The sequence below is a fragment of the Episyrphus balteatus genome, chromosome 4 (genome assembly GCF_945859705.1).
Source record: "Episyrphus balteatus chromosome 4, idEpiBalt1.1, whole genome shotgun sequence".
In the NCBI taxonomy this organism is placed as follows: Eukaryota; Metazoa; Arthropoda; class Insecta; order Diptera; family Syrphidae; genus Episyrphus; species Episyrphus balteatus.
The window spans coordinates 3575488-3638485 of NC_079137.1; the positions used below are offsets into that span (position 1 = coordinate 3575488).

Genomic DNA, 62998 nt, shown 5'->3' on the forward strand with positions numbered 1-62998 from the left:
AGTGATGACTTGAGTTCAGAGTGGGATTCGGATGTTCCGACTTCGTCGTCAGAACAAGCGAAGGAACAAGAAACAAAGGTACGTTTAGAAATAGTTTATAAATACAACATGTTTTGTTGTAGTCAATAGTTCTACCTCGAATTTATATAGGGGACATTTTGGTATTTTTATAAAACAAATATAAAATGTTTTATTATAAGTTGAATTTTGCTTACCTTTTTCATATTCGAAGCTTGAAAATATATATCTGAAAAGGAAAATAAAAAACAAAATTAATTAGTAAAGCTTTTACAAAAATAACTTCATTGTTTAGCAGCTATAAACTTTTAATGTTTTGAGATTATTTAAAACTAGGCTATCAATATGAACCTTGAGACTTAATAAAATTGTTCGTCAATAAAAGCGTTTTGTTTTTGTTTAAATTTTTCATTACAACTTTAAGTTCAACAGATAGAGTAATAAATAACGATAATTAACTTGAAATTAAACAATAATGACATTAAATTTTTAAACAAATAAGTAAAACAATTCAGTTGTTACCTTATTTTTTGGGGATTGTCATTTACTGGCCTACAAATCCTCAATTGTGTCAAAGGTGATTCATTGTAAAATATAGATTACAATATTGTTGTCTGAGTTTATAGCAGAATAAGGTTGTACAAAAGTAAATTAACAAATCCTCTTTGCAAGCTTTAATGCATTATAATTAGGGTGGGTCAAAAAAATTGAAATTTTTTTTTTTTTATTTGGTACTCCGAAAAATCGATTGCTAGACACCTCTAGAATATACACACCAAATATGAGCTCTTTATATCAATGGGAAGGTCCTCCGCTTTGCAATTTTCCATTTTTACATCAAGCTTCTACAAAAAAAAAAAATAATTTTTTTATTAATTGAGTTTTTACCAAATTTCTTTTCATATTCTTGTAGGAAATTGAACGCTCTACAAAAAAGGCCTTAAACACTTTTTTCGTTTATCTAACCGTTGAATAGATATTTGAGGTCCAAAAATCGAGAAAATCTTTAAAAATTCGTTTTTTGTTCTTAATTTTTTAACAAATTGAAAAATTATAATAATCAAACGCGCAAGACATATTCTTGTTGGAAATTGATTGCTCCACAAAAATGGTCTTATTAACTTTTTTCATTAATCTAACCATTCTAAAGATATTCGAGGTCAAAGTTAAAATAAATTATAAAAACATTTTGAATTTTTAAAAATGTTCCAGTTCACTGAAAATTCATTATTTTCAATTTAGCAAGATATATTCTTGTAGGGGCTTAAACGTTCTACAAAAAAGTCTTTGGCCTCAAATTGGTTGTTTTAACCGTTTAGAAGATATTCGTATCCAAATCGCAATGCATACGGGTCATAAGAAAACTATTGAAATCAGTGAGCATTGGTTTGGATACGAATATCTTCTAAACGGTTAAAGCAATCAATTTGATTCCAAGAATTTTTTGTAGAACGTTTAAGCCCCTACAAGAATATATCTTTATTTAATTTAAAAATAATGAAGTTTCAGTGAATTGGAAATTTTTTAAAAATATAAAATGTTTTTATATTTTTTTTTTTAACTTTGACCTCGAATATCTTTAGAATGGTTAGATTAATGAAAAAAGTTAATAAGACCTTTTTTGTGAAGCAATCAATTTCCAACAAGAATATGTCATGCGCGTTTGATTATTATAATTTTTCAATTTGTTACAAAATTAAGAACAAAAAACGAATTTTTAAAGATTTTCTCGATTTTTGGACCTCAAATATCTATTCAACGGTTAGATAAACGAAAAAAGTGTTCAAGGCCTTTTTTGTAGAGCGTTCAATTTCCTACAAGAATATGAAAAGAAATTTGGTAAAAACTCAATTAAAAATTATTTTTTTTTTGTAGAAGCTTGATGTAAAAATGGAAAATTGCAAAGCGGAGGACCTTCCCATTGATATAAAGAGCTCATATTTGGTGTGTATATTCTAGAGGTGTCTAGCAATCGATTTTTCGGAGTACCAAATCAAAAAAAAGAATTTCGATTTTTTTGACCAACCCTAATTATCATGTGCCTCTTTTATTTTCTGGTAAAATTTCGAAACTTTGTTCGTACTATAGCAAAGAAAAACTTTGGAATAACTTTTTTGTCCCATTTGGTTTTTTTAATTCAAAAGATACAATAATATTATTTTTTAGAAAATTTGTTTTTCTATACTGAAACGAATTTTTTTTTGTTGATAATTTTCAAATACAAATCTGTCAATAAGAGATATTAGTCTGAATGAAGGTGTTAAAATATTACCATAAAAACATTTTGACAGCTGATATTGATATAATGGATTATTCCAGTCATGTTGATGGAAATTCCAAAGAGAACTACATCAAACGATCAAACATTAACAACAACAAAAAAAAGATACATTTGTTGTGTGTATAATATCGTATTGATAAAAATTGCGAAATGATTTTATTGGAAAAATATAATTGCGGTCGAAATTTTTGAATGGGATTTAATTTTCGAGGCGTATTAAAATTAATTTTTATGTAAACAAAATCTTTTTTACAAGCAACAAAATTATTATGATGAAAAATTTCAAAATCAGTGAATGTTTAAAATTGCATGTTGACCTATTGTTAACAAAAATTTGACTTTTGAGTTTTAGATGTCAAATGTTTTGATCAATAAGTGGGAAATTTCCAACTTTGACCATTAACTAGGGAAAGTGGGGGCAAGACCGCCCTATCAACTTCTGTTGATAATAAAACCGTTTCTATCTTAAAATTTGGAATCTTTTTGCAATAATCACAAATGTATGCTATATTTTCCGCGGTTCCCAACTTTTATTACAAAAAAAGAAAAAGTTAAGACTTTTAAATATTTCATTTAAAAAAGTACAAATTTCTTTTCACACAAAACATGACGATTTTATGAAAAATCACAAAATTTGCTATAACTTTTCAGGATTTCAACCAAACTTGCTCATACTTACAGACATAATCCATCTTACCAGAAGCCATTTATTTTATATTAAAATTCCTGCCAATTTAATATTTTTTCATACAACATAGTACAAAAACCGTCTTGCCCCCATAGGCGGTCTTGCCCCCACTTCCCCTATATACTATTTTCGTTGTAAAAATAGTTTTGAAGTTTCTAAATAATATGGCCTTAATACGGGTATAAATATGTAGGTACATACATATGTCTAGTGTAGATTTTTTTTAGGGTTTCGTAAACAAATTCCTGTCCTAACATTACACTGTGCAAGTTTTTTCAAAAAAATTTTTGAGACAAGTGCTCTGTTGACTGTTCCCTCCTAATTCGGACCTGAGAAATCGATTGGCATCATTAGTTTTTCGATTTATCGGTACGACTTCGAACAAAGTTTTTTTCGGAAGTTTTTTCAATAATTTTAAGCATTTTGCCCGGTTTAAAGTAATTTTTCTTGTTTATATTGCTATTTATTCTACTCAAACGTTATTTACTACCAGCATTAAACAAATAAACAATTTTATGCAATTTATTTAACAATTTAGCAAGTTTTTGTTGAAAAAATTCAAAAAATTAGGATTTTTTTGCATTGTTATCGTTTTATTATGTTTTAGTGGAGTACCTAACAAAAGCAAATTACAGATCCAATTTTGATAATTTCTGTTTTTAAACGTCGGCAATGAAAAATTCTTTTAAATCTATGTGTTAAAAATTGCCGGTGTTGCCGTTTTTTCTTTTTTAACTAAAAATAATTTTTTTTCAAAACTTTATTTTTAATTGCATATATAAAATGATGTATAAGTAAAAGGATTATTTAGATTATTCACAGAAAAAAATTATATGGGACTGAAGGATAAGATTAAATCGTTTAGGCGGTAGAAGCAATTTTCTCACAAATCGGCTTCAAATGTAAAAAAAAAATGTATTAAAACACAACGGCAACACATTCGTTACTAAGATATACATTTCACAAAGCCAGTAGTTTATGTTGGTAGTAAATAACGTTTGAGCAGAAAAAATAGCAATACAAGAAAAATGACTTAAAACCGGACAAAATGTTTAAAATTATTGAAAAAACTTCCGAAAAAAATTTTGTTCGAAGTCGTACCGATAATTCGAAAAACTAATGATGCCAATCGATTTCTCAGGTCCGAAATAGGGGGAAATAGTCAACAGCGCACTTGTCAAAGATTTCGACTTGTACAGTGTTATTATGCACAATACATAGAATTGCAAAAAATGGATTTCTATATTTGTTTCAGTTTTGAGTTTTAGAAAAAGTATTAAATGTTCAAAGTTTTATATAATAACGAATTTAAAAAACCATGGTTTTTCAGAACAAAAACAAAAGTTGGAAACTGAGTTTTATTTAAACTTAGGTCTGTTAATAAATTTGTAGCAAAATGACGTAGGTACGAAATTAAAAATGTTTTGATAAATTAAAACTAGCGTAGGTACCTGTCATACACCAATTTTAGAAAAGTAAAATTTTCCCAAAACCAGCTCCAACAATTTTGTAAAAAATTCAAGTTTCAAGTTCTTGGACAAGGCCTATCTTTCAATTCTGTTCTGTTTATTTTTGTATTCAAAATAATTTGTAAATGTTAATCAAAAATTAAATTTTGAAAAAATGAATTTTTGGATTTTTGAAAAAAAAAACTACCTAGTTATTTTTTTCAAAAAATCAAATTTTCGAAAACGGGAGATTGAACTTTTTTTAAAAGTTGGCATAGTGTTCATACACTTCTAAAAATTACTTATGTAATTAATTTAAAGTACTATTTTCTTACAAAATTATTTAAAAACAAAAATAAGTTCAACAAAAAAAAACATAAGGTACTAACAATTTTGAATTTTTTGTTCCCAAAGTGCATTTCAATAAAAGAAATCAAATTGCATACATTTGGAGCTCAAATCATTAAAAAGGTAAAAGCACCTTTAAGACGCGAAGTCGAGTGTGATTTTCATCCAGCGTATAAAACAAAGACGAAAAATAGTTTTCTATTGGTTTCAAGCTGAAGGTCTCAATTTTTTTTTTCTAGTACAAACAACCCAAATCTCTTTAAAGTAAATACCCAAACTCATTTTTGAAAGGTAGTTAATTTGAAAAAAATCTCTATTGTTTTATACGGTGATGAAAATGACACTCGATTTCTTGTTGATAAGGTTTAACAGATTTTACGAACGGATGACGATTTTTGAAGAGCAATATCTTTCTTTAAAACCTTAAATCAACAAGGATTGAAAAAGGCAATTATTTAACATTTTTGCATTTTTGAAAATTCTACTTTTTCCTACAGAATCAGCTACTGGGTTGTTTTTATTGAGTTGTCATAAAATTTTCATACAACACGATTAAATGTAAAATCTTTAATATTATTAATCTGTACACTTTTCTGTCAAATATTTAAAAATTACCATTTTTCTTTTCAGCCCTCAGGATGGCGAAAAATCCGCAACATAGTTCAATGGACACCATTCTTTCAAACTTACAAGAAAAAACGATATCCCTGGGTTCAATTAGCTGGTCATCAAGGAAATTTCAAAGCTGGCTCCGAACCGGGAACAGTTCTAAAGAAGCTATGTCCAAAAGAAGAAGATTGCTTTCAGGTGTTGATGCGTGATGTACTTCGTCCCTATGTACCAGAGTACAGAGGAAAAGTAACAAGTGAAGATGGAGAACGTAAGTTTAACAACTATTTTTTCATTCAAAACTATATTGATTTTATATTTCACAGTTTATCTCCAATTACAAGATCTGCTTAGTGATTTCTATCAACCATGTGTAATGGATTGTAAAATTGGTGTACGAACGTACTTAGAAGAAGAATTATCCAAGGCTAAAGAAAAACCAAAACTTCGCAAAGATATGTACGAAAAAATGATACAAATCGACCCAGATGCACCAAATGAAGAAGAACACAAAGCTAAAGGTGTTACAAAACCTAGGTATATGGTTTGGCGTGAGACGATTTCAAGCACTGCTATATTAGGTTTTAGAGTTGAGGTAAACAAAAAACTATAGAATTTTTAGAGAAAAAAAGTTCCAAATTTACCTTTTTCTATTAAGGGTATCAAAAAAAGTGACGGAACAAGTTCAAAAGACTTTAAAACTACAAAGTCCCGAGAACAAATCAAAAAGGCATTTGAGGAATTTATCGAAGGATATACTCATGTTTTGGTAAGTTCAAAACCTTCAAAAAGCCATTAAAGTTTGTATTCAAAATGTTTACTTTCATTACAGCCCCGTTACTTACAACGTCTTCGTGCAATTCGAGCAACTCTTGAATGTTCCGATTTCTTCCATACCCATGAAATAATCGGAAGTTCATTGCTATTCGTTCACGACCGTTCCCATGCAAGTGTCTGGCTTATTGATTTCGCCAAAACTGTCAATTTACCACCAAACCATGTCATTGATCATAATACAACTTGGAAAGTTGGCAACCATGAAGATGGCTATCTCATCGGAATAAATAATCTCATTGATCTTTTCTCAGATATTGAAGCCAATGTAATGATACCCAACGATGATGTAATTAATCCTTAAGAGAAATTCTAAAAACAAAACACACTTTCTATAAAAAAAAAGTGCTGCTGTATAAAAAAAAAAAACCTAAAAATCCTTCAATTCAAGATTCAAAAAAGAAAAGTGAGGAAATTATACACGTGTATAAAAAAAAAAAAAAAAACAAAAAACATTTGAATATGTCATCCAACTTTTTGCTGCAATCAGAAATTTTGTTGTTATCAATATTATTCAATTCAATATTCAAGACTGATGATAGTTATTTATTTAAAAACAAACAAAAAAAATATGTAAAAAGAAAAAAAAATTATCAATCGCAGATTCTTCTTTTAAAAAGTTATGTCTTTAGCAATTAACAATCATAATTAACTTTAATAATTTATATATAAATATCTATCAAAACAACAATGCGTATAGTTATTGTTTTGTCAAATTATACCTACGCGAGCTTATCTTTGGCATCACGTTCGATATTAAAATATATTCTGTTTAGAGTGAGAAAGATTAGGTATTAGATTAAAAAAATAATAATAATAATAATAAACATTATATACATTTTAATCATCATGATTTACTACTAACATTATGGCAAAAGAATAAATCAAAGACGTAATAAAGTCGGAGAAAATCTTAAGAATTCAATTCAAGTTAATTTGAAATTGGAGACATGTAGCATAATGACGCTTTTGGTAAGCTGAATAATGATGATGATGAATTACTGAAATAATATCATTTTACAGCCGATCGAATACGTTTTGTGATTAATGGGGTAAGATCTTATCAAAACAAAAAAGTCGAAATGAGCTTAAGGTGAAAGCTATAGCTAATTGAAATGCGTAAGTCTTTCCAAAGAAAAGGAGCAAGTTAAGTGTTAAAAGTCTGTCTGTCCACAAAATGTTCTCAAATTCTGGTAGTTATGGTACCATTTCTTTTAATTTAAGAATGGGTCACTATGGTGTATGCGTAACATTATTGTTCATACAAAAAATCTATCGTTTTTTGGCAGATAACATCGTGCATATTATTCAAAAAGCCGGATACCCTTTTTTAATGAGAAATGGAACGCTAAAAAGACATGGAATTAAAGAGAACGTGATAAAAAAGCTAAAAATTATCAGAAATGTGAGCAAACTCATACTCTTGAACACAAAGTAAATTTAAAGTTCAGTGGGGTAAGTTCTAAGCCGTCGCACACTGGGGATTTTGCGGAAAAAAGTCCAAAATTTAAAGTTCCTCGGAGAATATTTCAATAGTATTTCTAAGTTCTAGAATAAAATTTGAATCAAAATCAGAAAGAATTACTAAAATCGGACTTGTAGTTTACTTTTTAGAGCTTTGTAAAGGGACAAGTTGTTGAAAGTATATAAAAAACGAAGTGAAAATACCCTCAAATTAAAGCTGTGTAATTTTTTTTAGCTTGCGCCGACTCATAAACTTTTATTTTTCCGTAAAGAAGCCATCGTTTGTCTATTGTAAATAGAAGAAATTATTAATTTTAAAGATGTTAATTATTTTATATAATTATTTAAAGAGAAAAAAATGGCTTGATTTTTTCATATTTTTGTATATATTATTTTAGCTACACTTGACTACAGTTAGAGACTATTAAAAAATTTTTCTTTATGAAATTCCCTTTCGATGAAGGCCAAATTTGGGTGCCACCAGGTGCCACTGCGTTTTTTATTGGCAATTGAAAACTTCATTTGGTCGCAAAAATCATTTTCTTAAAAATTACTTAAAATAACAAAAAAATATTAAAAATCAATGGTAACACTTACAGTTATAAATGATACTTTTTTAAAAGCCAAAATATTAGGCTTAATTTGAGCTTTTAAATTAAGTTCTTTAAGTGAATTGTTTTTGAAATAATCGATTTCAAAGTCAAAATTTTGAAAACAAAATTTAAAAAATCCAATATTATTTTTGACAAGGCTGAGGATTTGAATTCAATTTGAATGATGAAGAACACTGCCTTAATTAATTCCTTACCAAACACTGAAAACCATATGTTTCTATGCCTTCTAGTTTTCGAGAAAATTGAAAAGTAAAAAATCTCCTTTTTGTCAGATTTTTGTTTTTTTTTTGGCTGCAAGCTTGAAATTCTTATCCGAAAAGACAAATAGAGAAAATAAAATTAATTCTTAACACATTTTTTTACAAATCTACTACAGTAAAATTACATTTGATTTTTTGAACTTGGCTCAGAAAAATTAATTTTCGTTATACACTGCCGCTCATCTGAATAGGTTCACATTTTAGTTCATTTTACATTTGGCCTGTCTTGGTATTTAATGCAATGGCACATCTTTTTTATGTATGTAACGAGAGAACATCTTTATGCGCTTAGTTTAGGAGAAAAAAAATTGTCTTGGGGCCTACCGTTCTTCTCACACGGGAGCTAGACCAAATCTAGTCATAAAATCAAGCATATTTTTTGGCTCATCTGAATAGGTTCAAAAGCAAAAATGTTAATAAATGATGAGTTGCATGGGTCTGTTGGACTCAAAATTGTGTCTGTCAATAAATCTGATTGTGTATAACCTGTAAGGATGAAAACGGGTCGTGAAAAATCTTTAGGCGCGGAAAAAATGTGGAAAATAAAAGAAGAATTTGAATTAGACTGAAACTAACGATGCATTGGGACAAAAACAAACACAAGTTAAAATTTAGTAAGCAGTTATTTGCGCAATATCCAAGGGTATAGAAACAACAATAAAAGTCGATGTAACTCAGTCACAACATGGGCCGATAGATGTGCAATGATCAGAATAGCATGACTTCGAGCTAAAAATTAAGCTGAAAACCGGTATAAAATGCAGTTTAACGACGGCAAAACGGGTTGTCAGAAGTGGTAAACATTTGAGGAGAACAAAACCTCGCAAAAATTGTCACTTTTCAAACCACGAACAGAAACTCACCTCCAATAAAAAAAAAATTGTCGTGAAAGTCGAATTTGCTATTTCCTCATACAAAACTTTTTATCTGCAATTTCAAACAGAGTTTTTTTACTTGCTCAATAGGGCAAGTATTGGTTTCGTGTAAAAAAAAAAAATTCGAGGTTTTAATCAAAACTAACATTACGATGATGGAGAAGTCCGAAAAAGTGGTTTTCGTCATGACGTCCGTCGGTCTGTGCGTCGGTGCGTCGGTGCGTCGGTGCGTCGGTGCGTCGTCAAAAAAAGCTGTACATGAAGCTGCAGCCTAAACGGGTTGAGGGATTTTCTTGAAATTTGGTACAGATGATTTTTTTGTAATTTCCAAGGTTGGTTTTTTTTTGTTTTTTAATATCTCGCTTTAAACGTATACCTCCCATACAAAGTTTTGGAGTTATTGCAACTTTCTCGAAAACGGCTCTAACGATTTTGATTAAATTTAACATACGTAATGCTGTTTGCAGTTCTAACATAACTGCGTTTTTAGTTTTTCTCAAAAAATGCGGATAGTGAAAATATGACATTAACTCTTTTTTAAATCGCGGATGTCGGCTCTTCCCGTACATCTTAATGGAGTTATTGCAATTTTCTCGTAAATGACTCTAACGATTTCGATTAAATTTTACACAAGTAATGTTATACGTAAATCTAACGTAACTGCATTTTTAGTTTTTCTCAAAAAATACGGATAATGGAAATATGACTTTACATTTTTTTTAATCTTTGATGTCGGCTCTTCCCGTACACCGTTAATGAGTTATTACAATTTTCTAGACTAAATTTGACATACATAATGCTTTAAGTGATTTTAATATATGTAGCTAATTGCGTTTTTTGTTTTTGTCAAAAAAAAACGAGTAACAAAAATATGGCGTAAAAAAAACTAAAAAAAAAAATAATTTCGTATTTTTGCATTTCTTATGAAATTCCTTAAAAAAATCAAATTTTAACTAATTCAAAATATTTTTTTTTTAAATCTTTGACATAAAAGCTACTTTTATCATAAGAGCAAGTACGTGCGGCCCCAGTCGTGCATTTTATTTACTATTGGAGGTGAGTTTCTGTTCGTGGTTTGTAAAGTGATAATTTTTGCGAGGTTTTGTTCTCCTCAAATGTTTACCACTTCTGACAACCCGTTTTGCCGTCGTTAAACTGCATTTTATACCGGTTTTCAGCTTAATTTTTAGCTCGAAGTCATGCTATTCTGATCATTGCACATCTATCGGCCCATGTTGTGACTGAGTTACATCGACTTTTATTGTTGTTTCTATACCCTTGGATATTGCGCAAATAACTGCTTACTAAATTTTAACTTGTGTTTGTTTTTGTCCCAATGCATCGTTGGTTTCAGTCTAATTCAAATTCTTCTTTTATTTTCCACATTTTTTCCGCGCCTAAAGATTTTTCACGACCCGTTTTCATCCTTACAGGTTATACACAATCAGATTTATTGACAGACACAATTTTGAGTCCAACAGACCCATGCAACTCATCATTTATTAACATTTTTGCTTTTGAACCTATTCAGATGAGCCAAAAAATATGCTTGATTTTATGACTAGATTTGGTCTAGCTCCCGTGTGAGAAGAACGGTAGGCCCCAAGACAATTTTTTTTCTCCTAAACTAAGCGCATAAAGATGTTCTCTCGTTACATACATAAAAAAGATGTGCCATTGCATTAAATACCAAGACAGGCCAAATGTAAAATGAACTAAAATGTGAACCTATTCAGATGAGCGGCAGTGTATGTAACTGAAATGTATGTACATAATATATTGAAAAACTATTCAAATTAAAAACGAGTGAAAAGGGATTATGCGTCTTATTATTATACATTTTATTAATAATGGGAATTTTAAGCATTTCATGCGAAGATCTAAGCAGAAATCTAATGGAATGTCTCAAGATTTAAATTGAAATTATTATTGAAAAATACAGATCATCTGACCCCTTCTTTTATTAAGAAGAATCAGAGTCATTTAATTGAGGAAAAAATGGCTCTCTTAAAAGAATAAACTTTTGAAAAATTTGTATAAAAAATGAAAAAAGTGTTTTTTTTTTTTTAATAATTTTTAACTATAATTTGGGTTTTTTATTTTGCGTGGACGTGGACCTCGACAACAGTTCTTACTATTCCATTTAATGTATTTAAAATCGGTGAGGTGGTTCCAATATTACAAAAAAATTAAAAAAAAAAAATGCTATAAGTACAAGTCAATTGAGAATCGGAATTCTTTATTACTCATCCCTGAAAATTTCATCCAAATCTATTCAGTGGTTCAGTTTTTATTTAATTTTTTCCGCACTCCCATACAAATTTCCCCAGTGTGCGTCGTCGCAGTAGAAGTTCTTAAAGTATTTTGCTGAAGTTGTGGAGACAATTTTTGAAAGATTTTATTTGGAAGAAGTGTAGGGACTTAGCATGGAAAAAAGAGTCAATCGTGATGAAAGCATGAAATTTGCATAGTTGGTAGTGCCCTTCCATCCGGAAGTATAGATTCAAGATTTTTCTGTGTTGCATATCGTCGGTGAAACAGAAAACGGAAACTCATACAAATGCTTTCAAAACTATGAGGTTTTTATACTCTACTATTAGTGGAGTAACTAAAGCTCAAAAATTGGCAATATTAGGGAACCCCGCCGAACAGCTTAGATTTTGATGATCTTTTTTTTCAAACGTCGGTAATTAAAAATACTTTAAAGTCTATAGATTAAAAATTGCCGGTGTTGCCGTTTTGATTTTTTAAATTTAATTGAAGATTTTTGTGAACAAAAACAAATTTTTTTCAAAAATTTTTCTTAAATTTCATAAATTAATTGATGCCAAAAGATTGTCTAGGAAATTCAAGGAAAGAAAATATATGGGAGTGAGGGACAATCTTCCATAGTTCAAGCGATAGATGCAATTTTCTTATTAATTGACTTAAAACACAAACAAAAATATTTGAACACAACGGCAACACCTACAATATTCAAATATACATTTTTTAAAAGCTAGAAGCTTAGTCATATATGTAAAATTAAAATTAAGTTAATTGAATGAACGGCTTTTGAAAGAATGGTAATTGAACTCAGATTTTTGAAAAAAAAAAAATTATTGAACAAATTTTAACATGTCGTTTTTTAAACTTGGTCGTAATATAAAATGCATTTATTTTCAAATTTTTTTGGCCGCATTTATTATGATTTTAAATTATAAAAGGAAATGTCAATATGTATTACGGTTTATGAAAAAAATTAAAAAGTATTTCATTTTCGAAGAACGTTTTTTAATAAAAGTTTTGAAAAAAAATGTAACTTATTTTTTTTTAAAGTTCAACATCTAAACATAACCCTTACTGTTGAAAGTTAAATAGCAAAAATTTAAAGTTCCTATTTACCACAGTCTGAGAAAATTAATTATTTCAATGCAAAAATTTAGTTTTAATAAAAAAAAAACCATTGAAATTGAAGTAATTTTTCATTTTTTTTTCAAAAGTGTGATATATTTTACCTTTTTTGCTTCGAAATTCAACTGATAATATTTATGGCCAAACATTTTTTTTAAATAAATTCATATTGTATTAGAAAAAGTTTGGAAAAAGACATTTTAAATTTTTCTAATAACATTTTTTTTTTTAATTCTGAGTTTGAAGACCATTTTTTCAAAAAGTCTTGATTAAATTTAGTGGATTTAAATTTAAGAGATAAGAATGAGCTTCTGGCTTTTTAAAAATGTATTTTAAAAAATTGTAGGTGTTGCCGTTGTTTTCAAAATATTTTTTTTGTGTTTGAGGTCAGAATGTTAGAAAATTGCATTTATCGCTTAAACGATGGAAGATTGTCCCTTTTACTGCCTTTTATATATTTTCCTTAAATTACCTAGAGAATCTTTCGCTATCATTTGTTTTATGAAATTTAAGCAAAAAAAATGGTTTTGTTAAAAAAAAATTAATTTTAATTTTAAAAAACAATACGGCAATACCGGCAATTTTTAATCTATAGACTTTAAAGTATTTTTAATTACCTACGTTTGAAAAAAAAATCGTCAAAATCAGGCCGGGTTCCCTAATAATTTGCTTTAGTTACTCTACTATATACGATTTGCTAAAATGGAGTTACACACTTTCCTGGTTTCACCGAAGATATATATATTTTGTTGTATTTCAGATTAAACAAAATGAAACGGTTTTGCTCAAATGATTCATGATTCATGACAGACAAACATACATAACAGCTGATTATAGGTAAGAAGTTATTCTAAGCTCGCTATTGCATCAAAGAATCTGTAGTGACAAAAAAAAATAAATAATAATCTGATGTTCTGCCTCTGTTGGTCGAATTTGTGTTTATCAATAGCATCAATCTTTTCTTTTCAAATCAAATTTTGGTCTCTTATTAAATAATTCGGCAAAGGTAAATATTAACTGTACACATTTAAAATTTATTTTTATTAAAGATGACAAATATGTTCCAATTCTTTTAATAAATAAGTTGATAATGATGACCCGTGTAGAAAGACGCTAAGTGGATATGTGTTCAATAATCCGTGCCTACTACGGAGAAGACTACCAACACACACGCATGACATGCCAACCAACAACACCAACCAACGATCGTGTGTGTTTCCTTTTTCTTCCCTCCCTCTCTTCTCCTCAGTCTTAGCAAGATCTTTCAATAAAGAGGACGTTCAGTCCAATTAATAACAAAACAATGTGTTGTGTTTTATTTATTATTATCAAAATATTATACAGTCCACTAAAGCTACTAATAGATTATTGTTCACGGTCCTTCGTAGCCCAATATTGAGCTATGCACCTAAGTACCTACATTTATTAATAAAATAAAAAAAAAAAAACATTTCGAATTGAAAAATAAACAATAACCACCATTGGTGGTGGTTACGTGTTTGTCCGAGTGCAAGTGCGTAGTACGAAGAATAGAAAAACAAAAACAAACAAAATTCTCGTGAATAAAAAAAAAAAAAAAAAAAAAAAAAAAAAAAAAAAAACATCTGTTCACGTTTTGCGTGTGAAGGAGACAAATTTGGTGACAACTCAGCTGGGCACACAGGAAAATGCTTGAAATGGAGTTGATGAACGCGGGTATACAGAAGAACAAAAAAAGGATAATCAATAAGCTGCTCTATCTGTAGCACATGATTCAACAGGAATGGATCTATAGATAATGGCATTTTAATGCAATTCAAATACATTCCTATGAAAAAAAAAATGTAAGTAATTATGTCATGATCTTACAAATCAAACAAATACCTACAAATATTAAAATAACAATATACCCAGCTCGTTATACCTATATGTACAGTACAATGTACATCATACATACATAACAACATATATAATATATTTTACTATAATTTCTCATATACCTACATTGCTAATTTATTTATTTAATTTTGTTACAACATCATAACAAAACAAACACAAAGATTTACCTTAAATACAAAAGGTATCATTATTTTTCAACATACATGAGATCGTTTCCTATCAATATATTTTATAATAAACAAAATACAAATCAATCACCATACCTATATTATGTAGGTACAATCGTATTCCTCTTCATTTTTATACTACAAATACTTTCATTAATAATAGGTATCTCTACATACCTATTCAAAATATCTGTTAGTTTCAAATTACCAACCAACCTACCTACTTATTTATAAAAGAGGAATCGCAACCAATGTCCTCGGATAAAATTAATAAACACTTACAAGGTTTAAACAAATAAAAAACAACCAAAACGTTTATAAAGAGTAACACAAAAATTATAAAGGAGCAATGGAAATTATTTTCATACTAGTGAGCTCCCGAAAATGGCGGTAGGTAGCAAATGCATTCATAGGCCATGCTTCAAGAAGGTTTATGTCTATCAATCATTTTACTTTTCAATAGACACATCCACGTATACCTACTTACTGACAGGATCATTTCAAATCAAGCCAATAATGTACAAATACCTTCATTATGTACCCACACATTTACATAACATTGCATTCACGTAATGTAAATCATATTTTCTTTCATATATCCGCATGCGTGCATGACATTGAAAATTTTGATAGGACCATTTAACCAATTTCTGCGTTTAAATAATTAACAATTCTATTTCATACATTCATTTCATTCTCCCAATTAGATTTCCAATAAGAAAAAACTTAAGATCAGTATAAATTCGATATCCAATATCCAATATACATAGATACATAAAAATATAATTCAACCTCAAAACCTCCAACACAAGAGACATCGGTCTATGGTGTCGCGGTCGCGTATACATGCATCAACCACCGAAATATATAATTCTATGTAGGTAGATGGTAGTATATTTTGCACTATGTACATAGGTACGCAAACGATCTATTTCCTTGAACATCTATCCCATCTTTTTCTATTTATTTTGTATGCCACCAACTTGGTGGTGCAGCTCTTGGAAAACAAAACCCCGTTAGGTCATCTTCATAGCCTTTTTTTTATGTGTGTAGCAAGAATATTGTTTTCGTCAGTCATTTAGAGATACATTATTTGTGTCGCGTGAACACATTACCCTTTTTGTTGTTGTTCGTTCAGATGGAGAATTGTTTTTATGCCGCAGGTAGCTTCGTGATCCACCCATCCAGCACAGGCGAGGCGCACAGGATCGTTAGGATTACTTTTTGAAGTCTAGATAATGTTGTTTTCTATTAGGTATACCTATAATCTCGCGCCGTTTTAGTGTCGGTTATTTGTAAGTATTGCGTTTTTTCTTTCTTTTGGGTGGCTATGCTTCCATGTTTTTATTTGTTATGACTGATGATTCTGATGGGTATCTCTGATTCTGGGTGCCTATGCAATGGTACATTTAATTATGATTGAGTGGACGCATGATTGTGATTTGGGATTTATGTCTTTAAAAATGGAGACAGTCGATAGGTACATAAAGAAATGAAAATTCGTTTTGTAGTAGGTACGTTATACCTATCTAGGACCTACCTAACGATTCTATAAAAAAAACAATGATGAAAGTATGTATTAAGATTCGTGTACCTACATATGTACATACACATTTACCTATACCCACATTACTTTGCACATGCTATACATACAAAAAAAAAAAAAACATAAAACAAAAATACCTATCTAACTCCACAGAAAATTTGCATACCTTAAATTGCTCGTTTAGAAATCAAACAATTTCTAGATATATCAACCACCGAAATTTACGTGGGCCGTATGTATGCACATTTCTATTCTTGAAAATCTATTTGCGTCGATTTGTTGTTGTGGAATATGTCGTGCAGCTAATAAGAAAGTAAACCCGTTAGGTCATCTTTATTGCCCTTTTAATTTGTGTAGTTAGCAAGAGAGTTTTGTTTTCGTTTTTGTCAGTAATTTAGGGATGCGTTGCTTGGGTCGCGGTCACTCGAGTACACATTAGGTACCCTTTTTATTTTTATGGCTGTTTTTCGTTCAAATCGCGAATTGTTTTTATGGTGCAGGTAGGAAGATTTGTTTTCTTTAGTGATGAGTCTGTGTACCTATAGAAGTGCCAAGTACAACATACATACATCTCCACAGACAAAATATGCGATGAGATGATCGCGGATACGATAAGTAGAGTAGGTAGGTATGAATCAAAACATAGCAAATAAAAATATCAACTGCCACGAATAACAATTAAGGCCAACGATATTTTTATTAGCTTTACAACAAAGCAGGATTTTGTTTTGTTATTGTTTAGCAAATAAATCAATGATCTGATCTGGATCACAAGGAAAATAAAACACAGCTATTTACAACTTGTGCTATTATGTATCTTGCCTATGTACAATGTCAAATTTAACCAGGCTTGTCACATACAAAAAGGATAAAAGATTTATTTTCGTTAAAGTAATTTAGATTATTGTCACATATTGGCATCTCATGTATGAGCCGCCAAACTATTAGCGAGTAAATAGAGAAAGTGGTCCTTCACCAAATAGTGTAAGAATGTATCTATTTACTCGAGAATCTATACAAATGTAGGTAGGTATGTAGACCAACTCATTTTTTTTTTTTTTTTTGTGCGAACAATTTCTTTTTCTTTGTTTTAGAGTTTGTTGTTGTGAAGAATTTATGCAGCTCTTGTTATTGAAAATTCCGTTAGGTCGTTTTTACTGACCCTTTTTGTAGCAAAAGAATATTCTTGTAATCGGTCACTCATTTAACTATACAGTAAGATCTTTTCCTTTTTTTTTGTAGGGTCAGATTGAGAACTCGTGTTTTATGGTGCAGGGCAGGTAGGTTGGTATTCTTGTGCAAAATTCTTTTATGAGGGAATCATAATCGTAGATCGCTGAGACAATTAGGATCTTAGAGTTTTATTTTTCGCGCTGCTTTCGTTTCCAAAAAATGTAGGTAGTCCTTTTGCGCAGTGAATCTGAGGTTAAGATTTGCCTGGGTTGAATTGAATTGTTTTGTTTTCTCAAGGTGCTGGAGCTGGTAGGATAATTATCTACCTACTTGTTTGGGTAGGAGTGAGACCTTTTCACAAGTCACAAAGTCAATTTGGGTAACTTTTCTAATCCTCATAGCTCAGAATGAGAATAATGGAAAACAAAGTAATAGCGCTTTTCATTTTATAGGAAAAGCATTTAATATTTGTCATTTAAGGATCTTAACATTTATGCAATACCTACATATTTATTTTGTCCGTTTATTGTTATATATACAAAACGTAGGCGTTTATATAATTATAAGAAAAATCATACAAACTATGAAAAAGAGTCAGTGCAAGCTGAGTTATAGAAACGCAAGATCAATACAAAGCATTTTTTCTAACAAAAAAAAAAAAAAAAAAAACAAAAACAAAAAAAAAAAAAAAAAAAAAAAAAAACATACACTTTTAAAACATATTAATTCATGATGAGCGACTAAATAAATAATACAACAATGCAAAATAATATAGGCCAATTTACGTTAAGGTAACAAAACATACATATTAAACCAACAAAACAAAATACAGGTGCATTTAAAGTTTACTTCCATCCAAACTAAAATTTCAATTACATTTCACTCTTTTGTTTCATTTGTTTTCTAAGAATTTCATGTGTTAATTTGTCTATCAGGGATTTTATTTGACTTTATACTTTTGTCCTTTTCTCAGTCGATTTGAGTGTACGTTCGCAGGATGAATCGTTTGTTCTTGAGACAAAATTCATTTCAGCGTACATTCTTCCGGTAAGTAGTTACCCACAAAGCGTAAAATATTCACATTTACAACTTGAGACAAATTACCTCACAATATTTTGAGTTGTCTTTGCAAATATTACACAAATAATAGGTTAGGTACATCGAATTGTACGTCGAGCTTTAAGCTACATATAGAGTTAATGACAACTGCCATATTTCACCATTTAAAACCGTTTCTTGACCTAACTAAAGGTTTGTTCCACACTTATGCACTTAAACACAATTGAACTCAATTCAATTAATTTTTCATTTGAAAAAACTCACATTTTTGTAAAAAAAAGACGAAGATTTGAAACATAATAACATGAGGATTTGCCAGCATAGTGTGAAAACACTCATTCTTGAAGGAAATTTGCTGCCCTTGAAAGGTAAACTTTCGATATTTCATATTGAGTGTGCGTTTTTACAAAATGCACATTCTTCCAAAAAAAAAAAAAAAAATTGTTACCTACAAGGGTGAATTTAACATTTTGAGTGTGCGTTCTTACAAAACGCACATTCTTGCAGACAAGTTGTTACAAAGGATAACCTTTTATTTCTTATATTTTCACTTGGAGTGTACGTTCGCAGGGTGAATCATTTGTTCATGAGACAAAATTCATCCCAGCGTATATTCCTTCAGAAAAGCAGATCGCCTACATAGGGTGTCCTTTTCTCAATTCCATTTTGAGTGTACGTTCTTACAAAACGTACATTCTTACAAAAAGCAGATCGCCTACCTAGGGTGTCCTTTTCACAATTCAATTTTGAGTGTGCGTTCGCAAGATGAATCATTTGTTCAGGAGACAAAATTCATCCCGGCGTACATTCTAACATGAAACCAAGATGAAGCATTTGTTAAAGACACTAAATTCAAACCAAAAACATCAGTTGATATCAAATGTTCAACAATACAAAACACTTCAAACACGTGTGTACATAATAAAAAAAAAATCAGTATCCATTAAAACTGCTCAAGAAAATGCAGCTACATCAGATCGATCGCATTCATTAAAAAAGGTTAAGCAATTGAAAAATAATAAATTGATAAAACCAAAAGTTTTTCATTCACACCTATGCAAAAACCTGTTCAATTGGTTATTTTCAAATCACACAAATTAACTTACAAATTAAATCATTGGAAGCAGAGTCATAAAGCAAACTCAATAAACAAAATTCAACAAACTAAGCAAAATCAAATCATAGAAAATTTCAAAGAGTATCATGCAGAACAAAAATGCTAGTACATTTACATTTTACATCTATGTATGTATTTACTAACTTAAACTGTGTTATTTATGGGTTTATTGTGCAAGAGAAACATTTTTGAAAAAAAAAATTAAATTTGAAAAAAAAAAAAAAAAATTAGGTACCTGTACATATACAAAATAGGGTACACAAGGTTGGTGTTCGGGGTTTGACTTTGGTGTTTTGGGTTGACTTTGGGTTGGGTAACCTTTTGACGTTGGGTTGGACTAAGAGTGTGCGTCCTTACAACGCGCACATTCTTGCAGAAAAGGATCTACCTACAATGGGTAACCTTTTGACTTTGGGTTGGACTAAGAGTGTGCGTCCTTACAACGCGCACATTCTTGCAGAAAAGGATCTACCTACAATGGGTAACCTTTTGACTTTGGGTTGGACTAAGAGTGTGCGTCCTTACAACGCGCACATTCTTGCAGAAAAGGATCTACCTACAATGGGTAACCTTTTGACATTCCAGAAAAGGACCTACCTACAATGGGTAACCTTTTGACATTGCAGAAAAGGACCTACCTACAATGGGTAACCTTTTGACATTCCAGAAAAGGACCTACCTACAATGGGTAACCTTTTGACATTGCAGAAAAGGATCTACCTACAATGGGTAACCTTTTGACATTCCAGAAAAGGACCTACCTACAATGGGTAACCTTTTGACATTGCAGAAAAGGACCTACCTACAATGGGTAACCTTTTGACGTTCAAGAAAAGGACCTACCTACAATGGGTAACCTTTTGACGATCAAGAAAAGGACCTACCTACAATGGGTAACCTTTTGACATTGCAGAAAAGGACCTACCTACAATGGGTAACCTTTTGACGTTCAAGAAAAGGACCTACCTATAATGGGTAACCTTTTGACATTGCAGAAAAGGACCTACCTACAATGGGTAACCTTTTGACGTTCAAGAAAAGGACCTACCTACAATGGGTAACCTTTTGACATTGCAGAAAAGGACCTACCTACAATGGGTAACCTTTTGACGTTCAAGAAAAGGACCTACCTACAATGGGTAACCTTTTGACGATCAAGAAAAGGACCTACCTACAATGGGTAACCTTTTGACATTGCAGAAAAGGACCTACCTACAATGGGTAACCTTTTGACGATCAAGAAAAGGACCTACCTACAATGGGTAACCTTTTGACATTGCAGAAAAGGATCTACCTACAATGGGTAACCTTTTGACATTCCAGAAAAGGACCTACCTACAATGGGTAACCTTTTGACATTGAAGAAAAGGACCTACCTACAATGGGTAACCTTTTGACATTCCAGAAAAGGATCTACCTACAATGGGTAACCTTTTGACATTCCAGAAAAGGATCTACCTACAATGGGTAACCTTTTGACATTCCAGAAAAGGACCTACCTACAATGGGTAACCTTTTGACATTCCAAAAAAAGGACCTACCTACAATGGGTAACCTTTTGACATTGCAGAAAAGGATCTACCTACAATGGGTAACCTTTTGACATTCCAGAAAAGGACCTACCTACAATGGGTAACCTTTTGACATTGCAGAAAAGGATCTACCTACAATGGGTAACCTTTTGACAATTAATTAGAAGTATGAGCCCACAAGAGGCGCACGATATAAAACACAATATAAAAAAAAATCAAAACATACACATTTCAAACATACATTTATAAATTATATTCCTTCAAGTAGGAAGCATGACTAAATATTTTCTTCTTTATTTTCTTTTCTTTCCGAGCTTTTCCAACACAGAGAAATGGCTAAGAAAGCCATATGAGACACGACACAGCTTTTTCAATTCTCTTGATTCTGTAGAATCAAAGTGGGCAGGGACATCTGTTCATAGGCAGATCAAACCCACAACACAAGGCACACAATGCAGTATATCAATAGCAGCAATATTTCGTCATATATTAGTATTTTAACGAGGATAACAACCAAAGCAGCAGCAAGAACTGCAAGAACGACAGCACAGCACCAACTTGTGATTCATCAAACCATCAACAGAATACACCAACAAGTTTCAGTAGCTTTTCAATTTTAACCACAAGAATTCAGCAGTATCTACAAGTCTTACAACAATCATCACCAAAAATTTGCAAAATAAAACGGATCAAGTTTTTCCACACACAAAGTAGAAAAATTTTCATCAAAAAGTTAAGCACACACTGAAAACACACCAAGAAATCTCCAGATATCTATTTGGCAATAATAGCAGATATGACACAACCGTATAAACAGCTTTCACAACAACAAAACTGGCCTTGGACATTTTCAAGTTTCAAAACTCTGGTTCATTAAAACCACCACTACGATATTCTCCCGACTCTCAAATCAAGTCTCCAAGGCATCTAACAGGCTTTCAGTCTGGAGATTCATTTGAACAACGATCTCCTCTGTCACTATAGTCACTTCTTTACATAATACCCGAATCGACTTGGTTTTTTCCATTGGCATTGACAAACACTCAGGGGCGCCAATGGTTTTCCCAATGTCCTTGAGCAAATGCTATTCGGAAGGAGCCCCAAAGCAGAACTTAACTTCAAGCAAAATAACAATCAGAAGATATTAAACCGAAGGTTTAAAGTGGGCAGGATGTTCAATAATCCGTGCCTACTACGGAGAAGACTACCAACACACACGCATGACATGCCAACCAACAACACCAACCAACGATCGTGTGTGTTTCCTTTTTCTTCCCTCCCTCTCTTCTCCTCAGTCTTAACAAGATCTTTCAATAAAGAGGACGTTCAGTCCAATTAATAACAAAACAATGTGTTGTGTTTTATTTATTATTATCAAAATATTATACAGTCCACTAAATCTACTAATAGATTATTGTTCAATATGCGACTGATTAACATGTTCACAGGTCATTAAAACATTACGTATAGTTATGAATACATTGAGTGTTAAAATATTTTATTCTAAAATTGATAACAAAATTTATAGAAAAGTGTTTATTACTCAGAAAAACCAAGTTTATCTTTTATTACCATATACTTTACAGGTTATACCAATATATTGGGCTATATATTTTCAGAATTCACTTGGACAACCAAACTTTATATCATTGTTAATTTATTAATATTTAATTTTTTTTTAATAACGTCAGATAAACGGATAACGCGGTATTCTAAGTTTTTTAGGCTTAGAGAAAAAAAAAAATATTTTCTTTCAGATTTTTCATGTTGCAGATTTTTGCAAGTATCAAAATATATGACGCTCTTTTGGCAAACTTTTGATTTACTTTTTTTTTACTATTTTTTATAATAATAAACTAATGAAATACTATGTTTATCAATTATTACACATTATTTAAAGAAAATTGACTTTAAAGTAAAAAATTATTACGGACACAAAAAGGAACACTTGTGAAAATTTAGTGTTTGAGTAAATAATTATTTCGGTACTATTCCAAAATTTCAGAGCAATTTTACTGTGCGATTTTTGTAGGAGGTTTTAATATTCTAATAGCATGTTTACTGGTAAATGCACATGATTTAAAAATCATTTATTTAAATTTAACATTTAAATTGGAAACACCGTGTACATTATGAAAGAGTAGCGAGTAACCCAACAAAAAGCCAATATCCAACATTCGCTATTTTCGAAAAGCTTTTAAACATAAAAAGCTCTGTCATCTTTCTAGGGTTAAAAAGCGTTCATTATCTCGCTAGTTCTTAATGTATTTACATTTTAAGTGACATCTATGAGTAAATAGATACAATTTATAATGAAAGCTGTTAGTTTGTTTAAATTGAAGAATAACAAAACTAACCGCCTATGAACTTTTCTGTTACAAAAACCATTTAAACTCCGCTTTTGAATGAAAATCCGGCAAATTTTTTTGTATGTATTGAAGTTATACTTATCGAAAACTATTGAAGGTTTTTGGGTTAGATATGGGTAAACTCTTAGAACAATGTTAATTTTTTTTTTATTTTATTCGTCAGTTATATTATATTTAAAAAACAATCAAGTCAAACGATATTCTCAAGCTCGTTGGACTTTAAACCTTATTTATAGTCGGTCTTAATTTTTTAAATAAAAATCAAATACGAATAATCATTACTTAAGAAACTTAAAGCAATCTAAAAAAAAAATTCCAAGGAATATAACATTAACGTTGTTTTGGTTTCAATTTATTTCCATGCTATAGATTAAAAAAAAATTGTTCTAAGATCAAGGCATATAGTAATCAGATTGTAAACGGATGTTAATTTTTTTTAAATCATATACACTTCGCGTCACTTGAATAGAAACAACAATTTTTCTTTAGAAAATACCGATTGGCGCTTCGGTGAGGTTACTTAGTAGATTTTTGGTTTTGCATTTTCAAAGAGGAACTTTTAATAAACAATGTTGTAAAAACAAAAAACCCAAAACAGAAACCGTATGGCTACTAGTTGCGTTTTTTCGCATTACTTCACAAAAAACAGTATTTTTTTGCGTCACTTGAATAGAAACAAGCTCTTAAATTAGATAAAAATGATGAAAAATCATGGACAACACTAATTTTAGTAAAGCAGTCTTAAACTTTGACATTATTTGCACATTATAACCAATTATGGGCTACGAGCTACCATTAGGCATCACAGAAAATGCATAAATAGAATTAAACATTGAAAATGCACTTGTACTGTACACAATCGTGGACCTAATTGGAGAAAGTGACTATAGTGTTTGGTAACTTCTTACAAATTAACAAAATGACATTTTCTACAATTTAAGGTTTGAATAAGTGAAATAAACTTTCGTTTTCATCCGGAATGCATCTGTTTTGTTTCTATTGCGTTGTTTTTTTCTGGAACTCTCCTTGTGCAATCTCTAAGAGGGTTGTTTTTCCACGTTCCTAAACTTCCCAAGAGCTTCTTCCATTATTTCTTTGTAAAAGTTTGCATCTTTTTTCGAAGCGTGAAGCTTCAATTTTCCTATTGCACATCATAAAAACAAAGCGTATTATTATAACACATTTTATTGCCCTTTATTGGCGATGCGATAAAAGTTATTCTTTCATAAACCAATGAAATAGGACTAATATTAACGTGGTCCATCTGAGTTGGTATGTTTTCCTTTAAAAAACCACTCTTTACCTCACTTCTTTTCAGTTCGAATGCAACTATAAAATAGTTAACTTTTTTGTAATCTTAGTAGAACTTGTTATTTTGCATTTTGAGGCTTTTTAAATGTTGTGCACCTTTTATAACTTCCATGATGGAACAAACCAACACATTACCATCGCACTAACACCACGTTTTTGACCGATTTTAGCGGCAAGGTGAAGGAAATTGCCGCTAGTTTTTAAATTATTTTTTTCTCTGCTCTTGATTTGGGTCTCACCTGTCTTATTTTTTTATTCAATCACTAGTTTACGATTTTTCAAAAATATTCTCATACAAATTTGGCAATTTTTTCAATATCTTTCGCGATTTTGCATAGTGCAAGTGCATTTCCAATGCTAGCTGCTATTTATGCATTTTCTGTGATGCCTAATGGTAGCTCATAGCCCATAATTGGTTATAATGTGCAAATAATGTCAAAGTTTAAGACTGCTTTACTAAAATTAGTGTTGTCCATGATTTTTCATCATTTTTATCTAATTTAAGAGCTTGTTTCTATTCAAGTGACGCAAAAAAATACTGTTTTTTGTGAAGTAATGCGAAAAAACGCAACTAGTAGCCATACGGTTTCTGTTTTGGGTTTTTTGTTTTTACAACATTGTTTATTAAAAGTTCCTCTTTGAAAATGCAAAACCAAAAATCTACTAAGTAACCTCACCGAAGCGCCAATCGGTATTTTCTAAAGAAAAATTGTTGTTTCTATTCAAGTGACGCGAAGTGTAGGATTTAAGACCACATAATTTTGAAAAACACAGAATATTCATTTTCTTTCATTAAAAAATAAATGAATCAGAAAATCTTTGAATGGATAAAATTTTGGAATTCGTAAACTTGTAATTTTTAATACAGTGTATTTTCTTATCATCTTCAAAATTTTCTAGAAAATGTATGTTTTCAAAATTGACATTTTTAGATTATAAATATTGAAAATAGTTTTGAGACATTTTATAGAACTTAAAAATCACAATTTTCTTCTCATATTTCTGATGAATAATAAAACACAAAAATTTCGATATCTTCAGATATTATTAAAATTTCTTATCAACCAAATTTTAAGAGTTTTAAGACTAAAATATTCAAAAATACATCTGAAAAGGTTATTGAACCTTTTTCACAAACTCTGTTCAACCAAATTAAAAACCTAAACAAAAGTCTATTAAGCACCTCTTACTCAATAATTATATGAAGCTTAATAAAGCAGGAAACGTCAAGAGGAACCAAGTTGTACATTAATCAACAAAAAAAAATAAAAAACCTGACACAGAAACGTGTAAGAAGCTCTTCTCTCCAGGTGTTGAAACAAAATACGTTAAAAAATGAGGACATTTTAACGCACGCGTGAGAATGACGACAAAGAAAAAAATAAAAAAAAAATTCTATTTACTATTCTGTCAGGCAAAAGTCGGTTAAAATCCCACTTTATTATCTCAAAATCTCTCTCCAGCCAGGTATCCAACTACCCCATATCCTGTCTATGTTACGAGTACAATGTGTATTGGAGGTGGTTGTTTGAAAAATACCCTGCATAGCTTTACATTTGTTTGTAATGTTGTTACATTTAATAACAACCAGGGTAAAAAAACACCATCCCCCTTTCCTGAGTTACATTTCATAACTCAGTTTCATAGACAGAGAGAGAGAGAGAGAGTCTGTAAAGCAAAGGATAAAGCTTTTTCAAATAGAAAAAAAGCTTTTCGCACTATGATGGAACTTTAAATATTGGCTTCTAAAACCTTTGACACATCTTTTTCTCCACTCGCATTGGTACATTGCTATCGCGCTCGTTGGCCATTAAAACTGTATTCACATTTTTTTCTATGTGTGTGGTTTGGTGAAAAGAAAAAATTTTTTTGGAAAGAAAATAATTTCCCTTGAAAAAAAAATATCGGTTGTATTTATAATTTTTTTTTTAAAACCCTTTTTCATAATTAAATTGTCTGAGTAAACTATTTTTAATAAAAAATTAAACACAAATTTACTGAAAAATAAGAAGAAAACTATACTCGATTATAAAAATGCTGTGAAATTTTCTCTGCCAAAAAGACTTCATATAAAAGAAAAAACCAAAATCAATATTTCGAAGGCGAAGTACCTATATAAGTTAGTTAGGAACAAAAAAAAATTTTTCTTACAAATAATTATTATAACGATTTTTTTGTTGTAATGTTTTTCTTTGTTTGTTAATTATGTTGTTGTTATGCGGAAGTTTTTTGTGTAAAAAAATAATTGTTTAATAGTTTATAAAAAAAAATATTTAAAATAAAAAAAAATCAATTAATATTATCCTTTGGAATGGATTGGATTATAAATATGAGTTTATTTAACTCTTTTCACTAAAATGTAAGTTAAGTGAAAAAATCCTTAATATTACAAATTTTATAACTTTTATCCTTTTTTTGATTTTTTTTTTTTTCAATTGCCCTTTAAAATTCCTTTGAACTCATCCTCTATTGGTGAAAAGCTCTTATTAATTTCTTAAATCATTTTTTTCGTAGTTCCTTTTTGGTTGTATCTCCTGCAGCTTTCTCTCCCAGAAGTAGTTAACTATTTCAACTTTATAGAAAATCCCTTAACTCCGCCTTTGGAGTTTTTGGAATGGGTAGTGGGAGGAAGTTGCGTGATCTAATTTCAAAATGAGGATAGAAAAGAAAATTCAAAAAACTATCGAAAATTTTACAGTTTTCTTGAGTTGAGAAAAAAACGTGTTTTGCAATATTTTTTGTCCGTTTTTATTTTGAAAAATTGTTAAAGAAATCCGTTTGTAGTTGGATTTAACTGTGCAGAGGAAAATTGTGAGAATAATACGAAATTATGTATATAAACCTGTTCCACCTACACCACAGTTTTCATATTTTTTTTTTCTCCCCTAAAATGAACTAATAAAAGAGAGTGAGAGTCAAAAATGAGTAATCTGCAAAGTGTAAGCTTTTTTTAGAAAAAATACAGAGAGAGCGAAAGACATCTGTCACATTTTTTTGTTTGTGGTGTTGTTGTTTTGTTTTTGACATTTATGTAAAAAAAAAAAAAAAATAAACTTAAATGTTTTCCTCATGCATTCAAATAATTTCCTTCCGGCTATTGGATAATACTTCTTCCATAAATACTTAAAGCTGCTTGCTTTAGTATATGATTCAGTATCAGTTTTAAGTTTTTTCTTTCAACTTTTTTATGGATTTATATACCTGATAAGAATAAGTTTTTAGATATTGATTTGAAGAAATTGTGTTGAGAATTTTTGATGAGAATTTTTGTATAGTGTTTTTTAAGTAGTTATTATTAAGTGGATGCTCAATTTATGCTAAATTTCATAACTCTTTATTTTAATTTAATCCAGGAGGTTAAAGAGTTAAAAACCAAAAATATTTATAAAAATCCAAGCTGATTTCGATACAAATATTTCAAGACAAGTATCTTTAAAATGGTTGAAGTAGTATTTTTCCAGCCTACGATTTTTTAATGGAATAATGCCAAAAGCTATTTTTTTTTTGTAAACGTGGGTTTTTCTTCCACAGACAGCTTTTCTAAAAAAAATTTTTTGTAACAAAAACTAGTTTCTTAAAAAAGTTTTTTTACTCATTTCAAACTTTAATCGAATCATTCAAAAATCCATTGTCATTATCGTTAAAATCCTATTACATTTTACGATAATAGTTTTCAATCGATAATAGTTTTTGTTATACGATACTCGTTTCCTTTTATTATTATTATATAGTATAGTTGTCGTTTTGAAAATACTGTCACTTACTTGTTACTTACATAATTACATTTATCTGGGAAAGAAAATTAACAACAAACCATAACAAAGCGATAAACAAAATATTATTAATATTCTAGCAAAACAAAAATAGTTCAATATAATGTTCTTATAGGTTTTATAGAAAGCAATTCAGGGTTCATTAAAAAGTATTTGACGAAAAGTCTAATGGGCCAAACTCATGGAAGTGGAAAATTTAAGTTACAGACTTTTTTTTAAATCAAAACAACTTTAAATAATAGGTTTTTGTTTTTAAATGTATAGAAGTGTATTTGTGTTGGAAAAAAAAAAAGTTTTCCGTCCTCTTACATATATTTCATCCATTACTTGTTACTTAAAAAAAAGCGTACCCGGAACACTCAAATTAGGTACTCAAAAACTGAAATTCAATTGGCATTAAAGTCAATTATTTTGAAATAATATCGTTAACTACTCATATATTCATAATTTATCCGAAAAAATATGACACATTTTAATAAAGTGTCAAAATTTTAATCATATTCGAACGCTTTTAGACATACATATGTACATCAACATAGGCGGATCCAGGGGGAGGGCACGGGGGCACGTGCCCCCCCCCAGAACTTAAAGTTCATACTTAAAGGAAATCAAACTATAAGAGTTTTAAAAATATATGAATAATAACAGAAAGAACTTGAGTGAAACTCTTGTCTATTTCTGGCTGAAAATGCGAATTTTGTTGATTGTTGCATCCCTTTCCCATGAAAAGCTCCACCTCACAAATAAATAAACGGCTATTTGTTGGGTACACACGAATTTTTTTTTTTCGATTTAAAAAAAAGTGAATTTTCAAAGTGATTTTGGTGAAAAATTTTGATATGGACATCGAATGACATTGAATGATATAAAAAATAATGGTATATGCAACTCTATTTCATACAGAGTGGTTAAAAAATTTGCACTTTTTTTGTTGTTTTTTTTTTTAACATTAGTGTTTTTAAAATAGCGGAACACGTCACAAAATTGCATAAACTATATATTATAGAACTGCTGGATATGTAGAACAAACTTGCATTTCAGAAGTTTGCACCCCGAAAATAAAGACCCCTTGAAAAAAAACTCCTCAAAAGGGACCCTTACTTATAGATTTTTATAAATATTATTTTATTGAGAAAATTTCTCCAGGGATACCTCTAAAAATATGTAAAAAAAATAGTGTTCCAAATTTCAAAAGCATCGGTGCAGTAGTTTTGAAGTTATGAGGAGCACCGGCGTTGAAAACATTAGTTGTGGGGATAACAATTTAAAGTCCGTTATTGATTTTGCTGTAATGTCGCGGAATTGGTTGAGGTCGCTTCAAGACTTTGAAGTCGCGGTTGCCAATTTTTCAGCTCATATGCCAATAGTGGTTAAAGCCCAATTTATTAAGGACATTCAGCAACCGAACTTAAATAATTTTTACAAACTTAAATGGTCCGATAGCAATGCTTTACTTTACCAAAGACTTCTTAATCGGCATTCAAATGCGTTGATTCATCAATCTTCATCCACGGTAGAGGAGATATGTGAAAGTTTAATTAGAGTAATCAAATCTTCTTCTCCTTTTGCTGTAAACAACACAAATACATTTGTTCCTTTAAATAAATGGTTTGACAAAGACTGCAGAAATCTTCGTAAACTGTCATTTGTTTATCTTAGACTTTTTAGAAAAACAAACTCACTTTTTTTTAAACACATCTACCTTCATATTAATAAAGAGTTTAAACAGTTATGTTTGGTTAAAAAAACTGATTATCTTAAAAATCTAGCTGTGAAATTGGAAAACTGCAAAGATTCAAAATCATTCTGGAGTAATGTGCGTGAGCTTGGTGGTCGTAATCAGGGTATGAAGAACACTCTCGGAGCCGAGGCATTAGCAGCTCATTTTAAAACTCTTCTGTCAGCTGACGAGAATCTTCTTACCTTTGATTACGCATTGCCTGATGTAGCAGTTAGTGAACTGGATATATCTATTACCTTTTCGGAACTTGAAAAAACGCTCCATAAAATGAAAAACAATAAGGCTCCGGGCATAGACGGTATACCGGTGGAATTTTTCAAAAATAGTACCGTGGAATTCAAAAATTATCTTCTGATATTTTTTAACAGGATGTATGAGGATGCTTGTGTTCCAAGTAGTTTTAGTAAGGCTGTGATTTTCGCAATTTTTAAGAAAGGCGATGCAAATTCCGCAGAAAACTATAGGGGTATTTCGATTTTAAACACAGTTAGAAAAATTTTTTCTTCAATTTTATATGAAAGGCTAACAAAATGGGTTGAGGACAATAACCTTTTAAATATGTTCCAAGCAGGTTTCCGTGCGGGTTTTTCGACTATGGATCATATTTTCAGCCTTTCGAGTATAGCCAGAAAATTTATTGGGAGGAAAAAGAAGTTATACACTTGCTTCGTAGATTTTAAAGCTGCCTTTGACAAGGTGAATAGGCAAGCCTTAATTTATAAACTATCATGTCTGGGTATATCGCGAAAGTTTCTGTTGATGTATTCTAATTTTATTGCATCTTCAAATGCAAAGGTATGGGACGGTAGTGAGTTCTCTGATTGGTTTGAAACTACAGCAGGTGTACCTCAAGGGTGTATCCTCAGTCCGTTGCTGTTCGCCTTGTTTATTGATGAAATATGCGACCTTCTTCCTGGTGGAGTACTTTTTTCCAATATATTAGTGAAAGTTTTGTTATACGCCGATGATTTGGTTATGCTCGCCGACAATCCAGCTTCGCTTCAAATGCAAGTAAACAAACTTCAGTCATTTTGTCTTACTTGGGGTCTTCAGATTAACATACAAAAAACTAAAGTACTAATATTTGAGGCTAGGCAAAGTAGGAGACGTCCGGAAGAAAATTGGTGCCTTAACAATGAAAGAATTGAGGTTGTTCAGGAGTTTAAGTATCTGGGAGTTTTGTTGACACATAACCTAAACTTTACTAAGCATTCTATCGCCAAATGCAAAGAAGCCAAATTAGCATTAAACATGATGTGGCCGAAATTTTTTTCTAACCAAAACGTTGATTTAGCTTCTAAGTATCGTGTATTTAACGCAACAGTTAATGCCTCCATGTCGTATGGTGTGCAAGTTTTTGGTTATATAAACTTTGAATCTTTTGAAAGCCTTCATAGGCATTTCTTCAAGCGCTTGTTCCGGTTACCAAATTCAACACCTAATTACGCCATATATGTGGAGTCAGGCATAACACCTATTTATATCCAAAGTTTAAAAGCTAATGCGGACTTCATTGTTAAGATTATGAGAAGAAGCGATAGGTGTCTTCACAAAACAATTTTGAAAAACCTCCTACATACTAATGCTTCTCCTTTCAAGGAATGGAAGGAACTTGCATTTAACCATGATACCACTCTAACTCTATCAGATTCAAATATTAATGATTGGGAGGATCAGTTCGCGAATGTGATTGCAAAAGTTGACAGTAAAATGTTCAGCGCAAATCTATCAAGAGCCACGTCTTCTACTGCAAGAAATATCTACAGACATTTAAATCACAGTCTCGTTTCAGATTCCAATTATTTTAGAAGTGAGTTTACTGCAGAAATTATTAGTGTAATTTTTAGAACCAGAGTTGAAATCTTAAACTTAAATTTTATACCGCACCGTAACGATCTGTCGCAGGTTTGTAATTTATGTAATAGAAGAGACACAGAAGATATTAATCACTTCTTGGCGGTATGTCCAATTTTACAGGAAATACGCCGGTTATATTTCCAAGAAAGTTTTTTATCGCTTCAACAACTTTATGAAATTTTAAATGGTGAAGCTGGTTGGCTTAATCTTTATAAATATTGCCAACATGCTCTAACGTACCGTAACAGTTTTTAACACTAAATCCTATAGTTATTGTGGTTTAAAATTATTTTATTAAATGTTGCAAATCTACATCAAATGTACAATGGTATTTAAAGTCATTAAATTTTCGAATTTCATATTATTTTATTTTAAACTTTATTTTTCTCTTTCATTTGTTTTTCAAATCAATAATAAAATTAAATTTTTTCTTACTGCAAATTAGCAAATTTGTTATTAAGTTAGAATTATGTTTAGCTTCTTTAAATTTACAAAGACCATTTTTGAAATTAATTCTTATTTATAATTTTCGTTGATATAATTTTATACTTATTTATATTTTATACCTTCTATTTATTTCTTTAACTCAAACGAAATGTTAAATCAGGCAGACGGCAAGATTGCCATGTCCTTATTCTTAGGAAAAAACTTTGTAAATATTGTTGATGAAATAAAGAATTTATCTAATCTATCTAATCTAATCTAATCTAATTTAAAGTTTTGAACTCTGGACTAAAAGACTAAAACGTTCCTAAGGGAAGTATTAAAATACTCATAACTTGGTCAATTTGGCTCCAAGAGACCTACAATTTGAACACAACATTCTTGAGGTATAAAACAATTTAACCCCTTGTAGCCCCATGTGACATTTCTGTAACAAACCGAAAAAGATTGCATAAAAGCTCTACAAACTATTTTTTTTTCTTTTGAAGCTTCTAATATTATAATCTTTAAGTATTGCTCTATCGTAATAGTACTTCAAATTTCTAATAAATAGTTTTTTTTAACCAATAGTTTTTAATTGACAGTTAATGTTGAAAGTTGGGTTTTTTTTGAAAATAAAAAAAATAGTTTTTGTTAGTAAACCAAACGGGGTTTTATTTTTGGATTTTAGGAAAGTGCCTAAAAATTAATATTAGATAGTTTTTTACTTGAATTTTTGCATTTTTATATAAAAATAAATTATTTAAACATTTTTTACTCCCAAAATATCGAAATAACTAAGTAAATAATGACTTTATTGAATTTTTAAAAAAATACGTGTTTTATTAAAGATAAAGGCCAATCGATTGACTTATTAATTTTTAAATTTACGACCTTGGGTTACAAAAGGTTAATGCAAATAAAAAAAAAAACAAAACTGGGTTTCCCGGCAAAAAAGTATGATTCAGTTTTTTTTGTTATTCTTAGGAACTTTAATATTTATTAGAATGAAGTCTTTAGTATTTGACTAAAAACTACTAGGTCATTAACTAATAGTATAATTATGTCCATAATATTGCAAAATTTTATACAAAATCAATTAAAAAACGTAAACATTTTTTTTTTTTCAAAATTTCATCTTTAAAACTTAATTTCTCAAAAACTATTTGGTGAAACAACTTAAGTCAAAAAATTAAATAAAGAATAGATTACTAACTTTAATATAGCACAGAATTGTGCGTGCATTTTCTGGTTTTTTATATTTTTTTTCTTCCGGCTAATCCAGGAGTAAGAGGGTTAGCACTTAAGTGGCTTTTACTGTAACAAGAAAATGAAAATTTTTCCTTCCGAATAACTTTTTGGTCATTTGGTACCTATTTGATGTGGGAAATGTGCCTAAATATTTTTGGCCAGGTTTTAGACCACTGTGGGTCGTTAAAATTTTCTGCTTGTTAGTCAGTCGTATGGTACTTCACTTTATTTCTAACTGTTATTGCTGTTTTTTTGCCAATCCGTCCCTTGTGCCTCCCCCCCCCCCCCCCCCCCCCAGAAAAAAATCCTGGATCCTCCCCTGTACATCAATATAGGAATTCCGGGCTATTCTAGTTTTGCTGATATATGATCAACAATCTTGAACTTCACCACTACCATAATTCTGGCAAAAAAGTTATTTTAAAGGTTTAAAATAGGAGCCAACTTCTTTTCTAATGTTTCCTTTTAAAATTACAAAAACATTTATAAAAATGGTTTTAAATGGCATTAGCCATTTAGTAGCTTGTACAAAATATTTACAGAAAAAAAAAATTCAAAATTGTTGGAGTCTTTTTTTTTAAATACAAATTCCCAGACCGTTTTTAAAAACAAAATTGGAATGCCATTCATAAGAAACTATTATAGGATGTAGGTACATTGTACAACACAAACATTTTTTTTATTATATCGACCCGTTTTCAAAAATCTGATTATAAAAAAAAAATAATAATGTTTCTTTTATTCAAACGGTCCAGTATAACAATTTTCGTTTAAGACAAGGAGAAATCAGAAATCGAGATAATGGTTCTTTGACAGGTATAGTTAATTAAGTGATAAAAAAATATGTTCTCAATTTCAAAAAAAGGAGAAAAACAAGCTTTTTGAAATTGGCCTTAAGAATAAAATTCCCGGCATTTCGGATCAAAACCGGAACATTAGATCGTAATTTAATGTCTTTTTGTCTGACTTAAAAATAAGAAATAATTTTCTTGTGGTTCTGGTCCAAAAAGTTTAAATTTATAGTATGATAGAAAACTACCTTTCTATTAATGTATATACATACCCACTGACTGTTTTTTGTTGCCACTTCCATAGAAATACAGATCTTAAGTAACAGTGAATAACTTTGAAGTCAAACATTCCGATCCTAAAGAAATTCTCCCCCTACAACACGGACGATAAATTAATGAATAAAAAGATAAATCCTATCCTTTTATGACTTCAGTCAAATAGACATTCAACCTCGGAATGAATGCTAATGGGCTAAATGTTTCATACAATTCTTCGTCTGGCTTTCACCAAAACTCTCATAACACCAAAGGTGTACAAATCAAGGTCAAACCAGGATGTGCAGATTTATAAAATTAAAGCAAAAAAACGTTTGGCCTTTTTTGAGAATGCAGCATGTGAGGGTAAAGGTAAAAAAAAAATACACTTTCACCGTACATTGATTTATTTTTGTTCGTTTGACTTATAACTTTACCAAAGGTACATCTGATTGTTTGGCTTAGTATATACGTGAGTAAACAGTAATTGGATCAAGGTTTTTAAATTCCGTTGTTGTTATTAGAGAATCATATCTGCAGTTCCTGGTAGAACATTATTTCTAACAATATTTCGATTTTAACCAAACCCTCACGCTCTACCTTTTTTGTTGCAAACTTATGCAAGTCATTCAGTACAATACGCATAAAGAAATTTTAAACTATTGCATATCGGTGTTTTTTTTTTTTTTAAATCCTCTATAATTTGTTCATGCTCGAGCTGTTTTTAAGCATTTTAAGGGTAGTTAGATGTCATAATACCTTGTTTACACGCAAATTATATACAAAAGATTGATTAATTGATTGATTGGTTTATTTAATTTAACCCCTTTTGACACTTATTTAATCAGCTTTGATTAGGATAAATAAATCAACACAAACCAGCTGTTTTCTAGGCAGACTTAAGCAGATTTATAGCTTTTTTTTTTAATTCAGAGAAAGTACCTATTTATTTGTTTTTATTTCTTATTAAAGGGTGTTTTTTTCACCCAGAACATTGAAGATCTAATCAAATAAAAATTTGTAATTGAAACCAATTTCTACAGAATATTTTTTTTCCTTTTTAATTTCAGATAAAATAATTTTCTTGGATTCACATAATGTCCTATTATCCTGGATGAAATGTCCTTTAAACCCAATAATATCGATGTTATTTAATTAATCCTCTTCTATACAAAGTCCACTCCCTTATAAAAAAAAACAGCAGCCAAGAAATGGCGTCTGCAGATAAACGTCAGGCTGCTGCAGTCCGTCAAAAATCTGTTGAAGAAGAAGTCCTTAGCCTTGACAGTATGCCAGCAACAACAACAATACCAAATCCCAACAATCCAAACATACATCAGCCAATAACACTAAGCAAAAAAGCCATCCATCAACGGGATGCCGATGAAAATCTATTTTTAAGGTTCCTCGAACTTGATCCACCGAATGAGGTGCCAACGAGTGGCGGCACCAAGCAAAGCTTAGGCCGAACTCCATTTACAATGACAAAGAAACTAACTCGCACGTCCGATCGAGGATTTGGCTTCTCAATTGTCTGGACACATCCGCCGCGTATCGAGAAAATCGAATCCAATTTGTCAGCTGATATCAATGGAATTCTGCCAGGAGATTATGTGATATTTATTGACAAACACAATGTTGTCACTATGCCAGAAGCTGATGTATTGAATTTGATACGGTCACAGGGTAACACATTGACAATGGAGACTTTTCGAAGGTCAGGTTCTTCGAGTGCAGCGACTGGTTTGGCATCGTCGGCGATTGGGGTGCCATCGGTGACGACAAGTTCGGTGCCCAGTACTACGAGGAATGTAGTAGTTATGAATGGAGGAATGGATAATAATAAGCCTCAATCTAGGGTGACTAGTGCGGCGAGTAATTATACAGAAACTTTGCCCGTATCGAGTAATATTCGTCCATCGACTGCATGTTCAAGTAGCTCTACAATGGAAGCTGCGAAAAAACGTCTTCATTTGCCTCAGGTTACATTTAGTAAAGAGGTAAGAATTTTGAATATTTGTAAGAAATTTTGAATAAATGGACGGTGTAAAATCGACATTTTCGGTGCAGGAAATTAAGATCTGATCTGCTCATAGAAGAATCAACACATATGAAACAATTAGAAAAATTCACTATGCTCGGTTAAGAAGCTTTTTTCGATTTATTTTTCAAAATAGGATCAACTTGAAACTGGTCTTCAAACTTAGAGTTTAGAAACAATTCATTTTTTTGTAAACAAACAAGAATATAAATCTGGTTTAAAAAAAAAAAATTATCTTGATATTGTACTGTTCGGCTCGGTTCCGAAATAATTTGCTGTAGGTACTTCACTAGACTATCCTAGAAATTACCTTAAAAAAATCTGGCATGTTTTTCTACAAAAACATGCCTTATATTTCACCCAAAAACATACATGTACATATTTGAACTTTACTAACTTCTAATGTGCGTGTTTCAAGCTCTGACGTCCTTTTATATTTTTAACAATCAGATATGTAATTTTAACAACTCGGATATTCTATATTTAGTCGCTACCTCAATATTATTTGGTTTTATTTTAAGCTGGTCGAGTTCATTTGCCCTTTAGAATCCATTTTTATAACCTAACCTGTTTGTTCCGCTTTTATTTGTCTATACTTTTGCTGACCTACAACTTCATTTAAAAGACTATCAATTAATCAATTTCTGTTTGCAATGTCCATGTTATTTAAACAAAACAAAAGTTAACCTTTTTTAAAAGTTCAAGACTTACAACGAATAAATTGGTATATCCTGAGAATCAAATAAGCAAACTTCGTTTCTATTTCTAAATCTGATATTCAAGACAGTCATATTGGTTTTTCATTTTTAAGAATGAAAACAAAAACAATCAAAAATCTTGAATCTGATATTTTTGCAAAAAAAAAATACAACAAGTGTGCGGAAAAGAGGTAGAACCCTTGCCAAGCAAACTGATTGGTATAATCTTCCATTTCGCTGGAGTGCTATATTTGACAATGTTAGAGGTGTTGGTTGGGATACATCTAGTTGAAAAATTATATCAGAAAATTGCGTCGAAAATCAGAAATTTCCGACCATGTCACAGTCGGCACAAGGCCCTAACCATAATCCTGGCTGAGAATCTGTAGAAAATTTTGAAAAATTTGTTAGAGCAGTAAAAAAAAAACACAAATTCAACAGTGTTGACGTAGGGCTGTAAAAGTAACGACAAAATGAGTACCCGCATGTATACGTTACTTTTTATACTATTACCCGCATCAATAATATCGTTACTCGTTACTTTTGAATGTTTCGCATTTTTCGTATATTTCGTATGTTTCGGGTGTTTCGCATGTACATTTCGTATTATTCATGTATTTGATACGTTTCGTATGTTTGGTATTTTAAGTAGGTATGTTTCGTACATTGGTATAAGGGTGTAAAATTTTTTTTTTGAAAAAAAAAAAAAACAAAAACCATTTCTATAATCTAAGCTACATTTTAAGGTCATAAACATTAAAATTAGTTGCGGCATTCTCATGTAATAAGAGTTTAAAGGTAGCTATATTGAATTTTTTTCGTTTTTTTTTTAATCAAACGTGGAAACTTTTTTGATTTTTTTCCAAATTTTTAGACAAAACTTGGGTAATTTTTTGTTTATATTCTTTGAGTAATCTTATCATAATTCTTTAGAGACCTTTATTTCAAAAGTGCAAAGCGCAGATCTCGAAATATTAACACTTCAATGCAACCATGTCGAACAATTTTTCATTTATTTATTCTATTGAGTGATTTTCAAACCTCGTTTTCTCTGCCTTTTTTTTGTGTTGAAAATTTTGCACCGAAAATAAACTAATTTTTTGAAAAACCAAAAAACTTTTGTACATTCTTTAGCTAAATTACAATACCATTAACACCAAGGCCATAAACAGATTGGTTGCGTCGTGGATATACATATTTCGGCCAAATAGAGAAAATACAAAAACGTCTCTTTTGATATTTCTGTGTAAATTATCGATAACACAATGATTATAATTATTCAACCTTGCCACTACTGTTTTAATCGAGACAAAAGTAAACTCCAGATAATTATCTGCAGTTAGCATTCTGACTATGGTTACGATACCGACACGAGATGCGAAATGCGACAAATTGAGTGTATCACTTCGTATCTCTTACATCGGATTTAGTATTGAAACTGGAATCGTGTCGTTACTCGTATGTTTCGTATCTCGTACTTTTCGTATGTTTCGTTACTTCAGTACCCAGTAACGAAACATACGAGTAACGATACTGTTTAGAAAGTAACGTTTCGTTACTCGTTACTGAAGTGAATACCCGCATTTTAGTAACGAATACATACGATTTGCTACAGCTCTAGTGTTGAGCTTTAGGATTATATTTAACTGAAAAACGCCAAAATTTTGGAGACATTGTGAAAAGTGGTAAAAATTAATTCTAGTAAACTAAATAAATAAACAAAAGCCTTATTCTAAAATGCAACACATTAATTTGATTATATCCATTTTTGTCCATTGAAACATTTTTTTTAAATTTAAATGGAGGAAAGCAAATGATGGTTTAATAAAGAAAAATTAAAAAATAAAACGATTTCATTTATGTAAGCAGCACTGAGTTTAAACAACTTTTTTTAAAATGCCAAACATTTGATATTTTTTTCACGTCACTAACTAAACATAAATATGTTTAAAATACATTTTACCCAACTTCGACAAAAGTTTGTTCATTTGTTCCCTCATAACTTCTAAATTAGCTACCATAATTTGAGAAATGAGATATCGTAGAGACTACTATAATTACGGTGACCATCCGTCCCGGTTTACCCGGGACTGTCCCGTATTTCTACAGCTTGTCCCGGGTTTTTATTTAAGAAACCCGGGACGTATAAGTGTCCCGTATTTTGTTATTTGTCCCGTGATTGTCCCAAATTTGCACATTCTATTTTCAATATTTGTACAGAAAACAAGAAAACAGTGGTTGGAAATTAAATTTTTTCTAATTTGTCGGATAAAGCATTCAGCTCAGTACACTAATGAAGCAAAACGAAAATTTTTCTATGTCTCCAAAGTTAAAAAACTTTTGGAGCAAGAAAAATTGACTGGACAAATAAATGGGAGTGACAAACGATTGAAAACTCTCCAAATATTCTAGCACAGGTAAGAATTTCGTTGGCTGGACCGCGTAATGTGCAACGAAAAGAAAAAATTTCCCTTACGATTTCGTTGTGCTGGTTACGTATGAAAATTTTCTCTGGACTAGGTTTTAGTTCTTAAATATGTTAGTCAATTAATTTGTTAGAGGGTTTTGTTTGTCAGGTTGAAAAGCTACACCAGGAAATTTTTTTTTCGAATAATGAACAACAAATGAAAGAGTAAAGAAGAAGAGTTTATAAACTTTTAAGGACAAGTTAAAAGTTGAATTAAAGATCATACAATTTCAAATTAATTTAAACAAAATTCAAATGTTAAAAAACAGCTCTCCTGATTTTGATTTAAAAATGATTTCTGATTTCGTAAACTATTTAAATGAATTCATCAAAAATGCTCCCATTAAATCGTTTAGGAAATCTTGATATCAAAATAAGGAAAAATTATGAAAACTCATTTAAAAAAATTTAATTTTTTTTTTCTGAAAAATTAGTATTTTCAAAATGATCTTACGATTTTTTTTATTTGTCCCGGGTTCCGCTTCCAGAAATATGGTCACCGTAACTATAATAAACCGCTAGTTGTAGGCTATGCAGCATAACATTGAATTAAATGCAGTGCTCCCAAGGAACATAACGTTTATAGTACTACCCCGGGGCTGGACATATGAAAAATAATAATAAAAAACTAAATCTATACTTTAACCCATAACTTGTATTAGTCTTTCAATTAAATTACACGATATCTTAACTCCATTCCTTTCTAAAAGAAAAAAAAAAAAAAAACAATACTCGAAGTCATGCGTGAACAATAGACATCAGGATATTTATATTGCAACTTTTATGATATTTCACCATGGATTAAACTTGTGATGACTTGAATACGATAAAGAATTGAATGTCATGTAAGCGCATAAGTAAAATAAATGTAGAATAAACGTCAATTTTATGTGTAACTGAAATTTTAGATTTTTTCTAGCGAATTATAGAATAGAAAGATTTTAACAATATTTATCATAAGAGTATATTTTTTAGACAATTGCTTAACAAGCAGGATTATTTATATAGAATTTTTTATTAAAATTTAAAATTGTTGAACACAATATTTAATTTATCCAAATAGTCAACAAAATTAGTTTTTAATGGTAAATAGACTTAATATAGATTTTGTTAGGTAACTTGGAATTATTTTGTTTACTTACGTGTTTGTTCGTGTTGTTTTTAAGATAAAAAAATACATTTTGTAACTATTATGTATTATACATAATACCTATATATCTTATTTTTATTAACGTTTTAACTTTAGTCAGATTTTTATATGTATTTATTTCTCAATTTAGACTTAATATTATAGGCGTGTTTTTTCTAATACCTACTCAGTAGCTACTCAATTTTCATTTTATTCGCAAAACAATAATAAAAATTGCACAAGTAAGTAGGTATATTTGTTTTTATTGTTTTTCGAATAAAATAAAAAAATTACTAGCTGCTGAGTTATAGAAAAAGCACGCCTTATGTTATAATGTGTTTTGTTTCGTTTTTATACCCACACTTTTTACCTAAATTATATGATAAAGACTTCCTTTCGACAATATTGTTGTTTTTCTATTCAAGTATTGATTTTTATTTTGGTACATTCCACGAATCGTAAGATTATCTGTAGGTACGTGATAGGTTAACACTTTTAAATAATTATGAAATTGTAATACCATAAATGTAGATGAACAATAGTTCCTTGTTCTTTAAATGTAATAACAGCAAGTTTTATAGAATTTCTGAAAATATATGTTCTAAATGTATTGGGTGCTTTTATATGTCTGCACTTCATTTTCCACTGTTTTTTTCTTTTCTCTTAAAAAATTTATTAAGAAATGTTTTGCGTTCGTCAAAAATAAATTCGACAAAACAGAAATTCTGATAATATGACTGACTAGTAATAACGCAGTATTATTTGTACATGACTGTGGAATGCACCTTTGATAGTATGTTTGGATTATTTTTTGAAAGGAAAAAGTCTTTAAAAAAGTACCTGAATTTTGTGAGTAGTGTATAACTAAGTTTTCTTGAAAATGTTTTACTAAATGAATTCAAAAAGTTGCCAAATAAATTGGCTGGCTTAGAGAAAAAATTGAAAAAAAAAAATAACCATAAACAAGTCATTAATAAATTAATTAGGGAAGAATAGCTACTTCCACCTCATTCATTCCTTAGCATCATTAATCATCACCCCATTTTTGCACAAATTAGAATTACCATAATCAATAACTTTTTTCATTAAAAATTTTTTTAGTAAAAGTGTATTAGATTACACCAAGAAAAACTTTAAACTGATGTTTTTGTTCTTTTTCCAGTCCATCGCACCAATCACCGATAATCGTCATCGATTTCTCCTGCAATTAATAAGTCGTGAACAAAATTTCATTTCGGCCATATTATTTGGCATTCAACGATTTGTTCAACCTCTTGTGGAACGAAATGATCTCATTTCACCCAGCGATCATCGAACACTTTTTCAAAATATCGACGAATTACGTCGAATATCTGAAGATATCTTAGATCAATTGATAAACGATGATCAGGAACCACAAATAAATTTTACATCACGTGTATATTTGTCCAAGACAACAGCAATTTGTGCGGCTTACAAAAAATACTGCAATGGTATAAAAAGAGCTGATTGTGTTTTGGTAAGTTTGAAACTTTTTTTTACATCTTCCAAATATTAAAAACACTATTTTTTTAAGGTCAACAAATCCCGTCAAGCTGGATCAAAGTTTGTCGCTTTCATCACGGAACCACAAGTGCCACGAAAACGTCCCGATCTCACCCAATTCATACATCGTCCGTTGCAACATTTTCGTGAGATATTGAAACTTATGCAAATGCTCGCCTCAAATTGTCATGTTGACAGCGAGGAGCACAAGAATTTTACATCTGTCATTAATGAGCTTCAAGCTGCTTATAGAGAAATCACAGTTAGCAGTGGATTGATGGAACCTCTTGGCGAAGGTCGTCCATTATTGACCCTTCAAGATCTTGAATCACGAATGGTCTTTACTAAATGTAAACCTTTTACATTAGCTGTCCAAGGGAGACAGTGGATTTTTGGTGGTGACTTGAGTCGTGTCGAAGGGCGATCGGTCAAACCGTACTGGACTTTATTGTTTAGTGATATTATTGTATTCGCCAAAGTTAGTCGAGATCGAGTTTTGTTCATTATGGAAGAGCCAATTTCCATTGCTAATATTGTCGATTCGTGTTTTCATATGAGAAAAAAAAGTAAGTCAATAAAAGGCTTCGTTAGAGAAGATGGAAATTTTAAAGCTTTTTACTATTTTAGCGGCTGAATTTAGAATCACAGTGGATCCAAATGGTCGATTTGCTGAGAGTCCTACTGGTTACTGCGCACCCGATCTAACTCGAACCCCAAAGAAGAGTGCGAGACGCAAAAGTCTAACCCTGCGTGCACCATCGTTGGAGTTGAAAGCCGTTTGGCAGAATCTTCTTCAGCGTCAAATGTAAGTTACAGCGCTTTAAACTTCCAATAACTAAAAACTGATCTTTTGCTGTTCTTTTAGATTCTTGGTGAATGCAGCTTTAGGATCCACACCACTCTCAAGTCCATTGGACTCTCCTGACGTACTCAATACATCAGTTCCTTTGTGTGAAATCGGAATGGCAACTGCCTCGGTGGCATCTATGAAACTCTCCTCGTTGGATTCCATCAATTTGAAAAATCAACAATCCCAACAGGTGCGTTCCATTAGAAGAAAACCCGAAGAAAACTATGAGCACTTACAAAAACTAGCTGGCTCTCTTGCACATCATCGTTCCTCCCTAACTCAATATAGCAGTTTGCCACCATCGGTGGTTCCCCATCGACAAAAGCCACAAAGTGAGCAACATTTAAGTGATCAATTGACCTCATCACTGCGGTCAATAGCACTTAGCCGACGGCACTTGTATTCTCACGAAGGCTCATCAAGTCCACTTTTGACAAATAGTGCTGGCAAATCGGGACACAATTCCTCCCCAGCTGTTTGGCTAAGTCTGAGTGGGAGTAGTATTAATACGACAACTTTTTGTTCTGACCAAGTTACTAGTTTGACAGCTATTCCCGAAGCTGCGGGTGAGTCACTTTGTGATGCCAATGGCAAACCATCATCGGCAATGGTTGAATTTAGTATAAGTTCGGTGGGTCGGTCTTTCATTGATGAATCAATACCTCTGGCTGATGAGAATTCGGCTAATATTTCGGTGGCAACACCTGATACACCAACCACATTAAATATCTCACCAACATCCTCTAAACAGTGTCCTTCGGATGCATTTTCAAATGATTTTATCTTACAAGATACCAATATAAATCATCAAAAACAATCGCCAAATTTTTTGCATCCTACTGTAGAATCGCAGAAAATTCCTCTAGCTGAATTTGGTGGATCTTGGGATCTACTTGAGCTTGATTTGGAATTTCACGAGGTTAATTTGGATACAAATTATGACACTGATGTGGAGGAATGTTTGTTTTTTGGTGATGATGATCCTTATGGAGTTTTGCCAACTGAACCAACACCACCCGATTCGTTGGATCTTTGATTTGAATTTTAGATTAATGTAGACAATCTTTAAGATTTTATATATATTTTTAGTTTTGTTTTGTTAATTTTTTTTTTTTACTTTAGATTTTAGTTTAGAATTAGTACTGACAATATTATTAAAATTTTAGACAGTTAATTTTTCTATTTTTAAAATAGATTTTAAAGTTTAAAACTATTAACTATAAGTTTAAAGCAATATACAATTAAAATAACTAACTTAATTACCCGTATAGAACGCAGATAATTAGGACGAGTGTAAAATTAAGTTTAAAAAAAAAACAAACTATCCCATTATAAAAAATAGTTGTCTATTGTTTTTTAGATATTTTAACTTTTGTTTTATATTTTTTATATCATTTTAGCTCAAAATTTTTTAAACATAATTTATTTTTATAGTATTTAAGAACGGTGTTTTAAGTACTTTTTTCATGAAAACTTGTTATTCAATAACTATTTTTAAAGCTCCTGAACTGTGCCAAAATACGGTTTGAAGAGGTTGTGACTATTCAATTTTTTTAGTATTAGTTATTTATTTTAGTAAAATTTTGAGAAAATTTAGTATAAGGCTGATTCTCGAAAACCTTTTATCAATATTGGGAGCTGCTGCGAAACATAATTTTTCGTTAACTTGATAAGGAAAATGATAGAAGTAATAACAACAATTTAATGAAAATATAATTGACATTTCTGAATGTTTTCAAACGTAAGCCATTTTTAAAGAAATTTGAAAAATGAATTAGTTACCTATCATAAAAATATAGAGTATCAAAAGATAAATACATATATTTTAAAAACCAAAATACACAAGTATATTAAATTCGTCTTTTGCATTGAGCTGCACCGAAAAAAAAATTGATAATTAGGTAAACTATTTTCTACTTTGATTTTAAAATTTTCGTATTCAACGCAAAATCATTCCGAAAAATAGTTGAATCAATGTGGTTTTCGTTGATTTTAAGTTGATTTTTTCAGTCAGTGAGATCAGAGGGCAAAGAACCTACTTTTTTAAAGTTTTGTCCATTAGTACAGCGAACCGGAAGTGCACTTTTTAAACTTCGAATTGGAATAGAAAATGAGGAATGACTACAATTTCTAGAAAAGAAAAAAAAATTAAAAATTCAATTTTTTTCAAAATTTTGACCGTTACATATGAAATTGAGTCTTATTTTAGCGGAATATTGAATAACAAAAAACTAAACGAGCTACAAAATCGAGGTTTTTTTTTTTTGGATTTTGGAAGGTCACTTTTAAGCTATCTTTTTAAAACAAAATCTTGAATATTTCAAAAACAGTTTAAGCTACAAAATTTTGGTTTATATCAAAAATAAAGCATTCAAAAGCTAAAATTATTGGAAAAAGAAAAAACTTAAAAAAGTGATTTTTTAAAAAAGTCTCCACTGGCCCCATCAAACCGGAAGTGCACTTCTGACACTTTAAATTGAAATAAAAAATGACTGGGTGGAGCTACAAAATTTAATTTTTGCGCAACAAATTAGCATTTAATTAGCTACAATTTTGGGCATCAAAAAAATATTAATTTTCCTACTTTCGTCCGCTAACTTCAGTCTTATTTTAGCGGAATTTTGAATAACAAAAAAAAAAAAACTGTTCAAGCTACAAAAACCAAGTTTATGTAATTGAAAAGCATTTAAAAAGCTACAAATTTGGAGGTCAAGTAAAAACTCATTAATTTCAATCATTTCAGATTTTGTCCGCTAACTTCAGACTTATTTTAGCGGAAAATTCAATAATTCAAAAACTATGCGAGCTACAAATTTTTGGTTTGCTCAACAAATTAGCATTTAATTAAGATAAATTTTTTTTGATTCCGCCACAAAGTGTCCGCCAAAGTAAGGGACGTCAATTTTTCGTTTAGTTGATTCAAAGTTCATAATTATAAAGTTATTTAATTATATGATTGCTCAATAATTATTTTTGTAAGTTAAATTAAACAATAAGTAAACTCAGACCCATTAACACAAAACTTGTATAGCTTCGAACGATATCTCAGTCTTTCAATGCTTTCTGCAGACGTATTCGAATTCCTCAGGTAATGCTAGTACCGTTTTCTATTTGATTAAGAGATTTTTGTTTTTCTAAATTTTATGAGGCTCAACTTTTTTTTTTTTAAATCAAAGAAAAATGTCCAAAAATATATGGTAAACTTTAGTAGAAATTTGTTGTCTGAAAATATTTTAACCAAATTTTCAATGCTGACTTTGAATTAAATTAAGAGTTCAAAAAATGGAGCTTAGTAAAATCGTTAAGATATATTGATAGTTCAAACCAAACCAAACAGTAACAATATAAGAACCCAAAAAGAGTAAAAGATCATTCAAAATGATCAAAATCACTATTTATAGCTTTGTATTCTATTTAATCTCGTATTTTATCCATCAATCATTATTGTTAGTCAAATTAAATCGAATCAATTTATCAATCATTGAATGAAAAGCTAACCCTTATCTATATTTAACTTAATTCTTACGTAAGGAATTGCAATAAATTTAGCAATAAAATAAGCTTAAGTTAACTAATTTAAATAAATATATATATATTTAAATTAAACTATAGCTTAAGTCATTAATTAATTCTTATATTTTAAATTTATTAATTTTCATAGTGTTAATTCATATAAAATTTTCAAATGCATTATGAAAATTACATAAATAAATTAAAAACTTAAATCATCAAAATTTTCTCACAACTCTCTTAAAATAAAATATCTCTCCACCAGTTATTATATTAAAATAAGATAACTGTCCACCAATTTATACATAATATACATAAAAACATACATTAGAAAATTATTATTCCTTTTTCGCCTATTTAAGAAATTTTATTAACATAAAAACAAAAATACATAAATAAATGTTCAAATAATCGAATTGATGAAAAACAAAACAAAAAAAAAACTGTGTACATGTGAGCTAGTGTTGTGAATAAATTTTTTTTTTAAACAAAATTTTTATTTATATAAACAAAATTAAAAATTGTTATGATGTTTTAAAGAAAAAAATAAGAAAATTAAGAGAGAGATAGAGAAAATAATAAAATTTGTTTAAAAATACAAATTAAATTTATAAAAAAAAATGAAACATCAAAATTGTAAAGAAAAATAATTAACAAAATATTATTTTTATAAGACTTACAGTAAAAATATTTAAAAACAAAAAAAAAAAACTAAGACTTAAACAAAAAACTAAAATAAATCAATAAATTTTTTCTTTGAATAAAAACGCTTGTGAGTTTAATTTCTATGTACATAAAATAAAATCGTGGTAAAATTTATATTTATTTTGCATTTTATAGTCCAAAAAAGTTAGTTTTAAAAATTAAAATAATAATATTAAAATAAAATATTTTCGAGGGAAAATATTCAATTCGGTATTTTCAGTTCCGGGGAACTGTTTTTATCTTGGATTCTAGCTTTCTTCTAATATTTAAGTTCCTAAAAGATATAGATATTGGCAAAGTTCTTATTTTTTTTTAGTATTGTTGTTATATTTTTTGACATGAATTTTTCAAAAACCGCGATGGCAACCATTAAAAAGACAAATTCAAACTAAATAAAATTACTAACTTTATTGGACTATTTAAAAGCTTCTAAGAAGATAAGAGAAAATTGTGATGGACTCTTAAAAAATTGTATGTAAATTGGTATAATAAATGAAAATTATGTTTTTGAAACAAGCGTTTTTAGTCAACGATTTTTTTTTTTTTGTTTTATTTTGTATATCTTGCGATCATTTTTATTGATTTATGTTATGTTTGTAGAAAAATAGTTTTTTTGGCTTAAAATTGTTTGTATCTTTGTATTATGTAGTTTTCAAATAAATCTTAAAAAACAATTGCGAGCCCATCACAATTTTCCAATTATTTTCAAATCCCTAAACTTGCACTTAAAAAATAACTATTTTTTAAAAATTCTCTTCCACAGCGTTATTCAACAAATCCTGCTGAACAATTCGAAATGTTAATTGATGAAAAGTGTCGAATTTTAAATAAAACTGGGACCTCAAAAGCTAGTGCATTACATTTGGCAAATTGGATGAAAGGTCAACTTGATAAACAGCAAGAAGAAGCACGTTTGGCTGCAGAGCGAGCGCGTGAAAACTTAAGAAAAGAAGATGAACATTTGCTATATTCGGATGGAGAGAATTATGAAAAAATTACTTATTGGACACGAGCTCAGCTGGAAAATCGTACAAAAGAGCTTAATTTAGCCAAGGAGCAGGGTAATTTAAGAGCACAACCAAATTTTGCTGGCAAACGATTGAGTGGAGTTGAGGAGCTCAACATGAGTGAATGTGACAATAAAAGTCAATCTCATAGTACTACATCCGATAGCCAGGTAAGATGAAAAGTTTCATATTGGTGAATAAACTTCCCAGTGAAAACCTTTAAACAAATTGTGAAATAAGTCCCAATGTCTCAGACTTTAAGAATTTTCGGAATTTTCGGAATTCAATTCAACGTATTACTAACTACTGTTAGAAAGAAAAATTGATTCTATAAAACCTTTCAAATTCCTTTGAAGCTTCGGTAAGACCTTATAGGAGCAAAAATGATAGTTGTAACTTTCCAGCCACCAAAAGACATAACATAAGCAATTTTTTTAATCAACACAAATGAAGGGGAATCAACGCCCAAGGCCACTATATGGCGACTGAACATGTAACATTTAGAGAAATTATGTTGGAGATACATTCTTTTTTTTTTTTAAGGTTATGTCATCACTCCATTTTCTGCTCGGCGACTGAACATACTCTAATTTCTAAAAGCCGAGCGTTCCTTCCTGACGACTGAATATATCCTATTCGGGGTAATAACTTTGGAGTTTTAATTCCATATACCAAGAATTCTTTTACCAATTTTTGCTGACGAGAACTTTTGACTGCTTGGCTACTGAACATATTCTAATTCTAGTAGCTCAAATCTGAGTACATTTGACATTATTACCATTCAGTTTTATGTTTTAACAATAGCGCTTTGAACTAGTGATGGGTACTATCGAAAAAAATTTATCAAACTATCGATAGTTGTAAAATATTCAATCTTTCGATAGTTTTAAATCATTCATTCATTCATTTAGTAACTATTTTCATTCGAATAGTTTTTTCATTCGATAGTTTTTTATTCGATAGTTTTCTCATTCGAATAGATATCTTAAACGATAGTATTTATTCGATACTTTATTCGATAGTTTTTATCCGATAGTTTATTCGATAGTTTTTATTCGATAGTTTTTATTCGAATGAATAAAGGAATAAATTAATGAATGAATGAACTATTTGATAGTTCAAATCATTCAGTTACTAACTATCGATAGTTCAAATCATTCGATAGTTCCCATCACTACTTTGAACGACCTTACAAATTGCCTTGCTGAAAAATTTATCTAAAAAAAAAACTGCTCCCAACTATATTCCTGGCGATAAAAACAAACCCTAGCCGAAACAATGATGAACGTTTTGAAGAGTTAAAGGGAGTTATTTCATTGAGAAAGACAGGTTTCATTCATTGGGAAGTTATTTCAAGTCCCAACTAATAACTTTTCTTCTATAAAGCCTTACAGATAGTACATTTAGCTTCTGTAAGACCATATAGAAGCAAAAATTATTAGTTGGATTAGCCTTTAAGTTCATAAAAATTTTAATTTTAAATCCACTTTTTATATACCTACAACGCATTCCGCCTGGGCACTTTATTTTTATTTATCCTTTTTTTTTCGTAGATTACAATTCGTTCAAGTCCGGTAGTTAATGTAGGTGATAAGCTATCAGTTTGTCGGCATTGTCATACAAATTGCCAACAAAAGTTACGCTCTTCATCCATTTCACCACCCAATTTAATTTGTAACTCGCTTAAAGTTCAACATAGTCAAGCATCGCCAAATCGTTGTTGTAGATTTAATTCAAAAGCTAATAGTAGTATATCGGGTACATCGACTAGCACCGTTACCGGTGAGGAACCTTTATTGCCAACAAGCACTAAAACATCATCAAACGAATCGAATCTTCTCCCTCTCCAAACAGTTTCACAAACTGATGAATCGATCACAGGCGAACAGTTCACCACCAGTTTACGAGTTTTAAATGAAAGTAATAATAGTAAGAAAGAAACAACTCTCCACAATGGTCATTGTTCGAGTGGAGAAGACACTAAACTTTCACCAGAATCATCGCCATCACCAAAAAAACATACAGCAGCAATACCACCGCCAAAACCAAATCGTTATTCCATTAAAAATCGATCACCAAGAAAAAGAACAACCAGCCAAAGTAGCGATTTATGCAATTGCGAATGCACACCAGCCGATTTTGAAGGAACGGCCATAAGTCCCGATAAGGTTACTCATGAGCGTTGTAAGCTCATCGAACCAACAACTACAATTAGTAGATCGCCTTTGAAAAGTACATCACCGCAATTGGATGATAAACAACAACCAACACAACAACAACAACATGATCCACATAAATATTGTAAATGTGTTTGTAAAGATTGTAAAGATGATGATTTCGAAGGCGATGATAATCTGTCCCTAATGCTGATCGGTTTGGCCCAACTCACACCTGTTGCCAGAGTTGTGCAAGCCGATAGCTCTGCGTTTGTACCATCCATTGCTGTCGTTCCACCCACACCAGATGCGTTACTGTCCAAAACTACAACAAACGTCTGGGACAATACAACCAGCATTATAACCAGTACAGCTACGAAATTGCTGTTCAATAATGTACCGCGTCAAGCGGTAATCGAAAATATACCCGATGACTCTGCGGATGAGTCACCTCAAGATGAGGAACCCCCCTATCGTCAGATGAATTGTGTTTCCCTCCGCCGCTATGGCACTCTGTCCAGTTTGGAAAAACTCCCGTCCGAAGACATTCCCGATGATACTCGTTCGTCGGATGGAGATTATGCCCCCGATGAGCTGGATGATGATAATGAAGAACAATCACAAGATGTCGAATTAGATAGTCGAGGAGATGATGATATTGAAGTTGTGACCAAAAAAGTTTTTAGTCCCGATGAATCCGGCACGAAACCGTGGACTTCGCGAGCTGGTTCTTATGTGGCTGGGAAAATGCCTTTTTTCGAAGAGTCGAGAGCTTTTATTGATAAATATTTAGGTCGATGGAATAGCGAACATCAGGGTATGTCGCAGAATGGAGAAGATTTGCTAGATGATTGCACATCGGGGGCAACATCGGGTGAAGAAGTTTGGGGTACACCGACAAGTGGAGGTGAGAATGATGAAAGGCATTTGAACTCTGAAAATACACAATCGGTAAGGCTGCTAGAACAGGTCTATGAGTTATGAGGTTTACAAATTTTCTCTATATTTTTTCAGTCCCCGACCAAATCAAGTACATCTTACAATGATGACGATGATACTGAGCTTATGATGGATGAGCTATTGATGGCTCCACCAATGACTGCTAGCACAATACGAGGATTATTGCCACGGTAATTTAAATTAAAAAATATTTTTTTTTTTGGGTTTCTTTTTTTAAGTTTTTTTGTAGAAAAATATTCTAGTTTGAAAAAAAATATACTCAGTAGTTTTCGTAATCATTTTGATAGAATCCATTAACTATATTAAAGCGATTAGTTATCTTTCGTAACTACCATTTTTAATGTTGAAAATAATTCAGCTATTTCATTTAAATGTTTCAAACAAAAATAGAATTTCGAATTTTTTTTAGTTTTTATATTTTGTTAATTTGTGAAGTCTTTTTGTACTTATATGTATGTACAATTTTCAAATTTGAGGAACCATTTGTTGAATTCTAGAGTTAACCCTTTGAAATATGAAAGATTTTTACACAAAAATATGAAAATGGCGCCCGGGAAGAGTAACGTTTAGGAATTGTCATATATTTCCATACGTTTATCAATTTATTTAAATGAATACAAGTGTTGTCAGGTGTTACAAATATACAAAAAATATAAACCAAAACGTAGTAATTTTCAAGCCTGAAAATTGGTATTAAACGAACTCTTGTAAATATAGTTTGGGTGGCAGCAGTCATTAAAAATTAAAAACTTGAAAATAATTTTAAGACAGTTCAAGAGAGAAGAGTAAAAAAGGCCTAAATATCAAATTGAAGACAAGATATTTGCAGAAACGCAGGTAAACCTAAAGATTAGCCAGAGAGTAATAAAACTTAAAATTTAAATAAAATGCACGAATGTGTCGGACATACTCGCTCTTATGTTTAAAGTTACATGGAATATTAAAGGTTTTTAAGAATTCATAAAGGATTTTTTAAGTAATTTTATAACAAAAAAACTTGAGAAACAATATAAAATTTGGTTTAAAGTTACAAAAACTTTTCTTAGATGATTTTGACCTCCGAACGAAGTATGCCATTTATTTTTTTGTATATTAAAGAATTTTTAGAATTTTTTTTTTTTTTTGAAAATCGTTAGAGCCTTTTTTTAATAGTTTTTTTTATGTACCTCAAACTTTCAAAAAAGAAAAGTTGGAATGCCATTTAAAATGAAATATTTCAATCGACACATAAAATTAATGTTCTTATGAAATTCATTCATCCATTTTCAAAAAATTGATTTTGCAAAAAAAAAAATTGAACTTTTTTCTCAAATCCAAAAACTATTATGTTTGTTTTTTTCTATTTTAACATAAGAGATACTTAAACGTATTTGTACAAAAATTTTCATTTAAATCGGTCATGCCGCTTAGGAGAAAGTCAGAAAACGATTCTATGGCAAGTACTAGAACATGGATATTTGAAGAGAAAAAAACACGTATACACCACAGTGAACACTGTTTTTTGTTTTCTTTTTCTTTTATATTTCGATTTATTGGATTGTCAATTTAAAGACCTACTTCAACCACCCAAAACTCTTAACTACAAAGTTGGAAGTAAATCGCATAAGTGATTTAGGCTGACGCTTGGGATTTTAAATTTTTTATATATTTTTTCCAGAATTTTATCAAACTTTTTTTTTCGATACAAATTTCATTAAAACCATGGTTTGTAATAAAAGTGTCCCATATAAAATTTTTGAAAAATTGAAGGAACTGGTGACATGTTAGAAAATTTGGCATAGGCATTTCATTTCATCAAATTTTTATGCACATTTGATAGACGAAGAGAATTATTTTAAATCGCTGAATGCATACATATATTCTAGTCTAGAACATATTAATGAAAAAAGATTCAACCGACAACTTACAAAGTTGCATCGTTTATTTCACTTTTAAAGTAATTTCACAAATTTTGAATCAAGATTTCATAAAAATTATAACAGTAGGTAAAACAAAAATGAATGTTTTTTTCATACTCGTAATCCACAAGAATTAAATTTTAGAAGGAAACTTACCTTAAAATTTTGACTTTGGTTGAAAAGAGATTCTTCTTCAAGTTCTCAATTGTAAATATTAAAATAACATCACTTTTGATTGATAACGATTTTTTAAAGATTTATCACAAAATGCACAAATTTAAACCAATAGGGGAACTCGATTTTATATTAGAGCTTTTTTTAAAGCGAAAAAACTTTCTTAATTCGACAAACAAAAACAAAAATTTAAAATTAATTTAATACATAAAGCAATGATACTAAGATCACATTTTTGAAGAGAGTAAAAAAAATTTTGTTTTCTTAGGAAAAAAAAACACTTGCTTTTTATTACTTAAAAAACCTTTAATGCTATTATTTATTGGAGCGAAACTTAAATATTTAAGCTAAACTTTAAAACTTATTTTTTAAATTTTTCTCTGTGAAACTGTCACATATCGAGTTATATTGAAATTGAATGCTCAATTTTCGTCTTAGCAAACGGCTCTAATGGGCCTTAGGACACGTAACTTAGAGCTCACGGAAAATGAATTGAAAATAAAACTTAAGTCTACAAGGTAGATAGGTTCCCACAGGTTCGGAAGCATTGCAAATGGTTTCAAAACCGTTCATTTATGGGACTAGATAATTTTGGTGTAAATATCTTAGCTTGTTCGTGTTGAAAAAGTTCTGATTCGAAATTGAAATCTCAGAACCAAAAACCTTCAGAACACTCTAGTTTTGTTATACAATAACAATGTTGAAAAAAAGTATTACTTTATTAAATTCTGAGAGGAATTATTCAATTTTCAACATGAACGTTCGTTTTAAGTTAGATACCACCTAGAAACAATATTGGCAATTTTTGAAATAGCTTTGCTACCAAAAAGAGTTTTCAATGTTTACGAACACAGCCTAAAATCAATTTGAAATCAATGTAGTATGTTAATGATTTGGTTACCTTTAGTTTCTCCAAAGAACTTCCCTCAAAAAAAAAAAGCTATGAAATTGGACCCATAGATAAAGAAGAGCCAATCAAACTTTTGGGCTCAACAATGTAATTAGTATACCTATGTAAATAATTCTATTTGGTATAATCCCTTTTTTTTTAGTTTCATTTTTATTTTATTTAAATTTTTTTAAATAGTCCTCATTGTCCTCCATTCATCGTAAAAAAAAAAATAAATACATTTCGTAGGCGACGTTTAGAACCACTGTTTGAAGAGGAAACCGAAAGTGATGAGGAAAAAACTCAACAGGAAAGTGAAGAACTCAAAAAGGTGGGTTTATTTGAACTTCATTATAGCATTCGATATTTATATAGTTACTTAGATTGTTTGTTGTATATGTTTTATTATTTTTTAGTTTTTGTATTTATTTTATTTCATCTGTCATTATGTATTTGTACAGTAAACAATTTAATTATTATACGTCATTATTATTTATCATCATCTTCACAAACGCATATTATTCCACTCGCATTCTCTGTATTTTCTCTTTTTTCATGTTTCTTTCGTTTCTTTTTTTATATAAAAAAAAGAAGGTTATAATAAATTTAGTGAGACTTTAGTAAAAAAAATTTTATTTTGCAATAAATAAAAGAGCAAAGTAAACAGAAAAAAAAAAATCAGAAACAACAGAAAAAAATAAAATAAAAACTAAAAAAAAAAAAATTTTGTGCACAAAGCAAAAACATGCTTGATCGCTTAATTCCAGAATTGATTAGTTGAATTCTATTCCCAATAAATTGGTAGGGGGAAACAACGACAAATGGCCACAATTTAAGGGATTCAACAGAAAGTTCAAGCGACGAGATGATGAGGGAAGATCTACTACCACAACCACCAACAACAACACCAAATGTGGAAAAAGATCGCTATCAACTGAACCAGGAATTAGAATTAAACAATTTGGATGGATGTCATCAGCAAAAGCATCAATTATTGGCAAAGGGTCAAATAATAACAACACTGCCAAATGTGGTGTCACATGCAGTGGAAGTAGCAGCAGCGGCATCAGAAATGCAGATGATTTCATCAAAAGCAACTACCAGCAGCAACAGCAGCAGCAATGTGGTTACCACAGAAGCAACAAGACTGATTCAGATGATGATCTCATCCTTAACGACGACGACTGCGACAACAGTGAATTCTTCGACTTCTATCACAAACAACGTAGAGAGCAACAATACTTCGCCAATTCCAAAGGCACAAGTGGCAGTAAATTCGAATACAACTTTTTGCAAAACTGTGGTACGCAAGAAAGAGTTTTCACCACCGCCACCGCCTCCCAGGCGATTAATGCTCACACAAACAAATTTAAGGAGTGCCAACACGGGAACAGGTCCGAACACACAACAAGCGGTAAGTATTTTTTTCAATTTCTATAAAGAATATCCTTTAAAACTGATAATTAATAACAGTTCTAGATAGTTTTATATACAAAACGTTTCTGATCCCAATTCAATCTTAAAATTTAAAGCTTTAGACCAGTTTATACCAGTCAGGTATTACTAAGAATTATCAAATATTCTCTACTGGAAATACAAAAATGGTGAAATACCATGCAAGAAATGGATTTTTTAATTTATACTAATTTTATACTAGTTTATACCAGTCATAATTCAACCGATAAAAGGTAGTAATTAAAATCAAAAAGCATATTTACTGACAGGTCGTGAATTCGAATCAATTCTGAGATTTTAAGCTTTAGAACAGATTATACCATTCAGATATTACCTAATTGAAATCTTCAAATAGTATTTAGAAATTCCAAAAAATTAAATATCAAGCAGAGAAGTTTTATCTGGTCAGTTCTTACCCATTTATACTTGTTTATACCACTCGTCAGAAATTAGGTTAAATTGTAGCTACACAAAACTGCTGGTTTGGACACCTACAAGCAGATTATTATTTATGTTAAAAAGTCTTATCTTAAGTGTTAGACTATTTTATACCATTTATCGAAAAGCATTTCACTATCAAGATGACACGGATGGAGTTTAACAAATCAGGTTGAACCAGTTCAAAAACAAACATTACACGTCAGTTATTGTCTCTGAACAGCACAACCAATTAGATTTTTCGACCAGTTTATACCACTCAACAGGAAAAATCTAAGCTGTAGAGTTTAACCAGTTTCACTGCACTCATTGGAAGAAATATTTAATCGCAGTATGGATTTTAAACAAGTTTATACCATTCATATGGAAGTGTATTATTTCTTTCCTCTTATCAGCCTTTTAGACAAGTTTATACCAATCATAGGAGAATATTTCAATTTCTGTCTTTAGACGAGAGCGTTATATACAAATTATTAAATACAGAAAAATGTATACCTAAGAAATTTTTTTTGTTCAAATCTTATACCAATTTATACCAATAAGAAGTATAATACAAATTATTTCTTATAGAAAGCATAGCACTAGTGCACAAAATACAATAGATATAAATAAAAACTGTTGAATTGTGTGCTATTAGCGTTAGCCCTTGTTTATACCAGTCAGTGGAAAATAAGGATTTTGTCCATTTAGATAGTTAATACCGGTGAATATTTATAATTGGTCTAAAATCATCAAAATACGATATTTAGAACAGAAAATAGCTCTTTAAATCTTTTATACCATTAAACATTCTCAAAAAAGTATTCGAACATTAGACGTTATTAATTTTATTTATTTTTTTTTTTTTTCTTGAACAGGTTCTGCCACAATCTGGCGCTACTGCTGACAGTGGCTTGTCTGTGGATGTTGTCGACAATATTCACAAAAGATTGACACAAATCAACCAAAAGGCTGTATTCAATTCGAAAAGTTATGCCGCAAGTACCGGTCCTGCCGCAAGCCAACAACCAACAATCATCGAAACCTCTCTCCTAGGACCGGCGCACACCAAAAAGAGCGCCTCAATGTCATCATCAATAGTTTCGACGACGAAAAAATCAACAACAATAACAAAAGTCGAGAAACCTGCTGGAATTACAACAAAAACTCAACCACCGGCGGCGGACAACAACAAAAACGATTCAACAACAACAAGTGCTGTCCATCATGGCTCTGGTTTAAGTCCACGTCTCGAAATGCGACTAGCCCTGAATCACGATATTCTTGGAGACGAAGACTTAATAAATTACGATCCTGGTCCAGATCTTACAACGATTTTGGGGTAAATGTTCAAGTGAAATTAAAATTTGCTAGTAAAATAACCCATTAATTTTATTTACAGTCACGACCTAACAACGTTTCATCGATTGACGGGGAGAGACTTGCTTACTCGTACGGTCAGCAACCGGGTTCAGCCCAAAGAGGCCGTCATCTCGTTTTGTCAACAGCGAAATTCGAAAATGGATACGCCAACAGTGAATCGTCGTCCTCGTCCCGTGTCCATTGGCGGCGCAGATTTAATTGGTGTGGCCGGAATCGCCGGGGACATGTGTTCCAGCAGCAGCAGCCTACAACAACGCCTGCAATCAAATCGAAATACATTGAGCAATTTTGCATTTGCTCCTGCTTCGGACTTAATTCAAAAAGTCGCCGCGACCAGCGACACCATAACCAATTTAAAAAGCACCGACGAAAAGAAATTAAGCGGCTTGGAAATCTTAGCGAGACGCGAGAAGATGTACTCCATGTCTCAATCGAAGAATGGCTCACTAGTCAAGAAAGTGACGACAGTGAAGAAGGCGGCGATAGGTCTGATGAGAACGAGGAGTACTTCTTCAGTGGCGTCGGCAGTTGGAACGATGGAGAATGACCAACAACAACAACAACTCGCTGCAGCTCAAACAGCTGCAGTTGATTCGAAAAAAATAATGGGTCGCAGCGATGAAATCGCACTTGAAGCTGGCAAAGGTAATAGATTGTGAGTAAAATCAGTTCCTTTGTGAGTCACAAATTGTGGAGTTAGTATTTTTGAGTGAAAAAAAAATTTTTGTTTTTGTTTTGACAGAATGAATTTCTTAACAAGACGCAACTCTGAGCTACCAACGTCAATCAACTTTTCACGCACTTCTCTCAACGAGTCGAATCCTAGTTGTACCCCAGAAACTAAGAGGCGAAGTAAAAGTAAGACTCCACAGTTTTCACCACGAAAAGACAATGTAAGTTATTTAAAAACAAAAACAAAAAATTTTTTTTTTTTTTTTTTTTATTTTGTTTATTTTAAAATTTTTTTTTTTTATTTTTTTTTTTATTTTTATTTTATTCTTGTTAAAACCAATTTTTCAAAAAAGGATTAGTGAATTTTTTATATTTTATTGTAGGTCTATTATATTTTTTTAAAAACGATAAGGTTTTTTTCTAAAAATCTATTTCAATAGAAGACAATAAATTTTGTATTCTTTTTTCTTTTAGGATAAGCCTTCATTGAATCGCCGTCTCTGGAAGCAGATCACCAAACGGAGACGTTCTAACTCCGTATCCGAACTATTGGCTTGTTAATATCCGTCACAAAGCACTTAATTATATTAATTTGTTTTCTTTCTCAAAAATTCGTCCTTATTTTTACGAAAAAAAAAATTTTAAAAAAAACCTAAATATTGACACTACTTTTTGTATTGAACCTAACAGAAAAAAAGAGTTGAATCTCATCAAGGAGTAAAACATTTTGTGTGAAATTTAAATTAAAGACTATATTTATGAATTATTCTGTTAAAAAAAAAAAAAATAAAATATAGATTACTTCAAAATATTTACACACACAAAATAAAAGCATCTTTTTCAATTGAAAATAAAAAATAATAAAATATTTATGGACAACCATTTTTTCGTAAAAAAATAAAAAAAAAAAATAAGCAAAATGTAGACAAAAAAAAATTGTAGAAATAACTCACTTTTTCTAAATTATATAGATATTTCATTTTCAAAATATTTTAGCATAAAATTCTTGTCAATTTATAAAAATTCATTAGGCTGCTGAAATTAATTTTTCTTTTTACAAAAAATTAGAATTTGAAATCTCTTCTTTTTGCATGCATAGGTTAATTTTTTTTAAAATAAGGTCAGTGATAAATTTCATGCTTCTACGGGAAACACTTCTAATGTTCCTTTCAAAACCTAGAAGTTTCCTTTCAGAAAACAATTTTTGTCCGAGCACAAAAACAGAAAATCATGAAAGTTTGATTAGTCGTAGACGTTGGTTCAATTCGTGCGTTGAAATTCCTTTCAAGACTCTAGAAACTGAAACTGATCACTGACCGTTCAAGGTTTATTCATAAAAAAAAACTTAATTTTTAAAATGCAAGCAAAAAATTTTTTACCTATACATCGATTGATAAAATTAAGATTATTGCAAAAAAAAATTTGTTCTTAAAAGTAAAAATTAATAAAACGCAATTATTATTTTTAAATGTTTTTTTATAATTATTTAGAAAAAAAAATTAATGTTGCAATATTTTCTCTAAGAAGTTCATTTTTTTTTTTTATTTTTTTTATTTCTTTTAAAGCAGAAAAATAAATAGGTCAAACCTAAAAATTATTTAGAAAAAAAAGACTATAAAAAAATGTCAAAACTTTTTAAATTGTATTTTGTTGCAAAATAAAAAAATAAACTAAATTTTTTTTTATATAGGCACACTCTTATAAATTAACACCGTATAAGTATTGTCTTAAAACTACAAAATACAGAATAATATCTCTGTGAGAATAAATTTTTTTTTTGTTTAAAAACAGAAGAGTATAGATATAATTATACGGACCTAGAGGTTTTGTATGTATGAATTTATTATTTTTTTTATGATATAATTTCATTTTAAAATATTTATTATAAATTGTATAATTCTTTAGTACGAATATTCCTTATAAGAATATTATAATGAAAGTTTAATAATGTAGATAAAGAAATAATAAATTTTAGATTAAAATCCTAGAAAATTATGTTTTTTGTATCCAAAAAATCTTAACAACAAAGCCTTCATTTCACACGTTTAAATTTTGCATTCAGAACACAAAAGTCTATTTGTTATTGTGACAGAAAAGTTATTCTAGTGTTTTTTTGCTTATTTATTCAGCATTCAGGTACCGGTTCTTCTCATCAGATTGGCCATTTAATAATGAAGGTGTAGTCCGAAAACTAAGTAAGTATGCTTGACAAAATAACCACAAACAACTTTGAAAAATCATATCTCGAAAACATATTCATAAACAAAAAATAACTATGTATTTATTTCAAATATATAACATTTTGCATTAAAAAATAATTTTAATGCAATTTGTTTTTCAATATTTTTCTGAAAGCCTCGTAGACTTTCTTACCTTTTTTTTTTAACTTTGGTTTTAGGTGTTAATTAATAATAATTGCTACAAAATGGCACACCAAATAAACTTTTAAACGTTTTAAGAAAAAAGTTTTTTTTAAAAAACGACCCAAACGATTTTGAATTTTTTTTTCTAAAAATTCTTACTTTTTTGGAGCTCAATTTCAATTTTTTTGTTTGATTTTTTTACTGTGTTTTTATTTTCACATTCTTTTATGAATTGGTATAAAAAAAGTCTCCAAAATATAAGCAATTTGAATCTTAAGAGTAAGTTGTGCATTTTATCTTTTTTTTTGCGTTCTCTTTTAAAATATTTTTTTGTAATGAAACAATGCATTTTTACAACAATTTTTTTTTATTTTTTGAAAATTTTTCGTAATTTAATATGACGGTTACTTAACCACTCAATACATTTTTTTGTTTTTGTGAAATCGGTTAAATCGTTAAAAATCAAGAAAACTGAACTATAAAATGTTTGTTGACACCAGTTAAAAACATTTCAAAAAATATTTTTATCATTTCAAAAGCACGTTATTATTTGCTAACTTAACCCTCTGTAGGCACACCTCTTTTTTGCGGATTTGGTTTATGCTTTTTCATATCGCTAGAACTTTTTTCGGTCTCACTATTTTATGGATCATATATGAAATTGATGTAGAATTTTCCGAGGAATTCGAATACTGCATTCACAATTCCAAAAAAATGTATTTTCACCCTTAAAAAGACACTTTTCTGTGACCACTTTTTATTTTTGTCCTGCCAAATTCGCACCCGTGTGCCGACAGAGAGTTAAGGACACAAAATTGAGAAAACAACCATTTACGTACCATTTGGATGCCGTTTTGGTTCTTATAACTTTTGACAAAGTAAAGAACTTTGTCTATTAATTTACAAAGTCTAAAATGTGCCGAATCAGAAAAACCTTTCATTATATCCTATTTTTTGGATTATTATTATTATTTTTTTTTTTTTACTTGCGATATAGGTACTATAGGGCAAGTTTAGGATTCGTAAAAAAAATCGAACTTGAGATAACAATTTTACATGACATTACGATGATGGAGAATGCCAAAAAAGTGGGTCCGGCAATTCTGTCTGTCTGTCTGTCTGTCTGTCTGTCTCTATCTAAAGCTGCACCCTAAACGAGTGAAGTGATTTTCTTCAAACTTGGTAGTTAACAGTTTTTGGTGATTCCCTAGAGGGGAAATTGAAATTTTTTTTTATGACCAAAACTAACGGTACCTGCCATATAACGGAAATAGAAAAGTTAATTTTTTTCAAAAACGGCTCTAACGATTTTGATTAAAATTTTTGTGTTTAGTACTACACATAAGAGCCAACTTTTTAAATAAAAAAAATATTTTTTGTACCGTTATTAACGGTACCTGTCATAGAACGGTTTTTTTCGTTTCTGAATATCTCGTACAACATTAACCCGATTTAAATGAAAATTGTTATACAAAAGTGTGTAAGTAAAGATAATATTAAAATTTTAGAAAATTTTCAAAAAACGCATTTTTGGATTTTTAAAAAATATTTCAAAATTTTTTTTTGAAAATTCAATTTTTTGAAAACGGATCAATGAAAAATTTTGAAATTTAGTTTTTATGTGT

General features: G+C 30.3%; 2 protein-coding genes across 4 annotated transcripts in view; both read left to right on the forward strand.

Moving 5' to 3' along the window:
- The window catches only part of LOC129919107 (inositol-trisphosphate 3-kinase A), an 18271-nt gene extending 11125 nt beyond the window's left edge, over positions 1 to 7146 (forward strand). The window contains exons 2-6 of one of the 2 annotated variants that reach the window (XM_055999954.1): positions 1 to 78; positions 5414 to 5663; positions 5719 to 5987; positions 6051 to 6161; positions 6225 to 7146. The exon at positions 1 to 78 is cut by the window's left edge and continues 1255 nt beyond it. In XM_055999954.1, the coding sequence (XP_055855929.1) occupies positions 1 to 78; positions 5414 to 5663; positions 5719 to 5987; positions 6051 to 6161; positions 6225 to 6530 (1014 nt within the window). In that variant the 3' untranslated portion in view covers positions 6531 to 7146. The remainder of the gene's footprint in view (positions 79 to 5413; positions 5664 to 5718; positions 5988 to 6050; positions 6162 to 6224) is intronic. The other variant, XM_055999955.1, reaches the window with a different exon arrangement.
- Positions 7147 to 26802: 19656 nt separating this feature from the next.
- Positions 26803 to 59722, forward strand: LOC129919105 (serine-rich adhesin for platelets). 2 transcript variants are annotated; one of them, XM_055999948.1, is made up of 15 exons: positions 26805 to 27343; positions 36146 to 37075; positions 42573 to 42908; positions 42966 to 43500; positions 43562 to 43739; positions 43800 to 43974; positions 48763 to 49176; positions 50560 to 52113; positions 52177 to 52292; positions 55333 to 55414; positions 55889 to 56497; positions 57834 to 58297; positions 58358 to 58993; positions 59081 to 59231; positions 59485 to 59722. In XM_055999948.1, the coding sequence occupies exons 2-15, from the start codon at positions 36287 to 36289 to the stop codon at positions 59569 to 59571; spliced, it is 6126 nt and encodes a 2041-aa protein (XP_055855923.1). In that variant the 5' UTR covers positions 26805 to 27343; positions 36146 to 36286; the 3' UTR covers positions 59572 to 59722. The 2 variants fall into 2 exon arrangements, with proteins under 2 accessions (XP_055855925.1, XP_055855923.1); XM_055999950.1 differs by lacking the exon at positions 59485 to 59722 and having other exon boundaries at positions 26803 to 27343; positions 58358 to 58983; positions 59081 to 59209.
- Positions 59723 to 62998: the final 3276 nt, after the last annotated feature.

Excerpts from the sequence above, each read along its gene's own strand:
- LOC129919105 (XM_055999948.1), top strand. The coding sequence starts at position 36,287 with ATGGCGTCTGCAGATAAACGTCAGGCTGCTGCAGTCCGTCAAAAATCT. Across the intron at positions 43,501-43,561 it reads TTTTCATATGAGAAAAAAAA|CGGCTGAATTTAGAATCACA; the intron begins GTAAGTCAATAA and ends TTACTATTTTAG. Across the intron at positions 52,114-52,176 it reads ACTCTGAAAATACACAATCG|TCCCCGACCAAATCAAGTAC; the intron begins GTAAGGCTGCTA and ends ATATTTTTTCAG.